The sequence below is a fragment of the Dendronephthya gigantea genome, unplaced genomic scaffold (genome assembly GCF_004324835.1).
Source record: "Dendronephthya gigantea isolate DGI-Jeju-01 unplaced genomic scaffold, DenGig_1.0 000052F, whole genome shotgun sequence".
In the NCBI taxonomy this organism is placed as follows: domain Eukaryota; kingdom Metazoa; phylum Cnidaria; class Anthozoa; order Malacalcyonacea; family Nephtheidae; genus Dendronephthya; species Dendronephthya gigantea.
In genome coordinates, this window is record NW_021163062.1 from 496,140 (window position 1) to 568,228 (window position 72,089).

General features: G+C 36.1%; 3 protein-coding genes and 1 long non-coding RNA gene across 4 annotated transcripts; 2 read left to right on the top strand and 2 right to left on the bottom strand.

The window, feature by feature from the left end:
* The first annotated feature begins 4,773 nt into the window (after positions 1–4,773).
* LOC114528920 lies at positions 4,774–5,534 on the top strand. The gene is made up of 2 exons (XM_028550631.1): positions 4,774–4,857; positions 5,121–5,534. The coding sequence occupies exons 1-2, from the start codon at positions 4,774–4,776 to the stop codon at positions 5,532–5,534; spliced, it is 498 nt and encodes a 165-aa protein (XP_028406432.1).
* A 5,708-nt stretch (positions 5,535–11,242) lies between these two features.
* Positions 11,243–11,988, bottom strand: LOC114528992. Its single transcript, XR_003687568.1, has 3 exons — positions 11,920–11,988; positions 11,710–11,822; positions 11,243–11,426 (listed from the first exon to the last, which is right to left on the bottom strand). It is a non-coding gene; the product is annotated as an uncharacterized LOC114528992 (long non-coding RNA).
* Positions 11,989–13,469: 1,481 nt separating this feature from the next.
* Positions 13,470–18,647, top strand: LOC114528922 (EGF-containing fibulin-like extracellular matrix protein 2). The gene is made up of 4 exons (XM_028550632.1): positions 13,470–13,497; positions 14,315–14,422; positions 15,649–15,777; positions 17,275–18,647. Exons 1-4 carry the CDS (start codon positions 13,470–13,472, stop codon positions 17,631–17,633), a joined length of 624 nt encoding a protein of 207 aa, XP_028406433.1. The 3' UTR covers positions 17,634–18,647.
* Positions 18,648–46,634: 27,987 nt separating this feature from the next.
* On the bottom strand, positions 46,635–47,714 carry LOC114528923 (ATP-dependent DNA helicase PIF1-like). Its single transcript, XM_028550633.1, has one exon. It carries the CDS (start codon positions 47,712–47,714, stop codon positions 46,635–46,637), a length of 1,080 nt encoding a protein of 359 aa, XP_028406434.1.
* Positions 47,715–72,089: the final 24,375 nt, after the last annotated feature.

The following is a 72,089-nucleotide window of genomic DNA, read 5'->3' on the forward strand; positions in this document are numbered from 1 at the left end:
ATCATCCTGTGGGAAAACGGGTGAGGTTCATTACACGTCAGTGACTAAAATATTTATTTCCGAATAAAGGAACTGATATCATGTATCATGCATTATCGACTCATTTGACTTCGCGTCAAATGTGGACCAGTATAACATCTGCCTAAAATAGACAATAACACCTCTCTCATTTATATTCGGATTAAATTTCCCATTTCTTTCTAATTGTGTCTATATTGTCAGTGGAGCATCACCATTGTAACTCGTAACCCTTGGACGGAGCCACGAACATATGGTCAATTTAGTATGTACATCGCATTCTTTTAGTTCCTAATGAAAACAATACCTTCACAATACGCTCTGGTAGTTATGGTTACGCCTACATTCATCGTTATGATGTCAATAACTCGGCTGAAGTTCTTGCAATATCAAGCAATTCCCCTCCTGCTAAATTTCGTTTCATAAATCAGAACGTGATACAGGAAATAAGCACAGGAAAATGTGTCACAAAAAAGACCGACGCCTACCTGAATCTTGCCTTTATCTGCGATGGATCTTTCGCTCTCAGGTGGCGTTACGAATCCTCTACTGAATCTTTAGTTTCTCTGAATTTCAAAGAAAAGCTCTGCTACGCCGCGTGGAAAACATCGGCGCCTCCTACAGTCAGACCAGGTTTGGGTTACTGCAGCGTTTCTGGCAAATATGTCGTTTTGGAAGGCTATAAGGATTGACAAGGATTGAGTTTACGAGGTCATATGATTTAATAATTATTACACACTGTGTCCGGGTGTACGACCACGTGTTTTTCATGTTGCCAAAATTTGGTTTTCGAACGTAATGAATGTTAATGCGCATCTATTAACCATATTTTTAATTTGTCCGTAATTTTTTTATTTTATACGTATTATGTACGACTCCATTAAGGGCGTGCTTTCAGAACATGAAACCTTAGTTTAAATTTTATTAGACCAAAAGATTGATAACTTTATTTTGGCTCGAGAGTATCGCAATTCACTTCATGTGAGAATACCTATAAAACAATGTAGAACAATCAGAAGTAAAATCGTACTTGTTTGAGCGGAATTTTTTCACATTGGGGGCGATTAAGCGACAAGTTAGCTATCGTCTTTTCGCCTTTCCGGCACAGCATAGCCTAGCTCACCGCGAGTGCCACATAAAAAAGTTTTTAGATCAAAAAAAGAGCGAATGTGAGAAACGAAGAGGCATATATGTATGTCCAAGACTTTAAGACTTTATTGCTATATATAGACTCAAAGCCTTATTGCTATATTTTATTGTGGTGTTCAACTGGGAGAGGTTTAGGAACTGGTTTACGTCACAACATTATCGTTTTAAATTTAGAACCACCTTAAATGAGATGGATTTCAAGTTTTACTCTCACAAGCAATGTGCAAAGGTGCAAAACATTCTCCTATAACCCGTGCATAAAAATATATTTTTCATATTGACGAATAAGTATGGAAATAAGCCATAACGCGGCCGGGAACGAGGCTCACGGTTTTGGCCCTTTAGCCTCGTTCTCGTGGTATGGCTGATTTACACATTTATTGGCCAAAACAAAAAAAAATTTTCGTACATGTGTTGAAGCAGGATGTTTTGCATGTTTGCGCGTGGTTCGTGAGCGTAAAACTTGATAGCTGTCTCATTCGAGGTCGTTCTAAATTTGAAACGTTGTGACGTTAAAATGTTTTGATGTGATTACCGAAAAGGTCTTTTGCTTTGAAACCAAGCTCAATGCTTTGAAACCAAGGCATTACATAACAGCAATTGTATAACTATATAAAGTATTATAGGTTCGTTATTAGTGTAGCTCGTCCTGATTTAACGAAGCGTAAAATGGACTTTGAGGTTTTGAAATGAGTAAATAACTTGATTGTGGTAGCGGTGTGATCATCCTAACAATAGCATGTCATTGTTGTGTTTCAAAAATAACTATTTCAATACTTCAAATATAAAAAAATACAAAAAACTTTACGCTTCGTTAAAACTTGGTAACCGGGCTCATTTGAACCAACAACCCCTTGTTCTCATGAGCCTGGTTACCGAGATAAGTCTTTTTGAAACAGAACAATCGCATGTTATTGTGAGTATGATAACACGACTACCAAAATCGTGTTTTACTCATTTCAATACCTCAAGACCTCGTTTGTTGATCGAATGTCATTTATCGAACTGTTTAGACCTCTAGCGGTGAAATTCAAACTTTCTGGTAGATTTTTGAACTTGATTTTCGCAGTGAACACACACCTTGGCAAGGCCTTCCTGCATAATTATAGCTATACATATATCTGAATACGACTGAAAAGTCTGTAGATTTCCATTACTAAACCCTGGCTGTTCAAGTCCATCTACACTGAAAAAATCAATTTCATCAAAGCTAGACGTGTATGTATATAAGAAGTGAGTAAATAATATAGTAAGTTTGCACAAAGCCTAGGAGTTAGAAGTGGCATGACGTATGCCTGTAGAATTATGTAAAAGTTTGTTGTTAATGTTTTATCTGGAAAGAATAAAGTGCTAACTTGGTGTTATGTTCACAGAAATTTGTTTTGATTTGTGATTTTGAGCCTGAAATATCGTTACATTCGTATTTTGGAGACATATTATATAGGAGACTACTCACAACGGTGAATGATATCATGATAGGATTTGGGAATAAGGTAAAAAAGGGCTTTACAAAAATACAAATATGGGCATCACCATAGAGGTGTGGCATAACAAGCAGACTAAAAACTTCATCATTGCTCAGTTGCAATTAAGGTATAGGCCTGGGAACAAGGACTTAAAAAGAACGATTTGGTAGGTGGTTGTTTATTAATATATGTTATTCAGTTCTTCCAAACGCATTTCTTTTGTAAGTGCATTTGTTTGGCCGCTATCTTCGAAGCTAAATTTGAAGATAGTTTTTCTGATTTTTTGAACGTTTGAGACAGACGCAGAGAGTAATTATCTAGGAACGTCAAGAACTATGTGAAATACAGTCATTTGCTAATTTTTCTAAGAATTGAACGAGAAACAAAGACAAAAGCTCTGTTTTTCAAAATGTTTTTGCTTTTAATTTTTGGCTTCAACCAAATATAGCGCTGGCGTACGTTCCGGTATTACAGCTCACTGGTTCACAATACCCAGATGTAATTCCCAAACTCTGGGTGAAATTAGTACCCTCGCTCAGCGCCGGTATTGTTTCCTAGGTGTATTAATGGCGCTTGGGTCTCGTTAATATTAATCGATTAGTATAATGGCACTCATTAGTATATTAGTGTAATAGTGTCTAATTGTGTATAATTAAGTATTAGTGAACATAATATCTAGCTTGTGAAAAAAACTTCAGTATTTGTCTTGTAAGCGGTCGTAGATACATTACATGGTGGCAACGGTTAAAGTATAAAATTGAAGGTTTTATTAAACCTAGTCAAATATCCTTTGAAGGGAGCATAGCCGAGAACTGGAGAAGATTTAAGCAGAAATATGAGATATTTCTTGTAGCGTCGGGCTATCAAAAGAAATCAAACACAGAGGTTGTATGCTCTTAAATCTCGCAGGAGAGCAAGCGATCAGGGGCGGATCTAGGGGTCGTCAAACCGGTAACGCGACTAACGTAAAATTTGCAAAAAAATGATAAAAATTCGACTTTCGAACAGTAGTCCCGTTATCTTTATCATACAGTGCAGCTATGGCAACTGAAGATTATGTTTCGTAAGGCAGAGCAGTCCAGTTACTGCAGAATCTATTATCATACAGCATTAGTATTTACTAATCTAATCTTAGTAAAGTTGTCTAGAGTTTAATCCAATCAAATCTCAGTGGTCCAGTGTTTAACCGTGCTTACACAGTACAGTGACTGAGCCGACGAGCAAGGTTAAGTCATTGAACAGCTGGCATACGCACAGTCGACCGGGCAAAAAGTCAAAATCCAGCGTTCTGATCAGCCTAGACTATTATTACCATGGCAACTAGTGATTTTTCACAATTTTGACCGATCTGTGGGGAGTTTTGACCGAATTACAAAAGTCAGGGGCGAGGTAATCTGATTAATATTTGACGCGTGCTAAAGTCTTTGTTTCGCATGCTTCTTCGAACTGTCAAGTTGTATTCGAGGTTATCAGAAAGTTGGAAATGTCCGCTATTAAGCCTGTGGCTACTCTGTACTCAAATTGCCGCAAATTGCTTGTTAGAGGTGGGAAAAACGTTTCCGAAAAGTGAATCCTGAACCCCTCATGCAGAGAGACCCCCTAGAGCTAGCTTATAATCCGAAAATTTTGACTAACGTACGAAAAATCTTGGATCCTCCCCTGCAAGCGATCAAAGTACATAACACGTTTACGTAAAGCAAGAAAGAAGAACAAGACGATCCAGCTGTTTTGATCGAGAAACTCGAAGCATATTGCAAGCCAAAGAGGAATAAAACATACGAACGGCATTTATGCAATACCCGTATGCAAGGTGTGAATGAAACCATTGATGCGTATTGCGTACATTAGACTACAAGCTTAGAACTGTGCATTCGGCGCTCTTTGTAACGAACTAATTCGCGATAGAATCGTAGTTGGAGTCTTAGACGATGCAGTACGAAGTAGATTACTTCGCGAAGCTGACTTAGATTTGCAAAAAGCTTAGATATTTGTCGAGTAGCTGAACAAACTTGAAGCCACATGGAAGCCTTAAAAATGCAACAACGAGCACAATAGACGAAGGGATGAAGGACAGTTACGGTCAAGCGTGTCGACTCGAAGACAAAGAACAAGCGATCGCCCTACAAAGAGCAACTGGGAAATGTTCAGTTCAAGTACTGCGGGACGTTACATCAACGAGACAAAAACAAGTGCCCAGCAGTTGGAAAGACTTGTGAGAAATGTGGTAAGAAAAAATATTTTGCCAAGGTATGTAAAATTATGATAAAAACTCTTTCACTAGACACTCATCGACTGCATGTAGGTGCGTTGGAACAGCATGCAGAAAGAGATAAATAGTGTTAGCAGTACAGAAGAAGAGTGGAATATAACAGTATAAGTTTACAATCAGCCTTTAAAGTTTAAACTAGATACTAGCACTAAACTTGTTTCGTATAGTGGAAAAGTGATAAAGCTTGAAGGAACAGTTGTATTACCAGTAAACTATAGAGGCAGGCAGTATCCGCTCGAGTTCTATGTTGTGAACAAGCAATCTCAGGACTGGAAGCTTGTGAAAAGTTAAACGTTATAAAAAGAGGTGGTCTCGTCGCTGGTTACGCTGTTAAACCAAATAAAATCCGTTTAGGCATGGATCCAAAAGATCTTAAGGAGGCGGTGAAGAGAGAGTATTATCCAATGAAAACTTTCGAAGATGATCTGACTAGATTACCTGAAGCCAAGATATTTTCGACTTTGGATGCTACAAGTGGATTTTGGCAAATCCCTCTGGATGAAGAGTCCTCATTTCTGACCTGTTTCAACACTCCATTTGGACGTTATAGGTCTAAAAGCCTGCCCTATTTCGCATTACATCTGCTCCTGAAGTCTACCAACGAGTCGTGGAAGAATCGTTTGGTGGTTTAGAAGGCAGTGAAGTGATTGCTGATGATTTAATGATTTGAGATGTAATGACGATGAGCAAGACCGGCGCCTAAAGAAGGTTCTCGATTGAACCCGAGAAGTTCAACTGAAATTGAACAAAAAGAAATGCAAGTTACCAGTTACGAGTTACGGAGGTGTAGTATATCGGACATACGATCACGTCGGATGGAATCAAGCCAGACCAAGAGAAGGCACAAGCCATTCGGATGATGCCTGAGCCAAGTACGATTTACAAGTTACCTACAAGAAAGGCACCGAATTATTTGTAGCAAATACCGTGAGCAGAGCTTATCAAGTGGTCGATCCAAACGATACACCCTTAAAGAAGAGCTGGAGATACACATGGTACTGCCTGTTTCCCCGTAAAGCTGAAACGGTTACAGGAGGAGATACAAAACGGTCCAGTCTTACAACGGTTGAAACAAGTTATCGTCGACGATGGGTGCCCATGCATAACGCAAGTCCCTTTTATCCTCATCTATCCAGAGCTATTGGGGCTGTAAAAAAAGCTGACCATCAGTGATGACCTGATCTTCAAAAGAAACAAGATGGTAAATTACGGCTGTGTTGCGGAAAGAAATGCTCAAGATTGTGGATCAACCTCACCTCGGAGTTGAAGCAAGTAAACGACGAGCTATAGAACCTTTATCTTGGCCTGAAATGAACCAAGAGATTGAACAGCTAGTCAAATCCTGTAGCATATGTAACCAAAATAAGCCACAGCAACCATCCGAGCCACTGAAGCCCCACCCGACTCCGTCTAGACCGTGGCAGCGCATTGGAGTGGATATCTTTTTCGCGCCAAAACCTCTCTAGTTCACAGGCCAGACAGCCATGTTAATTTCAAAACAATCGCAAATAAAAAAAAACATTCAGAGACACAAGATCATATGTTTATGTTTACAACTAATACGAAATTGGGGTAGAAAAATGTGCGATCGTCGAAAGAGCTATAGGTTTTCTCTTTTGCTCTTTGGGCGAATTCGCTCTTTTTCTCCACAATCATCATCAAACGTACCCCCATTAAAAAGGCGCCGTGAACGTTTTCATTTACGATAGGTAAACAAGTGAAAATCGTTGAATTCCGATGCTCAAACAATTTCGAAATGGCAGCCATTTCGAAAAGAATACAAATGATACTAAACTACCATCATGCATTGCGCTCCTATTCCTATAAGGTAAAAGGTCAAAGTAAGTCGAGGATTGTTTTAAAACCGCATGTCCGTCATATGTATGTACATTACCTAAGAGAACTAAAATGATGATAATAACTATATATAAAAAAAGAACACGTGAAATGTTATTAATCTATTTTATGTACTGACACCTACTTTCTAAAGATATTTTAATGTCAATTTCAAACTAAAGCCCATAATTCATTTACCGAACATAGAACATAATTATTCTTTAAAGTTCATAATTATTTACATGCATGCAATAATAGACATACTTCAATGTAATTATACTTAGAAAAGGTTGAAAGTGCTCTCTACATGAAGAGGCAAGTAAAATTTACCTATACTTCGCAACAATCGAGTGTAGTGTAAACGGGGCTTACACTTCAAATAAAAACGAGTATTCGGGACGAAACCCTTGACATTAAAACCCCGTGCATACTGCTCTATCTCTTAATTATATTTGAGCGCTGTCATTTATCTCTTAAGCTGTCATGAACTATATTGATTGCGAATGGCCAAAAATGACATTTATGCCCATTATAATTTTTGTGACAAATCAAATACTTATCCCATGTCACGCTAAGACCCTGTTGATACTATACCGGATTCACATGTTCACGAAATCGTTTTAAGGTGTTTTACGATATCTTTCTCCACAAAACTTTTTTATTCTGCAGATCATGTTAAAGCAATGATGATATCAAACTTTTGGCAGTAAAACTCCCTCTGACATGGCTAATTTTGATGTCGTGACAATGGGAATCTGCTATTGTTCTACTATTACTAAACAAAATTATAAAGCTTAACACGGAGTGTCTCGCGAAAATTTTGTATTTTTGGCATGGCTAATTTAAAAATACTTTGGGAACGGGTTAAAATTACCCAGAGATCCAAGTACCAAAAAAGGGCCAAAAAAGTCATAGTTTATCTGTTTATGTAATTTTGCTCCACGGCAATGAAATAGTGCATCTTGGATGCCTTTACTGCATGTAAATCAATAGTATGATAATGGCAATTAGTACGGATATTGTGAACTTCATACTATTTCTATAACATGAATGTTCACAAGAAATTTCGAATGCGTATACAAACGATTGAGCAGTTGTATTAAGAGATATGGGAAAATTGATCCTGTTCCTGTTGTTGTTAGACATTTACGTTTTAAGCCCGTCTCAAACGTTCAAAGAACTCATGGAAAAAAACACTTTTATATTACAGTTCGCTGAGCTTTATGTTAATTTCTAACATGCATTAGTCATTTTTCGAGAGCTTTCTGACTAGAGGGCTGGTACTACAGCCACTGTCAAGACATTCCTTGCAGCTGATGTTGCTAGACATTTCACTCTCAAAGGAAAAGGCATTCAAATAGAGGTAAGATAACAGTTATATTCTATGTATAGGAATAAAAAGCCTTGTAGAAAGGTTACAAGATGCATGTTTTTGATTTAGAAATGAAGAGAAATGTAAACAAACCGAGCAAACAACTTTCTAAAACGTGTATTATTGCCAAATGATAAAATTGTGTTTATATTCGAGCAGCTGACATTTCTATATAGGTACATGGAATGCGATCGTTTATTTTGGCATGTTATGCATGTGCAGAAAAAAATTATTTGAAGAAATTCTCAAAAAATATTGGCCTTTTTATAATTATTGGCCTTTTCGCTTTCAAAAATTCTAAAAACTTTCCTTTCTCCGAGAGAACGTCACTGCTGTTGCTGGCCATTTTAGAACGTTTACTGCACTGCACATAAAATTATGTAACATTTTTCAACCATCATGCAACAATATAGTGTTCCACATATCCCATATCGCCTTCAATCATACGAGTTATACCCTGTTCAAGTTTTAACATGCATGAGAATCTGTGCACCGAATTTTGCCATGGAGTAGCTATTGCTGTTTTGTGAGGAATTAAAAAATGATATTATATGAACGACCAACTGTATTCGAGGCATGTGATGTATTTCCTTGCTCAAATGCATGTTACACGTATGATGACCAGTCTCATCTTCTTCATGTATTTTGGTTCAATTCTGGTCAATTGTAATGATAACATTCCATTTCGTAACCGTCACTTAAAGAGCTAAAAGACGAGATGAAAGACTGGCGAGAAATATATATGCTTCAACAAAAGTCGACATGAAATCAATATTTAACTAAGTTGTGGAGATTCGTACAAACAAATTGTGTACCTATAGCGCTGAATGATGTTTGCATCACGAAAAATATCGTGTTTGGAAAAAGCTATTAACTTGAAGCGGTAATGATTATTTCAATGATTTCAATTTCAATTATTTCAAATGACAATTTCAATTTTAATGATATTGGTTTTCAAACATTATTTAAGACGAGCAATTTTCTTTTTCGTTCCACTTACTTGTTGGCGCAGGTGCATGCATGTATAAAGGCTTTTAACTCTAGCTACTTTTTTACGCCAAATATGTACCCATAATAAATTTTGTTAGCATCTGGAGACGCATGAAAGACTAGGCGCATTGCCGTGCCGATTGTATTTTGAACGTTCAGACTGTAGTAAGATATGAACACTAAGGAATTGGGTACGGGTACTAATTCTAGCCACGCCGTGCCTAGTTGTATTTGAAAAGTGTATGCGACCGTATTTATCTACGTCCTAGTTCAATCTCGAAACCGGAGCCTGCGATCTAGATGGATCGTGGGCTCTGGTTTCGAGATTGCGTCCCAGTTTTGTCTCCCAAGAGTTGTGGTGCACAGCTTTGGCTAATTTTCCGATGCGCGATTTGATTTCGTTCGCATGATACGGCAATTCCTCCAAGAGGAACAAATAAACCGTTCTTTTGATGCTGTTATATTTAGTTTAGATTGAATTGGAGTGAGAAAATATTTAATACATATCTTCCGGTCCTATTTTAATAATTCCGCCACTATTTCACTGTTTAACAAGATGTGGTCGTGTATAGGTGGGTAAACACGTCGCAGTTTGCACAAGATTGAAGATTTAATATAACTATATAAGCGCGAATTCCAAAGGCAAAGTGTAAGACAAAGTGAATGTATCATGCGGTTTATTTACATTTTTGAACAATTGAACTTTTATACTTTTTAAAGTACGATGTGCTTCTTAATTTCGCGATCGAACAACATTTAGGTTCGCAAGGCATCTAAATGAATATGAACTGTATTGTTTATGTTCAGAAGCTTTATATTAAAGACTGGCACGTGCGCGGCACGCCGAAGATAACGCCAAAAGAGGCGTCTTGTTTCATAAAAAATTGTAATGACTACAAATTTCTTATTTGAAAATTATGCGCTTTTTCGAGAACGTTCTGCGACTATAGCGGCGTAGGACGACAGTTAAGGCAGCTGCTGTTGTTAGATATTATATTGCTCCCAAAAGTAAAAGGCGTTCAAGTTAAGGTAGGATAACAGTTATATTCTATATGATTATTCTCGCACTCAAAATACTAAAATATCACGGGTCACAAGCTTGCTTTTTATATAAAGTATTGCGAATAGAAAAGAAATGTCCAAAGGGAATTCAAACATTTGCAAATGATAATCAGGTTGGCGATGCAAATTTCAGTTGTTTTGAATCCTAAAAATGTTTTTTAAGTTAGGTTTTAGCTCTAACCAATGAAACAAAATCAGTACATTAGAATCAGAATATTACCGAATTTTACTATCGTGTATAGTAGCTAGCGTCTCGCATTGCGTTTATGCATGCAAATATTTACATCTCTTAAAAAGTTCTTTAATTAAGTAAGTTTTTAGCTTTAAGTGATGAAACTAAATTGCTGAATTTTGCTATTGTGCATAGTACTAGCTATAGTTGTTTCCATGTATTGACCCAATCTAGTTTTTCGACCCTGCGATTCCTCTGAAAGAAAAGAAAGGCTAGCTCTGCGATATCAATGGAAATAGGAATGACTCTGATTAGTCGTTCACGCTTTTCAATTTTGAAATACAATAAAACGTTACAAACCGCAAGCCAGGATTTCTGGCTTCCGGTGGATTATCCCGGAGCCTTTGTTTTCTCGCCAGAGGAATCGCAGACTCGGGAAATGAGATCTGCACTGACCGACAAATTTCATTCGGCGCAGGTGATGTATTTCCTTGTTCAAATGCAAATTACACGGACGATGATCAGTCTCATCTTCTTGATGTATATTGGTGGAGTTCTGGTCAATTGTAATGATGATATTCCATTTTGCCGCAAACACTTGAAAAAACTAAAGGAAGAAATAAGAGACTGGAGAGAAAGATGCTTGAACAAAAGTCGACATGAAATTATTTCACCAAGTTGTGGAGCAGAAAAGGAATATTATAAGGAAAGGATGCGCACGCACAGTAAAATGTGTTTCTATGCAGGTAAAGAATGCTTCACCTCGTCCCCGGAAACATTTATAGCCTTTGTGAAGAAAATTGCTAATGTTTTTGCACCTGTAGATCTTCTTCTCCCGTCTGGAATCCTAACCCAGACTTACAAACTTTCACGCATGCAAAGAGCTTTCTACAGTCCATCACCAAGGTGTTATAACTAAAGTGCATGAGTTTATCCCTCGGTTAATCTGGCTGTTATGTTATATACATAGTTTATGTTTATTATTTCTTCATGAGGAATTACGTCACAACGGAGGAATGCTATATAGCTCTGTATGCCTACCAGATATCATCAAATCATTCCAAGATCTTTTCCGGCATCATCATGGTGGGACTGAGAAAAATAAAATACAATTGTAGTGTCAGAATTACTTTGGTCGAAAAAGTATTGAAATTTGTTTTGTAATGACCTAAAGCTTCCCATAGTTGACCGTAGAAACCCACACATACGATAAGACCTACTTTTGTAAGAAAATTTTACTTTTCTATACACATTTCATACCAAATTCATACATACGCATGTGTTGTTTTGCCAAGCCCTAACTCCCCACATTTGCATAAAATTTTCTCGCCTACTAATAAATAGATTTTTTGTAGGACCCTACCCCGAACCTTACCTACTTGTTCGCCTCCCGACGGGAATCGTGGCGACTGATTTAGAATCCATGGATACCACTGTGCTCATCCGTGGACTAAATACTAACGCATCCCAATATGGTCTGGAGTTTGACTATACAGAAAAGAAAATATACTTCACTGATGCACGGCATATTTATCGGATGAATTTCGACGGTGGAAACAAAGAAATCTTTGCGGAGAACACTGACCCCGTTGATATAGCAATTGATTGGAAAGGACGTCGCATATTTTGGATCACTTCAAAGAACCAGCACCCTAAAATGATGGTTATGAGTTTAGATCGAAAAAACACGATTGCAAGAGTTTTTGTCGACAATGAATGGATGGCATTCCTCGAAATTGATTCTGTCGCCGGGTACGTAAAGTGAGAATTAAGTATAAATTGTACATATTTCATTTAATGCTTGCAAATTCATTAAGACGTGTAAATGACGAAATTTACTCTATTTTGCATGTTTTGTGGTATCGTTATTTGTTAATTATTTGGTTTCAAAATTTTCTTAACTTTTTTTTCCGGTGAGAAATCTTAATTTATCCGCAGCGTGTGATACGATTTCCTACTGAGCCAATTAAAAGGCGCAATTTTAAACAATGACATTTTTATTCTTCATAGATACATTTTTTGGGCTATGTCTTACCATTCAATTGATCTCCGACAAAGACATTTGGTTCGAGATAATAGAAATACGATATTTAAAGGTCTTAGTTACGAATACGTTAAAGATATCACCTTAGACTACCAAAACAAGAGAGTTTACGTCACTACAAGGAGATGCAGGCTGATTGCAATTAATTACAGTAAAAGTAACAAGAAAGAAGTGATTGGATCAGATTATTGCTATCCAGTGGATATGTATGGAACTTTGATTTACTTTCAGAAGATAAAGTCACCGGCGGATAACATTATGGAAATGAATTTGGTCAACAGAAATATATCGCGCAATATTACTTTACCTAAAAACTCCGTTCCAAAACGTTTTATTGTCGTGCACAAATCTCGACAATTTGAAGGTAGGTTATAGTAATGCATCGTATATAGGAGAAGAACATTAATGAAACCTTGCACGGTCGGTAGTTGAGATTGTTGTATTTGGACGACGGGACGGGGCATCAATGGAGGGAAGCTCAATCTGAAATTCTATGATGTAAGCGTGCGTAAAGACATTATTTTGGAATTTAAACGGGGTCATCACCCTATTATATTAACGTTGGAATACAAACGAAACCACTCAAAATACATCTTTAGATAAGTAAAATTTCTTCTACTTTAATATTTTGGCTATAATATAAAAGATATTCGCTTTAATAGTGGTCTTTCGCGGCTTATATACTTGTCGTCTTTGTGTGTATTTTGTCACTCATAATTTAGTCCATATAATAAACAGAACATTACACGAAGATATGCATTTTATGTTCTCGTGACAAAAACAGTATCTCATTGTGTATTGTTTTTGCCACTCGAGCATAAAATCTGTATCTACTCGCAACTGTGTAATAGATATCGTATATCTATACTGATCGATTTGTCGATGGTGACCACTAAAATAGGTTTACCACAAAAATTATAGCATGCACGTAACCTTGAACTACGACTCTGCCTGTGTTTCGCTGCGCTCATTCGTGACAATTATTGTGATACTTATTGTCTCTCGGTCGATAAACTGATATCACCCAGTGAACTCAAATAAGACTTGAACGCTAGCTGTTTGACTTTCCCTCATTAATGATTGAAGCCAAAATGGCGGACAATGAAGCCTCTCTTGGAGGTATAAAACACGCGTGTTTTTTGCGTTGCCTAATCACAAAGGATGCCGGAAACCATGGAAGAAATTTTGTATTTTTTGTATAAATCATACCAGCTTTTTACGCTCCTTCAAACAATTTTCAAGGGAGAGGATATTTCATGAAAAGAATGCAAATTCGACGGAATTTGCTTGAATATTTTTGAAAAAAATAATAAATGTGTTTTTGTTTTCGTCGGGCACGATGTTTGTTTACAAGGTTCTCTTGAACAATGTCATACAGAAATGATTTGCTGTTCCGTTAAGTGTATCCAATGGTTCCTCCCATAGAATACATGCTATATTTTGGGTTGCTGTTATCTAAAAATGTCTGTAAATTGAATCTAAAGAGGAGCTTTAAGTATTGATTAATAACTGCATGCTGCCATTTTCCCTGCGAAATTTCTGCGCCGGAGGATTGGGTCATATCTACAAGAAAGGCTTTATTTTCTGCCATCTTGACTTCAAACTTCTGGCGAAGCTAGTGCGTTCCAGGGATTATTTGTTGGTGGCTAACCAATTAAAACGGAGATTGTGTATACAGTGCTTAATAATACAGTATTATTCACTGTTAGCTACCAACAAATAATTCCTGGTATTCTGTAATTTTGACGTCTAATTGATTAATTTACAAATTTATTCGACTGCTTTACTGCCACTTAATCAGGTGAATAAAATAAAATAATTTCGGTTTTCGCGTGATATTATTTTTATTATGTAAAAATATAATGTATATTGATATATTGATATATAGTTTATAATAGGTACAGAAAGGGGCTAATTTTTCCAATTTATTTTGTAGAAGGTTGTCCTGTTAAAAGTTGTGGCCCCTTACGTTATTGTATAAATAACGGCACGTTCTCGTGTTTATGTGAATGGGGATACACAGATATTGGACAGACATGCACAGGTATAGCTACATATTATACACTACAAATACATGGATACAAAATCCCCTCGCTTGAAGCAATAAAAATATGTTTCCATCCCTAAAAACAATCAATTTCCGTAAAAACAATCAATTTCAAAAGAAACTAATAATTATTATTATTATTATTATAACAGTATTTACCCAGTGAGCCTACATCGCCAAAGCGGTTTTCAGTAGGGCCCTGCTAAAATACAATTATTATATTACATCTATTAAAACTAGTTAAAAAGTTAAAAAGTGCGAAAAGTAAAACGTTCATAACCTAGATTTAAAAAGTTGTAAACTCTGACAGTCTCTTATGCTCTCAGGTAAAGTGTTCCACTCACATGCAGCCTGGTAAACAAACCTTTGTTTACCCCAATTAGTTTTTACCTTCGATAAATATATATTATTTCTAGATCTGGTAAAATGACTATGAATATTATTGTTCATTACAAAGTCAACAGGAAAGTTACTCTCACTCTTTAAACACTTAAACATCGCAGTAAGACGGTGGGACTTTCTACGTTCTAATAAGGGTTGTAGATTAAGGAGAGTAAGTGCCTCGGTTGCTGAACTATACTTTGGCTTATCCAAGATTATCTTTGCTGCTCTGTTCTGTAGAATTTGTAGGGCTTTCATTAGAGTGTCATTGTTTTTGTCTCCCCAGACAGTATCAGCATAATCGAATAACGGAGCTATCAAACTCATATACAAGGTTCTCCTCGCATAGACGGGTAAAAGGGTCTTTATTCTTCGTATTAAACCGATTCTTTGATTTATCTTTTTACTAATTTCATCAATATGATCAGCCCACTTCATATGTTGGTGAATTGTAATGCCAAAATATTTGAATGACTCAACCCTTTCCAGTTGATTTTCTCCGACATAAACTGTAATTTTGTGAACATCCCGGAACTTACTGGAACGGTTACTTCTAAACATCATAAATTTAGATTTCGCGACATTTAGAGTTAAGAGGTTAGAAAGGGGCTAATTTTTCCAATTTATTTTGTAGAAGGTTGTCCTATTAAAAGTTGTGGCCCCTTACGTTATTGTATAAATAACGGCACGTAACTGAACGTGAATATATATGCATGAATATTAGCACGCGTCTTAGCGATCTTTCGTGGTCCTTGCCTATGTGTGTTATTGGGTGCAAACCATTTAAAATTTTGGGATAACTTGCGAACGGTTTGAAAACTTGCTGTTTGGTTTTATTTTAGATATCGATGAATGTATCTCCAGGCCATGCAATTTAAATGTAAGTTCATGCGAAAACACAGTTGGCTCGTACAAATGTTCGTGTAAAAAAGGATACAGTTTGCTCTCGGATGGAAAGACATGTGTGACAGGTACACTATGTATATAGATCATGCAATTATAGATCATGCTTTAAAATTTGTTTTAATCGGGTTTCATTTCAATTTCCTAAACAGTATTCAATTCCAGAATTTGGGCGGTTCGGCCACATGTCGTACGTTTACACACGACAAGTACGTTTACTCAAGGAAAGTCGAAATTTATCCTTTTCCGCCTGTTACACGTCGTATTTTCCAACCTCGCCAGCCGGGCTCTTTTACCTTCGCTCGACGGCCCATGCTGCGGCAAAGACCCTGGTCAAGACTGGTCATGTGACATCGCAAAATCTCCCAAAATATGGGAGATTCTTAATTAGCGCTTAGTTCGTATCCATGGGAGGAGTGGCAAAGTCGATATACCATTTTTGCTATTTTTAACACTTGTCACAGTCCAGATGACTTTGCACTAACGCTACTACAAATAGCGGTTCACACAATAAACTAAACAAGACGCCTGCTCAAGGCGTTCACTCCGCCTGCATGCCAACTGATGTACATAATTCATCCGTGGACCGTGTAACCCAGGGCTTCTTGGTCAAAAATGAAGTTGTTTTGGCTTCCCTGTAGAAATGCCAACTTCTGTCGCCAAAAACTACGGCTACTAAAAGGAAAAAAGACCCTGGCATTTTAAGTCTCCGCTGCGCATACGCAGGCGGAGTAATAAATACAGCTAGTGTGGCGCAGCAAAAAACTCAAAAGAACAATAAACCGAATTTAGATTCAAATTGTATGTGTAGACTGTATCATCGTCGATAGAATCGGTTTTAGTATCGTCACAAGTTCTGTTGACATTCAGTACAGACACTCGAAGGCCTGTGCTAGCTCAATATTCAGGCCTTAGAAACACGCTGTTTTAACTGATGTGATTTATACGCTACTTGTGCCCACCCATCTCCACACGGGAGAAGCGTAACAAAAGAATCACGTGACCAGCCTTGACCTGGGTCTCTGCCGCAGCGTGGGCCATGGCGCGTAGGTAAAAGAGCCTGGCTTGCGAGGTTGCGTGTTTTCATGGCAATTCGTCCTGTTATATGAGGTCTCGAATATGTCCGGTTTATTAGTTCTCGGGTAAAAGGAAGACGGGAAACTGAACGAATTTTAACGTCTGCTCCAAACCGTTTTCGGCTACCGCATAAAAGGTTTCCTAGGATGAGTCAAATTTTAATCTGTTTTCATCATTGCATCATCCTGTGGGAAAACGGATGAGGTTTTTTTACACCTCAGTGACTAAAATATTTATTTCAGAATAAAGTAACTGGTATCATGTATCATGCAGCTATCGACTCATTTGACTTCGCGTCAAATGTGGACCAGTATAACAACTGCTTGAAATGGACAATAACACTTCTCTGATTTATATTCTAATTAAATTTCCTATTTCCTTCTAATTGTGTCTATATTGTCAGTGGAGCATCACCATTGTAACTCGTAACCCTTCGATGGAGCCCCGAACATAATGGTCAATTTAGTATGTACATCGCATTCTTTTAGTTCCTAATGATGACAATTCCTTCACAATACGCTCTGTTTATGGTTACGCCTACATTCATCGTTATGATGTCAATAACTCGGCTGAAGTTCTTGCAATATCAAGCAATTCCCCTCCTGCTAAATTTCGTTTCATAAATCAGAATGTGATACAGGAAATAAGCACCGGAAAATGTATCACAAAAAAGATCAACTACTTCATGGATCTTACCTTTATCTGCGATGGACCCTTTGCTCTCAGATGGCGTTACGAATCCTCTACTGAATATTTAGTTTCTATGAAAGCAAAGCTCTGCTTCGCCGACGTGGAGAGCATCGGTGCCTCCTACTGTCAGACCAGGTTTGGGTCCCTGCGTTTCTAATATTAATGCCGTTTTGGAGGGTTATAAGGATTGACAAGGATTGAGTTTACGAAGTCATATAATTTAATAATTATTACACACAGTGTAAGGGTGTCGGACCGCGTGTTTTTTATGTTACCAAAATTTGGTTTTCGAACGTAATGAATGTTATTGTGCATCTATTAACCATACTTTTAATTAGTTTGCATTTTTATTGTATACGTACGGCTCCATTAAGGGCGTTTGTCTCCGAACATTGAACCTTAGTTTAAACTTTATTAGCCCAATGATTGATAACTTCATTTGAGCTCGTGAGTATTGGAATTCACCGGCCCCTTGTGAGAATACCTATAAAGAAATGTAGAACATTCACAAGATAAATCATACTTGTTTTGATGGGAATTTTTTGACATTGGGGCCGATATACCGACAAGTTATAGTTATCATCCTTTCGTTTTTCCGGCACAGCATGCTATTGTGAGTATGATTACACGACTAACAGAATCGTGTTTTACTCATTTGAAAACCTTCATTTCAGTACCTCAAAGTCGTTACGTTTTCGCTTCATTTGATCTCGGTAACCTGGCTCATGTGAACAACCCCTAAAGGTGATTCTCCATTACCACCCTCTTTACCCGCGCGGGCGAAGCGCCCTTTGAAAATCTGCCCATGCGACCATGCACGGTGCAAAAACAAAGCGCGCTTCGCTCGCGCGTGCGGAGAGGACGTAATAGAGAATCGCCTTAAAACACTTTGACCGCCAAAGACGGAGATTTTCGTTTTTTGATCGATTATCACTAATCGATCTGTCTAGACCATTGACGGTGAAAGTGTTAAGGCTATAGGCCTTGTGTTTAACACGGTTCACCGTCAACAAATGTTCTTTAATTTTAATTATTGGTATATTTAATAGTACGGTTGAATGATAAAACCAGGTAATTTCACTGGACGCTTTGGACAGCCAGGTCTTATCTAAACTTTCTGGAAGATTTTTGCACTTGATTTTTGCAGTGAACACACACTTTGGCGAGGTCTTCCTGCATAATTATAGCTGTACATATACAGGGTGTCCCAAAAAAATGTCCCCTCTATTGAAATCAAGCCTTTGTTCGAATCTGATTGCCTTAATATTATGATAAACCCAATTGAAAGCAAGACGCTTTATTTGAATGCCTCAACCTAATAAATATGCTATTTACACACTACTGCGTTGATCATGCATTCAAATTCCAACAAAAGCTTCATTTCAATAGCGGGGACTTTTTTTGGGATACCCTGTATCTGAATAAGACTGAACATTCTGTAGATTTCCATTGCTAAACCCTGGCTGTTCAAGTCCATTTACACTGAAAACATCAATTTCATCAAAGCTAGACGTGTATGTATATTATAAGACGTGAGTAAATAATATAGTAAGTTTGCACTAAGCCTAGGAGTTAGAAGTGGCATGACCTATGTCTGTAAAATTATGTAAATGTTTGATGTTAATGTTTGATCAGGAATGAATAAAGTGTTAACTTGGTATTATGTTGACAGAAATTTCTGTTGATTTGTGATTTTGTGGTCTGAAGTATCGTAATATTCACTACGCTGAATGATATCACTGCCAAGCAAAGTAGGATTTGGGAATAAGGTGAAAAAGAGCCATCAAATACAAGTATGGGCATCACCATAGAGGCGTGGCATATAACAAGCAGACTAAAAACTTCATCTTTGCTCAGTTGCAATTAAGGTATAGTCCTGGGAACAGGGGCATAACAAGAACGATTTAGTAGGTATTTGTTTATTCATATAATTTATTCAGTTCTGCCAAACGGATTTCTTTTATAAGTGCATTAGTTTGGCCGCTATTTTCGGAGCCAAATTTGAAGATAGTTTTCTGAGTTTTAGAACGTTTCAGACAGACGTAGAGAGTAATTATCTAGGAACGTCTAGAACTGTGTAAAATACAGTCATTTGCTAATTTTCTAAGAATTGAAGTCAAAAGCTCAGTTTTTCAAACAGTTTTTGCTTTTAATTTCTGGCTTCAACCAAATATGGCGCTGGCGTTCCAGGTTTTATTACAGTTTACTGGTTCTGTCACAATATCAAGGTGTAATTCCCAAACTCCGGGTGAAATTAGGTGTAATAATGCAGCTTGGGACTCATTAATATTAATAGGTTAGTATGATGGCACTCATTAGTATATTAGTATAATAGTGTCCTTATTTGCATGTATTAAGTATTAGTGTACATGATAACTAGCTTGTGAATAAAACTTCAGTATTTTTCTTGTAAGCGTTCGTATATATATTACATGGTGGCCGCGGTAAAAGCACGAAATGGAAGGTTTTATTAAACCTAGTCAAATATCCTTTAAAGGGAACATAGCCGTATACCGGCGAAGATTTAAGCAGAAATATGAGATATTTCTTGTAGCGTCATGCTATGAAAATAAATCAAACACAGAGGTTGTATGCTCTTAAATCTCGCAGGAGCTAGAGCAAGTGATCAAAGTATATAACACGTATACGTAAAGCGAGAAAGAAGAACAAGACGATCCAGCTCTTTTGATCAGGAAATTCGAAGCATATTGCAAGCCAAAGAGGAATATAACATACGAACGGCATTTATTCAGTTATTTCAGTACACGTATGCAAGGTGCGAACGAAACCATTGATGCGTATGTTACTGAACTTAGACTACAAGCTAAGAACTCAGAACTGTGAATTCGGCGCTCTTTGTAACGAACTAATTCGCGATAGAATCGTAGTTGTAGTCCGAGATGATGCAGTACGAAGTTGATTACTTCGCGAAGCTGACTTAGATTTGCAAAGAGCTTTAGCTATTGTCGAGCAAGTGAACAGACTCGAAACCATATGGAAGCCTTAAAAATGCAACGAGCACAATTGACGAAGCGATAAGGGACTCGTTACGGTCAGGCATGTTGACTCGAAGACAAACAACAAGCGAACGCCCTACAAAGAGCAACTGGGAAATGTTCAGTGCAAGTACTGCGGGACGTTACATCAACGAGACAAAAACAAGTGCCCAGCAGTTGGAAAGGCTTGTGAGAAATGTGGTAAGCAAAACCATTTTGCCAAAGTATTTGTATAAGTAAAAGTGTGATAAAAATTCTTTCACACATGAACTACATATATGTGGGTGCGTTGGAGCAGCATGCAGAAAGAGATAAACAGTGTTAGCAATACAGAGGAAGAGTGGAATATAACAGTAGAAATTTACAATCAGCCTTTAAAGTTTAAACTGGATACTAGCTAGCACTATACTTGTTTCGTATAGTGGAAACGTGATAGAACTTGAAGGAACAGTCGTATTACCAGTAAACTTTAGAGGCAGGCAGTATCCGCTTGAGTTCTATGTTGTGAAAAAGCAACCTTAGGACTGGAAGCTTGTGAAAAGTTAAACGTTATAAAAAGAGAAGTAGAAATGGGTAAAACTTTGAACTCTGATTGTGATATATTTGTTGAGTAGAAAGATGTTTTCTCCACTAGCAGTATTGGTTGTCTTCCAATAACGTAACATAATTATAGAAATTGACAAGAACGTGAGATCAGTCGTTCATGCACCTAGACCGGTTCCTGCAGCTCTTCGTTCAAAACGCCAATCACTACAACAACAGAGTGGGTCTCATCGCTGGTTACGGTCGTTAAACCAAATTAGATCAGATTGTGCATCGATCTAAAAGATTTTAACGAGGCGGTGAAGAGTGAGTATTATCGAATGAGAATGGTTGAGGATGTTCTGACTAGATTACCTGAACCCAAGTTCCAATGAAAAGTTTATTCCAAACCTGTCTGAAAAAGCAGCTCCATTACGATCTCTGCTGAAGAAGGATGTAGCCTGGCAGTGGAACGATGAGCATCGGAAAGCCTTTCAAATGTTGAAGGGCTTTATCAGATGCCCAACAACGATATGCACAAATAGAAAAAGAACTTTTGGCCATCGTCTTTTCGTGTAACAAGTTCAACCAGTTTATCTATGGAAAGACCGTCTAAGTGGAAACTGACCACAAACCATTGGTGAGTATTTTCAAGATACCTCCTAATAGTCGTCCGATGTCATTGCAACGAATGCTACTTCGCCTGCAACAGTACGATTTACAAGTTACCTACAAGAAAGGCACCGAATTATATGTAGCAGATACTGTGAGCAGAGGTTATCAAGAAGTCGATCCGGACGATACTCTCAAAGAAAAGCTAGTAATACGCATGGTACTGCGAGTTTCCCCGTCAAAGCTGAAATGGTTAGAGGAGGAGACACAGCCGGAAAGATCTAATCTTACAACGGTTGAAACAAGTTATCGCCGATGGGTGGCCACAACGCAAATCCCATCTATCCAAAGCTAGGGGCTATAAAAAAGCTGACCATCTGTGATGACCTCTTCTTCAAAACAAGCAAGATGGTAATTTATTTACGGCTGTGTTGCGGAAAGAAATGCTCAAGATTGTGCATCAACCTCACCTCGGAGTTGAAGCAAGGAAACGACGAACTCGCAAAGCATTATTTTGGCCTGAAATGGACGACGAGATTGAACAGCTAGTCAAATCCTGCAGCATATGTAACCAAAACTAGCCACAGTAACCATCCGAGCCACTGACGCCCCACCCGACTCCGTCTAGACCGTGGCAGCGCATTGGAGTGGATATCTTTACGTTTCATGGAAACATGGACGGATCTAGGATTTTTCGCACGTCAGTCAAAATTATCGAAAGTGAAAACGGGGAGGTGGGTCAATTGCCCCCCCCCCCCCACGGAATAATGAAATTTCAAAAATTATTAAGTTATCATCTGAACCCGAAATTTATACAAAAATTATGCGCGAAAAGTACGCATTAAAAATGTTTAAAGTTTACTGAGCCTTCAGTTTTAATAGCAGAAACATGTGTGTTGAAATAACGGGCAATAATAGGAAATTACATTCATGGAATAAAACCATGAATACGGTCAATTTGTAAGCCTGAATAATATTCATAACTGTTACAGCATAAGCTAGTATTGCTCCAAGCTATGCTACATTCCAAATATTATGTGCTTAATGCCGCTTACACTTTACAGTAAGAGTCAAAGTAGGGAAATACTGTTTACATTATATATTTTTAGATATAGGGCCGGTTGTTCGAAAGGCGTTTAGCTTAAACGGTGGATAAGTTCAAAATGGAAAACAAAATGATCTATATATTGAATAACATAACTGAAAAATTTCGATGTAAATAATTTAATTTTCAATGGAAGTGCATATTTAATGCAAAAGACGTAGGTTCAGTCATTCACAAGATGTATGAGAGTATTAATTTTTAAACTTTGGCTTATGCACCGTTTAAGCTAAACGCCTTTCGAACAACCGGACCCAGGCTACCATGAAATGGGCACGGCTACCCATTTTAGCCGTGCCGTGGCAATAAATCGAGTGTGGTGTAAACGGGCCTTAAATTCCATCTAAAAACGAGTATTCGGGACGAAACCCTTGACATTAAAACCCCCATACTGCTCTATCTCTATATTTGTGCTGTCATTTTTCACTTAAACTGTAATCAATTATATTGATTGCGAATGGCCAATAGTGACATTTATCCCCATTAATTTGTGTGAAAAAATCAAATACTTATCCCACGTCACGTCCCCGTTTATACTATACCGGATTCACATGGTCACGAAATGAGGCAATGATGCTGTCAAGTTTTTGGGTTATAAAACTCCCTCTGACATGGCTAATTTTGATGCCATGACAATGCGAATCTGCTATAAGTGTAAACAGGGCCTAAGTGATCTATTCATTTGCATTGTTCTATTTTTACAATCTAAATATAAAGCTTAACACAGAGCATATTTTGGGCAGGGCGGATATAAAAATATTTTGGGAACGGGTTAAAATAACCCAGAGATCCGAGTACCAAAAAAGTCATAGTTGAAGTAATTTCGTTCCACTGCAATGAAATAATGCATCTTGGATGCTCATACTGTATATCCATAGTATGAAAATGGCATTTAGTAAGGATATTGTAAACTCCATACTATTTCCATAACATGGATTTTGGAAGAAATTTCTAGTGCGTACTTCCCGTGCTAGCGGTGGCGAGGGGAAAAATGGTTGAGCAGTTGTATTAAAAAAAGACATGAGATAATTTATCCAGTTCCTGTTGTTGCTAGATATTTAGGTTTTAAGCCTGTCTCAAATGTTCAAAAAAACACCTTTATATTACAGTTCGCCGAGGTTTATGTTAATTTTTGATTTTTTTTTCATTTTTCGAGAGCTTTTGGCTAGAAGTCTGGTATTATATAGTTTCAGTCAAGACATTCCTTGCCTGCTGTTGCTAAACACTACACTCTCAAAGGAAAAGGCATTCAAATAGAGGTAAGATAACAGTTATATTTTATGTATAGCTTGCATTTAAAAAATAAAAAGCCTTGTAGAAAGGTTACAAACTGCTTGGTTTTAATATAGAAATGCATGGACAGAAATGTAAAGAAACCGAGCGAACAATTTCTAAACTTCATGATTATCAAGTGATATAGTAGTGTTCATATCCGACCAGCTTACATTTCTATATCGGTACTTCTTCTTTTCGCTGTTAAAAACTTTAAAAAACTTTCCTTTGCGCTTAATTAGAGATCTCCGAAAGAACGCCACTACTGTCGCTGGCCATTTTGGAACGTTAACTGCACTGCACATAAAATTATGTAAAATTTTTCAATCATCATACAACGATTATAGTGTTCCACATAATTATGCCCTATCGCCTTCAACCATACGAGTTATACCCTGTTTCAGTTTTAAACAATGAAAATCGGTGCACCGAATTTGCCATAGTGTATTGCTGTTTTCTGATGAATTAAGAGATGTATTAATTGAACGACGAAATTTACCCGAGGCATGTGATGTATATCACATGCATGTTACACGTATGATGATCAGTCTCATCTTCTTTATGTATTTTGGTGGAGTTCTGGTTAATTGTAATCGTGATATTCTATTTTGCCACTGTCACTTGAAAAATGAAAAGAATAAGAGACAAAAGACTGCATCAATGGCGAAAAATATGCTTGAACAAAAATCGACATGAATTTATTTCACTATGATTCGTACCGACAAATTGTGTACCTATAGCTGTGAATGACTTTTGTATCACAAAAAATATTGTGGTTGGTAAAAAAGTTATTAACTTGAAGCGGTAATGATTATCTCAGCAGTTTTTAAACATGAACGAATTTTCACAAAGCCACACGCATTTCATCCGCATCAATTACGATCGACATGCGGAATTCTTCGTCGACAGGTGATAAATATGCAGAGTTAACTAAAAAATTAAACAGCATGCACAGGTAATGAAAGTAAAGACGATTATATTTATTTTATTAAAGACGAGCAATTTTCTTTTTTGTTCCGCTTATGCGTCGGCGCAGGAGACGCAAGAGGGCTATATTAAATTATGGTTTTCGACGGAACCGGATCAATTTCATAGAACACATGCATGCATGCATGTATAAAGGCCTTTTAACTCTAGCTCACTTTACGCTACACTAAATTAATCGGCATAGCACGGCCAAAATGTGTACCTGTACCAAATTTTGTTAGCGTTCAGCGTACAAAACTGGGCACGGATAAAATTGGTAGGGGTACGCTATTTTCGCATTCCCGTACCGATAAATTGAGTGTAGTTTAAACTAGTGTTCCAAGATATGAACACTGAGAAAATTGGGTACGGTAACGAATTTTAGCCACGCCGTTCCAAATTGTACGAGTGTAGTGTGAATAGGACTCTAAATTCCGTGGGAAATCTAACACGTAACTGAGAATTATTGAATCATTGTAATAAATGAAAACTCTCTTTTACGCTCAAAAATATTATATTCTTTACACTGAAATTTTTACACATGCTACAAATCCAACCCACCCATGTGTATACGTAAGGCACTCTGTGGGACGTGAAGATCAATAAAAATGTATGTGTCTCAATTTGCGTTAAATGTGTATTCAAATCCATTGTAGATCTACCTGTTTAAGTTAGGTTTTTCATCCTAGGTTTTTTCTTTAATCGGATCGTTCCTATCTGGAACTTTGTCTGTAGAACTGCTTAAAGATCAGACTTACGTAGCCTGGCAATCTTCAGATCGATTCTATCAAGAACGTATTTACGTTCATTAGTCACTTATTACGACGTCGACATGCCCTGTCGATGGTCGTTTCGAATAGAATAAACATATGCTATTGCCTGATTCTAATTTAGTTAGTTGTTTCTTACATTATCTTAGGCTACTATCACTTTCCGATAAAATATATATTTTCCAACATAAAAATAACCCCCCCCCAAACCCCCCCCCCAAACAATAATTTTGATTTTCGAGCTTGTGGTATATATGCTTATTCTTTGACGCGTGTAGCTATATAAAATAAAATAAAATCAATGGAATATTACAAAATTTGGATACATAGTTTGCTACACTCTGTGTTTCACGTTTGTTCTGAAACCATCATCAGGCGAATCAGAAGAAACAAGTTTAGTTTAGTTTCGTTTCAGAAGAAACGTGAAACACAGAGTGTAGCGCACTATATATCCAAATTTTGTAATACTTCATTGATTTTATTTTATTTTATATAGCTCTATTAAATTTTGATATCGAGCACTCTTTCATCTTGGATACTTTACTTAATTGTGTATATATATACAAAATTTGATACAAATAAATCAATAAGTACATTAGAGAATGAACGAAAATGTTCCAAAAATTAAAATAATGTATTGAACGACAAATTTTATTCGGTGCAGGTGATGTATTCCCTTGTTGAAATGCAAATTTCACGCACGATGATCAGTCTCATCTTCTTGATGTATATTGGTGGAGTTCTTGTCAATTGTAATGATGATATTCCATTTTGCCGCAAACACTTAAAAAAACTAAAGGAGGAAATAAGAGACTGGCGAGAAAGATGCTTGGACGAAAGTCGACATGAAATTATTTCACCAAGTTGTGGAGCAGAAAAGGAATATTATAAGGAAAGGATGCGCGCGCACAGTAAAATGTGTTTCTATGCAGGTAAAGAATGCTTGACTTCGTTTCCAGAAACATTTAGACTCCTCCCGTCTAGAGTCCTAACCCAACTGTAGATTTACAAAACTTTATACGCAAAGCCGGAATATTGTACAGTCTATCGAGTATCAGTTACCACTGTTGTAACTAAACTTCATGACAAACCCTCGGTTAATCTAGTTGTTGTGTTATTCATACAGTGGTCGTTAAATGTCTAAGTCCTGTCAGTTTAATGTCGCATTAATATAACGAGAGCACTGAATTTGCATACAATGATGATATAGGACTTAAAAAAAATTGCCTCTGCTCTAATATCTTGTATATGACCTCTTTCACGTTTCAAAACATGCAACTTTGACTTTAACTCTGGCATGAAGTCATTGGAGTGAACCAGTTTTGTTAGCACTCCTGCATGGTTCAATTCTATTCCAACTGTTGTATTGTAGTTATATTTAAATCCTCACAATTAATAAGAGCTCTACTTGATTGACATATGTTTATGTTTTATTAATTAGTAGTATGATTAAGGTGGCTCGATACAGTTTTCAAAAATTCCATCGTTCATCACTTTGACACGTTCAAACAACGCATTTTTGTGATTTAATCTAGAGATACTGGGGTTTTTATATATTTTGACGTTTCTACTATCGAATCGTATTAGTTTTAGTAACAAATCGTCCGTTGCTATGGCGACATACGTGTACAAAATTCACTCCAAAATGGCCGATCGCCTCGGATGATTGGAAAACAAGCACGGTGACCCCCAATTTTTTTTCGTCCATTATTTTACTTGGAAGAAAAACTAACAATTAACAAAATATAAAAAAATTCTATAATAGCGAAAAAAAATTATTGAAAAAAATATCATTTTTACATTTTTCAAAAATTTGGCATTATAGAATTTTTTTATATTTTGCCAATTGTTAGTTTTTCTTCCAAGTAAAATAATGGATGAAAAAAAATTGGGGGTCACCGTGCTTGTTTTCCAACTATCCGAGGCAATTGGTCATTTTTGAGTGATTTTTGTACACGTATGTCGCCATAGCAACGGACGATTTGTTACTAAGACTAATACGATTCAAAAGTAGAAACGTCAAAATATATAAAAACCCCAATATCTCTAGAATAAATCACAAAAATGCGTTGTTTGAACGTGTCAAAGTGATGAACAATGGAATTTTTGAAAACTGTATCGAGCCACCTTAATGTCATATGTATTATTAGTAATAGGTTACTACCCCAACATTGATTAACGACACTCCACTGATTTTCCTTATACTCTCTTTCCATGATTCCATCCTCCTTTGCAGGAGTGTCTCTTTGTCTCCCAGATCTTCTTTGATTGAATACTAACCTAATTAAAGTGCTTAAAAACCCAAAATGGGTTTTTGGTGATTCAGATAGAGCATAAAAAGTTGGTTAGTAACTTCTAAACTAGTTTTTGCGTTAAAATTTTAATTTCGGAGATATTGGGCGGCAAGTCAATTTTAAAAAAAGGTAGCGCCCAATGGGGGACTGGGTCTCAGAAACACGTCTATTTGCTTTAATTTGAAACATAATATAGTTCTAGTAGACAAATTGGAAATATCAGGCCAATTGAAAGTGTGAATAGCAATACTGCTACCATTATGCCATAGACCTATTCCAAAAAGAGCAAGAGGCCTGTTACGAGTTACGCGAGAACGAGGCTAGTCAGGTCTTCAGCTGTCAAAATCTAAAAATCATTTTTATATTTCTAAATTTTGACTTAAAAACTTTGTTTTTGTGCAGCTTGCAACAGGTACAGCGAAAAAATGAGAAATAAACAAATGACTTTAAATTCAGCAGAGAAAATCTGACTAGCCTCGTTTTCGCGTAACTCGAAACAGGCCTCTTGCTCTTTTTCGAATAGGTCTATACGAAATGGAAGACGAGTTCTTGGGATCCAGGCCCTTTGGTGATATTTGCGTCGCGCTACTTTTTTTTGAGAAATGTTCAAATTCTATTGTTTGAGCCATCGTAACTCCGAAATTAAAATTTTGATGCAGAAAACTAATGTATAAGTTACTAACCAATTTTTTATGCTCTATCTGAATCACCAGAAACCCATTTTGGGTTTATAAGCACAACTTTTCCTTCGACACATGCATATAACCTCACTTCAATTTTTTGCTGTCTCATCCCATCATTGTTCGACAAAAAGAAAAACTCGCATTTCTTGTACAATTTAAATAGCATACGAATTAACGAGAAAACATTATTGGGTTGCATTATTTTCATAAAATACGCAAGTTAAGATCAACATTATTATCTGATCTCCATCTCACGATGTATTATCTATGATTTATTTCTAAATAAGAAAAATTATCGACTTAACTTGCCCCCCTCTGTAATTTAGGTTATATCAATTCTTGACGCGAAATTACGTCACAACAGAGGAATACTACTTCCGTATGCCCACCCGAAATCATCTAATCATGCCAAGATCTTGTCAGGCATCATCATGTTATGACTGAAAAAAATCCAATTCTATAAATTATAGTGTCACAATTATTTTCGTCAAAATAGTATTCAAATTTGTTTTGTGATGACCTAGAGCTTCCGTAGAAACCGTAGAAACCCAGACATGCATATACGATAAGACATACTTTTGTAAGAAATTTTACTTTTCTGTATACACATTTCATACCAAAATGATATATACGCATGTGTTGTTTTGCCAAGCTCTATAGAGCTTCCTACATGTGCATAAAATTTTCCACGTACTTATAAATAGATCATTTTTAGGACCCTACCCCGAACCTTACCTACTTGTTCGCCTCCCGGCGGAAATCGTTGCAACTGATTTAGAATCTCTCGATACCACTGTGCTCATCCGTGAACTAAAACATAGCGCATTCAAATATGGGCTAGAATTTGACTATATGGAAAAGAAAATTTACTTCACAGAAGCACGGCATATTTATCGGATGAATTTCGACGGTGGAAACAAAGAAATCTTTGTGGAGAACACTGACCCCGTTGATATAGCAATTGATTGGAAAGGACGTCGCATATTTTGGATCACTTCAAAGAACGAGCGCCCTAAAATGATGGTTATGAGTTTAGACCGAAGAAATACGATTGCAAGAGTTTTTGTCGACAATGAATGGATGGCATGCCTCGAAATTGATTCTGCCGTCGGGTAAGTAAAGTGAGAATTGAGTATAAATATTATTGTACACATTTCATCTAATGCATACATATAATCATTAAGAGGTGTTAATGACGAAATTTACTCTATTTTGCATGTTTTGTGGTATCAATATTTGATGATTATTTAGTTTCAGAATTTTCTTCACTCCTATTTTTTTCTGGTGAGGAATCTTAGTTGATCCGTAGCGTGTGATACGATTTCCTATACTGAGCCAATTAGAAGGCGCAATTTTAAATAAGGACATTTTTATTCTTCGTAGATACATTTTTTGGGCTAATACTTTTCATACAATTGATCTCCGACAAAGGCATTTGGTTCGAGATGATAGAAATACAATATTTAAAGGTTTTAGATTCGAAGAAGTTAAAGATATCGCCTTAGACTACCAGAAGAAGAGCGTTTACGTCACTACAGGGAGAAACAGGCTGATTGCAATTAATTACACTAAAAGTAATAAGAAAGAAGTGATTGGATCAGGTTATCGCTATCCAGTGTATATATATGGAACTTTGATTTACTTTCAAAAGAAAAAGTCACCGGCGAATAACATTATGGAAATGAATTTGGTCAACAGAAATATATCGCACAATATTTCTTTACCAAAAAACTCCGTTCCAAAACGTTTTATTGTCGTGCACAAACCTCGACAATTTGAAGGTAGGTTATAGTAATGCATCGTAGGAGAAGTAAAATGAAATTCTATAATGTAAGCGTGCCGAAAGACATTATTTTAGAATTTACAGGATCGTTGCAAACGGGATCATCACTTTATTGACGTAATAGTGAATTGAATGTAATAATATTTTTACTTCTTCTTTTATAAAAATCGATTCAATGAGTGGGGAAGAATATCATACTTATAGTGATATGGGTTAGAAAATTCAAAACTATGGATGCGACAAAATCGCCGATTTGAAATTTCCATGCATGGAAGAGTTTAATATCAGGGGTGTTTGAATAGAAACGTCTTTGATTAGAAACACAATATATATATATATATATATATATATATAATATATATATATATATATATATATATATATATGTATATATATATATATATATATATATATAATATATATATATATATATATATATATATATATATATATATATATATATATATATATATATATAAATAGCTTTAATTGCACCATAATTTTCATTTGAGGTAGTTGTAACTAAATCGTTAACTTCTGAATCTACACACCAAGATATCTTTGAATCATGTTTATGACTTGTGAGATCGAGGGTTACCGTCTTGTCATGTGCCGCGAGTATTTCTTCGAAACACGCAATAAATAACTATTGCATGTTTGGAAAAAGAAAAAACCAAAAATATCTTATTTACTTCAAGCTAGCATGCAAGCTTAGATTGATTTTTTACTTTTAGATTGATTTTTTTACTTACCCTCACTTTAGATTCAAGCAAAAGTTACTATGTTAGCTACTAAGGCGTTCATCTAGCAGCAATATAACAGTGTGCTTTCATGAGCCATGTATAAGAGCCCATTATAGCTATAACGTAACTTATTATATGCATGGATGGGGGTATTTTACTGCGAACTAAAACACTCGTAGAACTCATACGCCACTACATCCGGGTACACTGCGGATATTTTCCGTATGTCACATTTAGGGGTGACATAACGAGTTTCAAAAAATAATGTTCCCGTCATATTTAATGTGGTTGTTGGCTTGTTGCATGAGAAATTACAACTGGTCTTTGGTTCGTATATAAAACGAAATGAATGTTGGATATACAAACGAAAACACTTGAAATACATGTTTAGATAAGTAAAATTTCTTCTATATATACTTTAATATTTTGGCTATAATTTAAAAAATATTCACTTCAATAATTGTCTTCCGCGGCTTATTTACTTGTCGTCTTTGTGTGTATTTTGTCACTCATAATTTAGTCCATATAATAAACAGAACATTACACGGTTTGCTCGAAGATATGGATTTTATGTTCTCGTGACAAAAACAGTATCTCATGCATTGTATAATTTTATTGTTTTTACCACTCGAGGATAAAATCTGTATCCACTAGCAATCGTGTAATTTCCTATATCTATACTTATCGATTTGTCAATGGTGACCGCTAAAAAAGGTTTACCAAAAAAATTATAGCCTACACGTGACTTTGAACTATGACTCTGCCAGTGTTTCGCTGCGCTCACTCGTCCCTCGGTCCTTAAAACTGATATCACCCAGTGAACTCAAATAAGACTTGAACGCTAGCTGTCTGACTTCCCTTTCTTCATTAACAAGTGAAGCCAAGATGGCGGACAATGAAGCCTTTCTTGTAGGTATAAAACACAACACGCATGTTTTTTGCGTAGTTTAATCACAAAGGGTGAAGCCATGGAAGAAATTTGTATTTTTTGTATGAATCATACCAGCTTTTTGGACTTTTTTCAAACAATTTTCAAGGGAGAGGATATTTGAACAAAATTCGAAAATAATAAATGTGTTTTTGTTTTCGTCGGGCACGATGCATGTTTATTTACAAGTTTTTCTTGAACAATGTCGTAGAGAAATGATATGCTGTTCCGTTAAGTGTATCCAATGGTTCCTCGTATAGCCATTTTGTGTTACTGTTATCTAAAAATGTCTGTAAATTGAATCTAAAGAGGAGCTTTAATTTTTTTTCTATTTAATGATTTGCCCACGTGATTTACTATATTATTTACATAAAATTATAATATGAAGAAATTATCGCGCTAGGAGTCTATTGAAACCTTAAACAGGCTTTTGGATTTTGACCCCTAGTTAAAGTCTATAACGCTATGTCTTTGTGCTCTACAATAAAATAATATATCGTGAATATATATTAAAATGAATTAATACTGTGCCGTAAAAAAAAATATAAATGAATAGATAAGAAGAAAAGTTATAGTACATAATTTTTTTTACATGAGACGAAGTGTTTTTGTATTAGCTATGTAGAAAGTGAATTTTTGATTTTTTTTAAAAAAATAAGACGTGATCTTAGATATATTAGTTTACTATCAAGGCTATTCCAAATGTCCACCCCTTTAATTTTACCGAAATTGAGTGCCTGGCCTAGTTAGTTCTTTGAAATGACTTGTGTAGCTTAGTCGAGTTTCGAGTATTGTGTTGGTGAATTTGGTTATTAGTAATGATGATATCGGAACAAAAAAAGGCTTGTAAGATATTTATTTAACTTACTTATATTCAAGATCTGAAGGTCAATAAATATTTTTTCATTGTGAGAAGTGTAGGACTGAAATGTCATTAGTCGAATTATTTTCTTTTGAATATTAGTAAGTTTTTGAATTCGCTTTTTGTATGTATTTCCCCATATTAAATTGCCATGGATTAGATATAGACCACAGCATAGTAAATTAGTTTTAAAGAATTCAAGTTTGTAAAATGACGTATTTTCGCAATAATTCCTGCAGATTTTACTATTTTTTTTAGCTACTGAGAGGATATGGTCATTCCATGATAAACATTCATCGATAACCACTCCTAAAAATGTCGTAGTTTTGACTTGTTTGATCTCATCATTATTGATGGTCAAGGACACAACGTGCTTTTGTTTCTTTGATATTCATTCATAATTGCCGCCATTTTACCTACGAAATTTCATATCTACAACTCTACAAGAAAGGCTTCAATTTCTGCCATCTTGGCCTCAAACTTCCGGTGGAGCTAGTTCGAGTCTTAAATCATTATATAATTATCTAATTTATTCCAAATTGTTTTGTAGAAGGTTGTCCTATTAAAAGTTGTGGTCCCTTACGTTATTGTATAAATAACGGTACGTTCTCGTGTTTATGTGAATGGGGATACACAGATATTGGACAGACATGCGCAGGTATATTATATATTAGAATTTATAAACTGTTGCATGGATAATATATAGCTATCAGCCTATAATCAGTTTCCTGCTATTAGATTTGCTGTATTATATCAAAATATCAGCTTATAAAAATATGCTTATAGTGTATAGCTACTAATGAAATAATTGTGAACTGGTTACGAATGAAAACTTTCATTCTTTGTTTTACAAAAAAGCAGCAAAATAGTTTCTAATGCTATTGAATTAAGGTAATAAGTTAACAATTTGTAATTATAAATGATATATCAAATCGGCCACATCATTCGGACTCGTGATTAAATACGCGAGCACGGCCAAGGTGAAAAATACTGTGAGTCATTGAATTCAGTGAAAGCAACCGTGCGATGCAAAAAAGTATTTCACAGCTAAGATCGTGCAATGGAGACTTCTTTTGTGTAGTCAGTAAAATGGAAATTTTTATTTAATGATACGTGTTCGAAAACAACCAGTCAAAAAACATTATAGCCTATATATAAACCAGATGATGTATGGTTAATTCCAGGTGTATAGCAAAACGTATATACCAATGTGCAGGGGCCGCGGAAGATCGTTTAATAAGGGGGAGGGGTGGAGATACTCATATATTCATGATAGCAAACCGTAAAAACAATCAATTTCAAAAGAAACTAATTATGCTGAACGTGAATATATGCATCAATATTAGTAGCACTTAGCGTCTTAGCTATGTGCATGTGTGTTATTGAGTGCAAACTATTTAATATTCTGGCCAAACTTGCTGTTTGAGAACGGTTTGAAAACTTGCTGTTTGTTTTTATTTTAGATATCGATGAATGTTCATCATCCAGGCCATGTAATTTAAATGTAAGTTCATGCGAAAACACAGTTGGCTCGTACAAATGTTCGTGTAAAAAAGGATACAGTTTGCGTTCGGATGGAAAGACATGTGTGACAGGTACACTATGTATATATATATATATATATATATATATATATATATATATATATATATATATATATATATATATATATATATATCATGCAATTATAGATCGTGCTTTAAAATTTGTTTTAATCCGGTTTTATTTCAATTTCATAAACAGTAATCACACACAGTATTCGATTCCAGAATTTGGGCGGTTAGGCCACATGTGGTACGTTTACACATGACAAGTACTTTTACACAGGGAAAGTCGAAATTTATCCTTTTCCGCCTGTTACACGTCGTGTTTTAACGGCAATTTGTCCTGTTATATGAGGTCTCGAATTTGTCTGCTTTAGTAATTCTCGGGTAAAAGGAAGACGGGAAACTGAACGAATTTTAACGCCTGCTCCCACAGGTAGCCCGCTATTGGATTTGTTTTACCTAAATATTAAATACATTCTATGCAAAATGACATGAAGCAGGGCCTTTTTTAACATATATACTGGGGGGGCCAAGGCCCCCCCACCCTCCATATTGGCCCCCCCAGTTCACTATTTTGCCCCCCCCCCAGTGAAAATCCCCTTTTTAAAAGATATTAACAAAAAATGAAGAATATTGAATAATTTAGCTCTGCGACAGTGTATTACTATTAGCACTCTTGTATTCTGTAACCCAACCTTTGTCGAATGTAACTCGACGAATGTTATTTGTCGAGACAGTCGAGCACAAAAACGGCTTAAATAGACAAATAGATTCATCAATGATCAATCATTTTTCTGTTGTAATGTACAATATTTCAAATGCATCTTTACCTTTACAAATATACATGGATATTTGAGTGTACAGAGATTATCCAGTTTAAAGAAAATATTCTTCAGACTGGAAAATACACTAAACATGTCAAATATACACTCCATTACTCCCTGTTGATATTGACACACATGTTGTACCTTTGATATTATTACTTTTGGTAAGACGTAAGTTAACTTTGTATTTTTTGTGCGTTTTCCATACTTTTATCTGAGATACAAATACAGTTTTTAGAATAAATTTGAAGGCTCAGAATATAGGAAACGGCGTTTCTTGACTATACTGATTTCAAAAATCTCCCGGGTGCCCCCTAGCTTTCGGCCATGATCGACATTCCTGCTTCTTTCCGCTAGTGGGGAAGCCCTTTTTGCCAATGGCCCACCCACTCGAAATTTCTTAAAAAAGGCCCTGACATGAAGTATCCCTTCCTTCATTCACTGCTGACATATTATCGCAGGCGCCAATTCGTGCGGTGCAGTGTAACCTTTATGTATATATTAATATAAGGTTGGCAACTCTTTGTCGTATTTTCACATTTACGAATTACATACACAAACTTACACATGAAAATACTCGTACTTAAACACAAAAATATACACAAAAAACTAAATCTATGTGGGAACTGACTCTCCTAAAACATTTCCGAAACATTTGTTTGTCTTTAAAGCCATTGCAAATATGTGAAATTTACGAAAATACAAACACTTTTTGGTTGAATTTTTTGAAAAGCCGTCGGGATCCCATCACCCTGCCCTACGTCACAGCAAACACGCAATATGATTGGCTGGTTGAGTCCGTTAACGTAAACAAATTTCAAAATTCAAAACTAAGCCAATCATATTGCGTGTTTGCTGTGACGTAGGGCAGGGTGATGGGATCCCGACGGCTTTTCAAAAAATTCAACCAAAAAGTGTTTGTATTTTCGTAAATTTCACATATTTGCAATGGCTTTAAAGACAAACAAATGTTTCGGAAATGTTTTAGGAGAGTCAGTTCCCACATAGATTTAGTTTTTTGTGTATATTTTTGTGTTTAAGTACGAGTATTTTCATGTGTAAGTTTGTGTATGTAATTCGTAAATGTGAAAATACGACAAAGAGTTGCCAACCTTATATTAATATATACATAAAGGTTACACTGCACCGCACGAATTGGCGCCTGCGATAATATGTCAGCAGTGAATGAAGGAAGGGACACTTCATGTCGTTTTGCATAGAATGTATTTAATATTTAAGTAAAACAAATCCAATAGCGGGCTACCTGTGCTGCTCCAAACCGTTTTCGGCTACCGCATAAAAGGTTTCCGAGGATAAGTCAAATTTTCATCTGTTTTCATCATTGCATCATCCTGTAGGAAAACGGGTGAGGTTTATTACACTTCAATGACTAAAATATTTATTTCCGAATAAAGGAACTGGTATCATGTATCATGCAGTTTCTCGACTCATTTGACTTCGCGTCAAATGTGGACCAGTATAACAACTGCTTGAAATGAACAATAACACCTCTCTGATTTATATTCTGATTAAATTCCCTATTTCCTTCTAATTGTGTCTATATTGTCAGTGGAGCATCACCATTATAACTCGTAACCCTTGGAAGGAGCCCCGAACATATGTATCAATTTAGTATGTACATCGCATTCTTTTAGTTCCTAATGAAAACAATACCTTCACAATACGCTCTGGTTATGGTTACGCCTACATTCATCGTTATGATGTCAATAACTCAGCAGAAGTTCTTGCAATATCTGACATATCCCCTCCTGCTCAATTTCGTTTCATAAATCAGAACGTGATACAGGAAATAAGCACAGTAAAGTGTATCACAAAAATGACCAATGACTACATGACTCTTGGCTTTATCTGCGATGGACCCTTCGCTCTCAGGTGGCGGTACGAATCCTCTAATGAATATTTAGTTTCTCTGTATTTCAAAGGAAGGTTCTGTTTCGCCGCGTGGAGAGCATCGCTGCCTCCTACAATCAGACCAGGTTTGGGCTACTGCAGCGTTTATGGTAACCATGCCGTTTTGGAAGGCTATAAGGATTGATAAGGATTGAGTTTACGAGGTCATATAATTTAATAATTATTACACGTTGTGTCCGGGTGTCCGACCACGTGTTTTTTATGTTACCAAAATTTGGTTTTCGAACGTAATGAATGTTAATGTGCATCTATTCACAATATTATTTTTTAATTAGTTCGTACTTTTTTCATTGCATGTATACGTACGGCTCGATTAAGGGCGTGCTTTCAGAACATTAAACCTTAAACTTTATTAGCCCAAAGATTGATAACTTTATTTTGGCTCGTTAGTATTGGAATTCACCGGCCCCTTGTGAGAATACCTATAAAGAAATGTAGAACAATCAGAAGATAAATCATTCTTGTTTTGATGGGAATTTTTTCACTTTGCGGCCGATTTAGCGACAAGTTATAGTTATCATCCTTTCGCTTTTCCGGCACAGTATAGCCTAGCTCACCGCGAGTGCCCTAAAAAAAGTTTTTAGAACAAAAAAAGAGCGAATGTGAGAAACGAAGAGGCATATAATTATGTATGTTCTCATCACTGTCTTAGATTTTTTTGTGTGAGTAAAATTATTTCTCAGGACTTTAAAATATTGCTATATTTTTAGGAATTGTGGGCCTTTTTCAAATATCTTGCTGCCTATTTGTTGTTGAGATGCGCCCCTCGATATCTACAGTGTGAGTCAAACAAATTAGTCGCGAACTTATGGCTGGAATTTGACAATTTCCATTAATGCAAAAGTGTTTAAACCAATTGAACTAATTCAACGTGGCGCGTGTACTAGAAAAACGATTTGATAAAACTGTTCTTTTTTATTTAAAGAGCTTAGAATGCATTTTAACTTCCAAAGGGAACAAGTTTTAGTTGAATTAATGGTTCACTTATTTGATATGCTTCGTATACCCATGAGATATTTTAGGCAACTTCTGTTACATTAAAGTTAATTTGAATTTCAAAGGTGTCAGTTTTTTTACTCACCCTGTATTGTTGTTGTTATTATCTATAGCTCGGCAGAAAGCAAGCTGTTTGAAACAGGCGTTATTAAGATACAAAATGCTTATAAAATTATACTTGCAACAAAGTCGTTGTAATTTTGTTGCCAATTGCGCGGGAGCAACAAAATCTGCACTAAAGCAGAGGGGAGTGTTTTCAAATCCCAGAGGTAGTAATAATTAGTAGAACGGCATTGAGATGCTTTTGGCAGTATCAACATAATAAGTATGCAAATTATAGCGTTTGCAATTTTGAAATACACCTTGTGTAGCATCAAATTTGCACAATAGGACTATATAACCATTACGTCACCGCTACGTCAATGACAGTTGCAGACCACGGACACGGTCCAGAAAGTCTGCAACTTAAAATTGAACTAAGGGGCTGTTCACATGAGCCCGGTTACTGAGATTTAACGAAGCGTTAATTTGAGGTTTTGAAATGAGTAAAATTAATAAGGCCTGTGTTAGACGTCGCATTTTAGTCGCGTCGAATGCAATTCGAACAATAGATAATGAGATGATAAAACTCATTAAACTTCATTATCATCTCATTATCTATTGTTTGAATTGCATTCGACGCGACTAAAATGCGACGTCTAACACAGGCCTAACACGATTCTGGTAGTCGTGTGATCATCCTAACAATAGCATGTCACTGTTCTGTTTCATAAAGACTTATTTCAATACCTCAAAATATTTCAATACTTTTACGCTAGCTTCGTTAAAACTCGGTAACCAGGCTCATGGGAACGAACAACCCCTTGTTCGCATGAGCCTGGTTACCGAGATAAGTTTTTTTGAAACAGAACAATCACATGCTATTGTGAGTATGATTACACGACTACCAGAATCGTGTTTTACTCATTTCAATACCTCAAAGTCGTTAAGTTTACGCTTCAAAACACTTTGACCGCCAAAGACGGAGATTTTCGTTTTTTGATCGAGTATCACTTATTGATCTGTCTAGACCACTGACTGTGAAAATGTTAAGGCTATAAGCCTTGTTGTTTAACACGGTTCAGCGTCGACAAAATAATGTTCTTCAATATTAATTTTAATCATTTCTATATTTAATAGTACGGTTGAATGATAAAACCAGGTAATTTCACTGGACGCTTTGGACAGCCAGGTCTTATCTAAACTTTCTAGTAGTTTTTTGAACTTGATTTTAGCAGTGAACACAACCTTCGCAAGGCCTTCCTGCATAATTATAGCTGTGCATATATCTGAATAAGACTGAAAAGTTTGTAGATTTCCATTACTAAACCCTGGCTGTTCAAGTCCATTTACACTGAAAAAATCAATTTCATCAAAGCTAGACGTGTATGTATATAAGAAGTGAATGAGTAATATAGTAAGTTTGCACTAAGCGTAGGAGTTAGAAGTGGCATGACCTATGTCTGCAAAATTATGTAAATGCCGTTTGATGTTAATGTTTGATCAGGAAATAATAAAGTGCTAACTTGGTATTATATTCACAGAAATTTGTTTTGATTTGTGATTTTGGGCCTAAAGTATCGTAACATTCGTATTTTGGAGACATAATTATGATGCAGGAGACTATTCACTACGCTGAATGATATCACTGGTATGTAAAGTGGGATTTGGGAATAAGGTAAAAAAGCATCACGAAAATATAAATATGGGCATCACCATAGAGGCGTGGTATAACAAGCAGACTAAAAACTTCATCATTGCTCAGTTGAAATTAAGGTATAGGCCTGGGAACAGGGGCGTAACAAGAACGATTTGGTAGGTAGTTGTTTATTCATATAATTTATTCTGTTCTTCTAAGCGGATTTCTTTTGTAAATGCATTAGCTTGGCCGCTATTTTCAGAGCCAAATTTGAAGATAGTTTTTCTGAGTTTTTAAACATCTGAGACAGACGCACAGAGCAATTATCCAGGAACGTCTAGAACGATGTAAAATACAGTCATCTGCTATTTTTTCTAAGAATTGAACGAGAAACAGAGTCAAAAGCTCTGTTTTTTAAAACGTTTTTGCTTTTAATTTTTGGCTTCAACCAAATATAGCGCTGGCGTAAGTTCCAGGTTTTATTACAGTTCACTTGTTCTGTCACAATACCCAGGTGTAATTCCCAAACTCCGGGTGAAATTAGTACCCTCGCTCCTCGTCGGTATTGTTTCCTAGGTGTAATAATGGGGCTTGGGACTCATTAAGAGGAGATATTTTTCTATGTCGCGTAATATATGCTCAAAACCTCAGTTATATCTTCATGCAACAGCACTAAAATTATCAGCATTAAAAATGTTTTGCAAACCTGAAAAGCATCCACAAAGTATGTTTACTGTATAATCTCAAAATATTGTGAAAATGAAAAGATTTCTCGGGATACACCGAGAAAAAAATGACAATTGAATCGAAGCTTCTTTTGATAACATTGTCGGATAGCCGCCGCATTATATTTTGTAATAACTTCTTTGTTTGGTGTTTTGCATTCACCAAATACAGTTCAAAACTTAGTTCACAACATAATCTAAAGAATAACGGTAAAATAAATGGATTTTGAGTGGTACGCCGAAAAGATTTTACGTTTTGAGCGTTTTCCCGCCAAAATACGCGACAAAATAAAAAATCTCCTCTTAATAATATTAATAGATTAGTATAATGGCACTCACTAGTATATTAGTATAATAGTGTCCTTATTTGCATGTATTAAGTATTAATGTACATAATAACTAGCTTGTGAATAAAACTTCAGTATACTTCGTTCATATATACAGTATATTACATGGTGGCAGCGGTAAAAGTACGAAATGGAAGGTTTTATTAAACCTAGTCAAATATCCTTTGAAGGGAGCATAGCCGTATACCGGCGAAGATTTAAGCAGAAATATGAGATATTTCTTGTAGCGCCGGGCTATGAAAAGAAATCAAACAAAGAGGTTGTATGCTCTCAAATCTCGCAGGAGAGCAAGCGATCAAAGTATATAACACGTTTACGTAAACTGGCGAGAAAGAAGAACAAGACGATCCAGCTGTTTTGATCGAGAAATTCGAAGCATGTTGCAAGCCAAAGAGGAATATAACATACGAACGGTCTTTATTCAGTACACGTATGCAAGGTGTGAACGAAACCATTGATGCGTATGTTACTGAACTTAGACTACAACCTAAGAACTCAGAACTGTGAATTCGGCGCTCTTTGTAACGAACTAATTCGCGGTAGAATCGTAGTTGGAGTCCGAGACGATGCAGTACGAAGTAGATTACTTCACGAAGCTGACTTAGATTTGCAGAAAGCTTTTGATATTTGTCGAGCAGGTGAACAGACTCGAAGCCATATGGAAGCCTTAAAAATGCAACGAGCACAATAGACGAAGCGATAAAGGACTCGTTATGGTCAAGCGTGTTAACTCGAAGACAAAGAACAAGCGAACGCCCTACAAAGAGCAACTGGGAAATGTTCAGTGCAAGTACTGCGGGACGTTACATCAACGAGACAAAAGCAAGTGCCCAGCAGTTGGAAAGACTTGTGAGAAATGTGGTAAGCAAAACCATTTTGCCAAAGTATTTGTAAAAGTGTGATAAAAATTCTTTCACAAGACACACATGACCTACATGTATGTGGGTGCGTTGGAGCAGCATGCAGAAAGAGATAAACGGTGTTAGCAATACAGAGGAAGAGTGGAATATAACAGTACAAATTTACAATCAGCCTTTAAAGTTTAAACTAGATACAATCACTAGAAGTTACTATCGCAAGGGAAGTTCTGCCGTGACATGGAGTATATATATATATAATATATATATAATAATATTAATATATATAATATATATTATATATATATATATATATATATACATATATATATATATATATATATATATATATATATATATATATACATATATATATATATATATATATATATAATGTTATATATATATATATATATATATATATATGTATGTATATATATACATACATAAATATATATAAATATATATCGTCAAATAATTGTAAACACAGATCATAACATGTTATCAAACAGAATCAGACAGGCCCATTTAAAATCCATTTATTTTATCGACCATTTTAATAAATAGCTGCCAAATTGAAACTCTTTTGTACGCATATAAATTAGCCCAATTAGTCTTGGCATGATGTAAACTTAAATTTCAAAAGATTTTTACGGTGTAATGGGGTTAGTCGGTCCTACTTAATATGTATATAAAAGTATTTCAAATTAGTAGCCATTTATAAAACTGGTCGATTTGACACCAAAATTTACAGAAATATATTGAACAAAAAATTGTTCAGATTGTCAAGTCCTTCCTTGAATTAACAAAAACAAAACATAACATTAATGTACAATAAATAAGTTTCCATAAGTGTTCCTTCACTAAAGTTTATGCAAGGGCAACATCCATAACTTTGTTTTTTAATGTATCAAAGGTCACTTTAATCGTTTTGTTTGCCTTTAAATGGCAATCATGACATCCTGTTGACTTGCAGTGTTCAAGTCCAATGATAGATCCAGAACTATATTTTTAAGTTGTTGGATCTCTTGATTGTAAAAAGCTAGGCGTCGTTTCTCAGAGGGGTCGGAAGAGTTTTGCAACAATGTACGAACCATGCTTTGAACTTCACATGCATCAAGAAGTTGCAATGCACCACATCCATTACACATCGCAAAGGTTTGATTGTCTGGAACAGGGGAAACATTCTTTTTGCAATTGACACAGCTTTGTATCTTAACAACTTCAATTACACCAATGACATTGCCGATTATAGTTGTAGATGTCTCATTGAGGTTTTCAGGAACATCCACTAATGGGGTATCAAATCCAGTTGTTTGGTTTGCTTCAAACTGTTCATTCTTTGGAGTGTTCAAATATCTTTCACTCTTATATGCTTTTACTTTAAAGTTCTTAAAGATGTACGTATCTTTTTCGTTTAAAGTATTCACATGCGAGCCCCAAAGTACTGCTTTAATAAAGGCACTTGTGTCTCTTAAGATCAGTTCCTGCTTCATCAGTGTTCCTTGATGTTGTGTTTGGATCTTTTTCACACCAGAAATTTGCATCACTTCAGCTTTAATTGTTACCAATTGCTCATTTGCCAGCTCATTGCAAGACACAATATTTATGATTCCATTTGATGTAAGTTTGTCTGAATAGACAAAATGTACATCATCAGAATTTAAAGGTGCCACATTGCTGAACTGATTTATGATTATATTTTTGCCATCGATCTGATCTTGTGTAGTTGGAAACTTTGACTGGGCTTTTGGTTTTTTCGAACGTGTTCAGCTCCGAGTGCTTATTTGGGGAGAAACACACACCACGAACAGTATCATCTTTTTGCTGAAGGATGAAATTGAAATACTTGCGATTCGATGTTTTGGAATTCTTTACTGGTGAAACAGCGTGAATATAGCAGGTTATATCTTTATTTGAGTCTAAATAAAATGAAAAGTGAAAGGCTTCTTGAGTATGAATATTTTCATTTACTGTATAAATTATGCAAGTTCATCATTTATATACAGTGTTATAAGGGTCAGCTATAGACATGGACAGATAGACTAGTTAATCCATTAAGTTTAACATCCTCTGTTGAGCAGGTAAAATCATCTGGTGTTAGACAGATTAAATATTAAAAGTAGAGTGTATCGCCACTCAATTGGCCATTTGTAGAGGATAAGTAATAGCCATGCTAAATACCTGTCATTATTTTCCAACTGGTGAAAACTTCACACTGAAAAGAAAAGATACAAAGTGTTAAAAACATGTGAATGCAGTTACTTGGTGTTGACAAGAGCATCAAATTATAATATTGTAATGGCATTGGTTAATTGTCATAGGCAAGTATGTGGATTGAATAACACTGTTTAATATATATTGCATACAATCCTATATTATTTCTCTGAATTAATTTGTTAAAATTAAACTGAAAGTGAACTGTCGATAATGGCTGTATGTCTGCCTCCACAATGGAATCTTACTAACATATTATATGAGACACATGTCACAATGACTGACGCACACCGGAGGAAATAACTCAAGACGCGCGCTTATACTTTTCGTGCACTAAATTATTCAATATACTGAATACCTGACGCCGATAGCGCGCGTGCCAGAAAACGCAGAATAGGACACGGCACACTTGAGGAGACAACTCAGCCAACAGCCATGAGTGACGCTCAGCTCAGCTGTTTCCTCTAGTGTAATTTGATGTCACTGTATCGCAACTGCCCTTTGACCAGGCACATGTCAAACTATAAAAAAGCCGTGTTTTTGGCTTAATCAAAATTCACACAAACATTACTGGAAGTTATATAGTTTACCATTAATCTAAATATTTAAACGTATTAAGGTTTTGAAACCGCATACAAACCAACACTTGAAATTACATTATACTATAAACCGGGCGCACAGGCATATTATCACAGGCATATTATACTATGAAGCCGGGCGCACACGATGCGATTTATTCCGCTTATAAAAGTCGGTCGATTATGCGCACCAGTAACTTTTTGCAAACACTGTCAATTTACGAAGTTACAACTAATTTAATATATTGAGCATATTTTCTCTTGGACTGTAAGAAAAGGGCATCAAAACGATAAATACGAAAACGATTTTGAAAATGCTCGAAGACGACGCTTGTGCGCACATGTCTAAAAGCCTTGTTTTGAAGCATTTAAATTTCTTCGAACGCCATCGCTGATGAATTACTATATATGAAAACCAGGCTTAAATCCCTTATCTTTTCGTGTGGGACGTTTTTAGCAATTTTAGTTGGTCAAATGCAATTGGGCAATATCAAAACACTATGACATTGCCTGATAAAAATGCGCCGGGTTTAACAAGACATTCAACTATGTACACTACCTCGAAATAACATGAAATATTAAGTAGCGCTGAATTTGAACTAATAGTTTATTGATATGGGACAAAAATACATTTACGTTTTGAATATTAATTTACAACGTCCGTTTCCCTTGAAGACCAATGCAGAAAGACCGAGCACGTGTACTCTTGTAACAAAACAGTCGCAGTTGGGGTGTAGCGCATGCGTGTACCATGACCAGCCGACAATTTAAAAAAGTAAAGTAAAAAGCAAATTCCGAATAAACAAGACATCTTGAGAATCAAAATATAATTCAAACAAGACACAGATTGAGACTGTAAATTTTCCATTCTGTCTGAAGATGACTTTGTAATAAAGTCGAAAATTTACAGTCTCAATCTGTGTCTTGTTTGAATTATATTTTGATTCTCAAGATGTCTTGTTTATTCAAAAATCCTATTAAATCATCCACTTTTACTGCATGAAGTCTTCAGTGTTTTGTCCGTCTTGAGTTAAAATTGCTATTGTGTATCAATATCAAATTTGTCAATATTTCACTGTATGTATTTATTTTATTAAGAGTAAAAAACTGTTTATTGTTATTATTATAACAAGATATTGGTATACATTTTAAGTATTCTATAGTCAATGGAACTCTTGGTACCAAAGTGTAATGTTATTGTGATCAATGGAAGTCATTCATTACTTGAAAGTTTTCAATGACATCGTGAGTATTAGGCTGTTATAAAATCGCAGAGGCAATGTCCTTTCAGTATCTTCAGTGGTCTGTCTTTATAAGATATAATTCTGCATTTGCCATGTCCATGCATGTAAACATTTCAGTGGTATCTGAACGATAACAATGTTTGGATCTTTGTCCTCATGTATAGATGTTTCATATAGCTTTCATAAAGCAGTTACTGCAGATTCGGTACCATCAGTGCCCATGTATACTCCCAGTAAATTTTGTTCGGTTGTACAAAACATTGTAAAGCACATTACACTGAGGCATCCACATGACATGACACTTGATAAACCAGACTGTATCCAATTGTAAGTACCATTTTGTTGAACTATATAATTCTGTGTAACCCAGCTCATAACATGATATGGGATCATGTGAACGTTATTATTCGGAGGATTCGTTGTCGGTAGTAGCTAACAGCATAACTATAATTAAAAAGAAGCACGTAAAATTAATGAACAGAACAATTGCCGAAAAGTACATGGAACATAGATATGGGAAAAGGGGAGTGAAAAAAATTTACCTTTTTAATCTTTCAAATTAACCATCATTTCATACATACAGTGATAACAGATAACTGATTATATTATTAATTAGCGATTAAGCGTACATACAGAATTTTAGGAGGGATCAATATTTGCAACCCCCTATCTCTTAATATTCAAACTGAATGGTTTGTTCTAAATGCACTGTTCGTACTATGTGCTAACTGATCAAGCCTGTTCTCTTCTTCAAGCCTATACTGTAAATTACCAGATGATTTCAATCTGGCTAATCGTTCATAAGTCATAGGTTCAATGACACAAGATGCAAGTGTTTTTGTCCTACTAATAGCAACATAAGAGACTCCAGCAGTTCTCTCAGATTTCCCAATATCAATCCATGCTTTTGGAAGACTGAGTCCCTGGGTCTTGTGTATTGTTAGAGCCCAGGCAAGCCTAAGAGGTAACTGTTGCCTCTCATGAAAACCTATTTCTGTCTGGCATGAAACAGTGATGGGACATATTGGAATGCACAGCGGTTGGCTTTCATCAAATACAGGACCTCTATAGTTCTCAAATTCTACTATTACTGCAATAGGTAAGTCAGGTGGTTGATGGTTGTTCTGATAAATGAAATCAACAACCGTTCCAGTAGCCCCATTGCAGAGGCCTACACTCGACCATAGATTCATTGTCAAAATTACCCTAGCACCTTTTGCTAGAAATACAACTGGTTCTAACCCAGACATGTCGTCTGGAAATATCTTTTTTGCCAATGAAGATGAATGACAGGCATTGATATGAGCAATTGGATGCTCAAGTTTTGTTAGTTGTTCATGGTTGTAATTGCCAACTTGTTCATTACTATAGAATAGTCTAGTAGAATCTTCAAACTCACATAAGTTAGTGATGTTGGATGGTTGACGAGTCAGAAGTAATTCCCAGTCATCAGCTGTTGAGTCGCCTTTGCGAAGTCGTAGCAATAAATCTCTGAACTGTACCTGTTCTGGTGTATTACCTTGTACTCGTTGATTATCAGTGAGTTTAACAACATTGTTGAACATACGATATGCTTGATAACCTTGTTCACCAACAGCATTTGATGGTTTAGCATGATACAGAGGTTTGTCAGCAACAGGTGGTAACTGACCTGGATCACCAGTCAAAATCAGAGATTTTCCACCAAATACTCCGTCATAGTAACCAGTTGCTTGTTTGCAACGCTTGTCTATCCAGCCAAAAGTAACTTGGCCAAGCATGGAGTATTCATCAATTATAATGTGCTCAATGTCGTTAAGATTATCTTGTAGTCTACACAAAACTTTGACCTCTTAAATCTTTATTACCTCTTGTTCCTACAGGTAATTTTGATAGAGAATGCACAGTTACACCTCTAATATTATAAGCTGCTTTACCAGTTGTAGCAGTAACAGCACATTTACTTTGCAATAAATTGCGAATAGCGTTAATAAGGTAACTTTTACCAGTTCCTGCAACACCATTTATGATCAAACATAATGGTTCTGTTTCTGATAATGTATCATCAAAATGAGATTTTACAATGTCATAAGCAAGTTTTTGCATTTCACTAAAACTGTTGATATCAACAACATCATATTGTTCATCAATAGTGTACTCCTCTTTGTTAGTTTTTATCCATGTTGGCATTTCATGAATTTGTTGTTCGGAGTAATTAGCTCTATCAAGATGCCAGCTAGTCATGTGTTGACTCTGGTGTTTGTTCAGAGTTTATATCAAATGGAGTGTGAAGGTCTGATATTACCATCCACTCTTCTCGGGTTCTCTCTTGTTCTTCAGAAGGTTCATCTTCTGGTTCTTGGCTTTGGATGACAGCTTGTAATTTGTCAAACCAATCTGGGACATTAGATTGTCCATAAGGCGTTTGCAAAAATTCTTGCCACGAATTAATAAGAATCTCATCAGTTGGTTCTTGATCATCCCACGCATTGTTGTGGGTTGTTTTCCAGGGTTTATACCTTAAAAGTTGATATTTACAATATAAGCCAAAGTTTGTGCCTTTGGGATTAGGAGAATAAGTTGGAAATATTCTAGGTATAACATTCTCTGGCAATTTTGTCAATTCATTGTTAACAACTTTGTATGTTGTAGCAAAGTGAACAAAGTTCATATTCATTATATCACGCGAACTGTCATATTGTTCACGATTAGCATACACATCAAGTAGTGAATAATCAGTGCATGATTCACCTTCCTCTGAATAATCACGTACTCTACGTGAACCATTTAGACTGGCATCACTTTAAAAGATGAGCTGTGTAGTTTTAAAGACAACAAATGATCCATTGTCTCCTGAGCTGCATAATCTCTTTCACCAAGAGATTTCATAACTACTTTCTTAATAGCCCGACGAGGGTCAGTATTACTGTCAACATTTTGCATAATAGAATTAAATGCTTGTTTTAATATTGGTGATCTTGGCTCACCCTTAGCTGCATATTTTGTGAGATATTCAACACAAGCATAGTGATCAATGACAACTTGAATGTCACAGTTAGCTCTCCATCCTTGAAGTTGGAGTTGTTGGTGATTATTTAACCGAGAATCATTTCGTTTTGTCACAATTTTGGCTCTATAATGTTCATTATCACCTGAAGTGTGAATTTTCTCAAACTCAAGTATTGTCTTAGGACAATGATCAAAAGGAAAATGAAATCTACATTTCAATTCTGTCTCACTTGACTTCTTCCTAAGACAGTAGCTGGTACTACAACGAGTGTGTCGTTGTACCATGTTTAACAGATCTACATAATCTGATTGCACGTCATCTTGAGGAATTTCATTATGATGTTTTTGACATGGATGAACTTCAGGTCTTATCCACATTTCCTCTTCAGGAGGGTTAGGATTGACGGTTGATAATAACCAATCAACATACTGACATACTGTGTCAGCAGCTTCCTGACCAGCTTCAATATCCTGGTCAAGTTCTGTTGTATCAGGACATTCATTTTCATTTTTAAATTTTTGAGCTAAGAAACCTTTCAAAGCAGTTTGAGTAAGTTTACACAAACCTGGATCATTATTTAATTTAGCAGTACCATGACAATGGATACTACCTCTACCTTGGTATTCATATCTGAACCAGTGCCATTTTGCACCAAGTGTTTCATAAAGCCAGTGTTTCACAAAGCTTTCTAATCTTTGGGTGAAAAACCAATCCACAAGATGAGGATTGTTAATGACATTTTGTCGTCTTACATCACTGGTAGGAGTAGCAGTTTCACAATTAGTACTGGATTGAAATAAAGCATGTAATTCTGGCCAATGCATATCTGCTGAAGAAAAGGTAAAAAAATAATGTTGGTGCTCCAACACTAGTGATAATACACTTCAGTTCTTCTCTTACCCAATAAGCATTAGTGCCAGCAATATTGCCGACATATCTAGAAACTTTGGACATAAATAGATTAGCACTGTTACTGGAAGCCATTTCTCGGAGTTCATCAATAGTGAGATGTGCTTCACCTGGGTTTTGTTTAAGGAATATTCCACTTTGTTGCAGGATTCGTTTTCTTTGAATCATGTTAAAAGCCCAATAAGAAAATCTTGGGTGGTTGGCAAAACGATATACCCATTTGCCATCAATAATTTCAGCAAATTTTAAAAGATGCTTTATTCTTTCCTGAACAGGAACATCTCTCAGAAGTCCCTGATTGGTAGGATCACCATTCCCATCTGGAAATAATTTTGGGAAAGCCATTGTAGCTAAATGCGATACCTGATACTCGTTTAATGGCTCATTCTCTGTTGCGGGCCATGGCATTGCCTTTTTTTCAGAAAGCTGATTTCTAAAAGCTTCCATTTCCTGTTGCTGTTGTTCTCCAACAGGTAAAAAACTACTCATTTCTGTAGAATTGTTGTAAACAATATCATCAGAGGGGTTATCAGTAGGAGGACCCAAACCAGGAGAGCTATTCTCATCTGACAGATCTGAGACTATATCATCATCAGTCTCAACAGTCATAAGACCTTGTGGTACACCATTTTCGGGTAATAAGTTCAATGCATCTTCATTAATTTTCAACCCTGAATAACATGGATTGTTATTTATAAGCCAAACTAAAGCATTATATACTCATAGTTTTGCTTTCGCACATTTACATCTCGGAATGTGTTGTTTTTCCCTTTAACCTTGACAATAATCACAGCCAAGTCGTTTGGGTATCTTGGCAAAGTCATTGCTAGTTCTTCGACATTTTGTGGTAGGTTAATACAATGCCCTGAATAACCTCGCTGACCACCAGGTTTAATATAAACTCGCATAATAGGCAAAGCCCGAGCAATTAACATTTCTTCAATTTGACTTAAATTTTGAAGTTCATGTGGAACAGATGAAGGTATCATTGAATTTTCAGAAGAGAATTTTTTAGGAGATTTTTTGTCTCTAGAGCATCGTGAACACACATATGATGTTCTTGGTTTGGTTTTTAAAGGCCATGCCTCCCGACATACTGAACACTGACTGACAATATATTGCACAGCCTTATGAAACTTACTCATGTTAGCCTTGGCCCAAGATTGCTTGTCAATACTGCCATTGTTGGCACTGTCAAACATGTTTAAATACTGTTCTTGATTTATTTCGTGTTGAGGCTGTAAACCCCCTTTTCCCTGCTTCTGTTTTTTAGACAGTCTATCTTTTTCCTGCCTGCTTTGCTTCTGATGGTCAGTTTCCTGTGAACGCTTTCTTTTCATAGACTCACTTTGTTTTTTGAGTCTTGTTTGTTTTTCACTTGCAGTTTATTTTGATTGCTTTCTTTTTTTATTTTCATTAGCTTTTTCAAGTCTTATTCGTTTCTCATGTTCAGTTTCCCTTGAACGTTGTTCTTTTTGGTATATACAGTCTTTAACACGTTTAGTAGTCTGCAGTGTAAAATTGCCTTTTGTTAAAAGGACAGGTACAATTTCAAATAAATTGACATGTAGGTTTGTTGACAGAGTAAACAAAAACTGTTCCAACTCCAGAATATTGGTAAATTTCATGACAACAGAAATGCCATTAGGATCAGGCATACCATTAACATCTCTGGCATGGGAGTCAAATAAATAGAAAGTATTTGTTTGTTTTATAAGGGCCATCATATAGCCTTCTAGCACTAAGATAGCATAACTATACTTCACAAAAGTATTCAAAAGAGCTGTATGAATATCATAATATGGACATTCAATTTCCCTGTCAGTAATAACAAGACCTTGAAGATCTTTTCCATATTTTATAAACCAAATTAGGTTTTCATTTCTACCATCGGTTTGTACCTCATTTTGTGCCTCAATGGGCTGTACCATCACAGGTAGGCTGGTATTTTGTGCCTCCATCACAGGTAGGCTGGTATTTTGTGCCTCCATCACAGGTAGGCTGGTATTTTGTGCCTCCATCACAGGTAGGCTGGTATTTTGTGCCTCAATGGGCTCTACCACCACGGGTACGCTGCTATTTTCTTCTACCATATCAACGTTTAATTCATTGTTTATACTTTCTGCTTGCACTATAGGTGCTTCAATTTCGTAACAAAACGTGCTTGTACAACATGAAACACTAACAACATTTGGCAAGTTATCTACAGACAATAATTCAACACCTGGGTTCAAAACAATTAAGCCATTATTCATAGCTTTTAAGTACATTTTGTCTCCTTGTAGTAAGACATTATTGAATGTTGTTGTTGACCAATCAATCAGCGGGTTACTTTCGGCTGTTATAATTGCCGATAAACTCATGAAAGCACATTGCTTTCCTCTAGATTGATCATGCACTAAAACTTACATCACCTTGATGAATATTAGCAGAAAGAAATGAAGTCATACTTACCTGAACACTTTCAAACTTTTCTTGCATAAAACGACTTTTAACAAATTCTTGATGCTTTAATTGCTTTTCGATCGGCAGAAAGCGAGAACAACTGAAACATGCCGACATGCGCGCGCAGTAGAACATTTTCTTGACTGCCTGCCCCCCTCATTAAAAAAAATTTCCTGAATCCTTAATTAACCCCCGGAATTACGACATCTTCACAGAAAAAATCGAGATTTCGACTATACATAACTCGGCCAAAGAGACTGGCACGAACAACACGATACTTCATGTTGCGATTAGTGTGCTGCCCACGGCAGCAACTAGACTTGTTTCGTATAGTGGAAAAGTGATAAAACTTGAAGAAACAGTCGTATTACCAGTAAACTATAGAGGCAGGCAGTATCCGCTTGAGTTTTATGTTGTGAACAAGCAATCTTAGGACTGGAAGCTTGTGAAAAGTTAAACGTTATAAAAAGAGAAGTAGAAATGGGTAAAACTTTGAACTCTGATTGTGATATATTTGTTGAGTATGAAGATGTTTTCTCCACTAGCAGTATTGGTTGTCTTCCAATAACGTAACATAATTATAGAAATTGACAAGAACGTGAGACCAGTCGTTCATGCACCTACAATCTTGGACAAAAATGTTGTAACACCCCACCCCCAAAATCAATGTTGTATGGAGATTTCACGTGGCAACATTGAATTTGGGGGGAGGGGATTGGTGTTACAACAACTTTTGTCCAAGATTGTAGACCAGTTCCTGCAGCTCTTCGTTCAAAAATTCAAGAAGAATTATATCGTATCAAGAAGTTAGGAGTTGTAACTCCAATCACTACAACAACAGAGTGGGCTCGGTTATGGTCGTTAAACCAAATAAGATCCGTTTGGGCATCGATCCAAAAGATCTTAACGAGGCGGTGAAGAGAGGGTATTATCCAATGAAAACTGTCGAAGATGTTCTGACTAGGATTACCTGATGCCAAGATATTTTCGACTTTGGATGCTACAAGTGGATTTTGGCAAATCCCTCTGGATGAAGAGTCCTCATTTCGGACCTGTTTCAACACTCCATTTGGACATTATAGGTTTAAACGCCTGCCCTATTTGGCATCAAATCTGCTCCTGAAGTCTACCAACCAGTAGTGGAAGAGTTTTTTGGTGTTTTAGAAGGCTGTGAAGTAATTGCTGATGATTTAATTATTTGGGAACGAAATGAAGTACCTCGCAAAGTTTATTCCAAACCTGTCTGAGAAAGCAGCTCCACTACGATCCCTGCTGAAGAAGGATGTAGCCTGGTAGTGGAACGATGAGCATCGGAAAGCCGAAAAAACCAACGTTACGTTATTGCGATGTTTCGAAGGCAGTAAAGATATTCTGTGGCAGCAGCAAATCTGGACTTGGAGCTGTCTTGGAACAAGACGGAAAGTCGGAAACCCCATAGCCTATGCGTCGCTAGCTTTGTCAGATGCCAACAACGATACGCACAAATAGAAAAAGAACTTTTGGCCATCGTCTTTTCGTGTAACAATTTCAACCAGTTTATCTTTGGAAAGACCGTCCAAGTGGAAACTGACTACAAACCATTGGTGAGCATTTTCAAGAAGCATCCTAATGACTGTCCGATGACATTGCAACGAATACTACTTCGCCTGCAACAGTACGATTTACAAGTTACCTAGAAGAAAGGCTCCGAATTATATGTAGCAGATACCGTGAGCAGAGCTTATCAAGAGGTCGATCCAAACGATATATCCTCGAAGAAGAGCTAGTAATACACATGGTACTGCCAGTTTCCCCGTCGAAGCTGAAACGGTTACAGGAGAAGACACAGAACGGTCCAGTCTTACAACGGTGGAAACAAGTTATCGTCGATGGGTGGCCACAACGCAAGTCCCATTTATCCCCATCTATCCAGAGCTATTGCATGGGGCTATAAAGAAAACTGTCCATCAGTGATGACCTGATCTTAAAAAGAAACAAGATGGTAATTACGGCTGTGTTGCAGAAAGAAATTCTCAAGATTGTGCATCAACCTCACCTCGGGAACATCCTGCAGCATATGTAAGTCAAAACAAGCCACAGCAACCATCCGAGGCACGGTATGGAATCCCAGATGTTTTTGTTAGTGATAATGGTCCTCAGTTTAGTATAAAAAAGCAGTTTAAAGCATTCCAGACATTGTGCCAATTTGAACATGTTACGAGCTCGCCTGGATATCCCCAGTGCAATGTTGGCGCTGAAAGGGCTGTCCGGATTGCAACGTCGTTGATGAAGAAAGCTGTATAAAAGCTACTAAATCATCGCAACACACCACGAGATTCGGTACTTTAAGACCCTTTTACCGATGACTGAAGAACAGTGGAAGCCCGAAGTGAAAGATCCAGAAGTTGTCCGTGAGCGACTGCAATACTACAAGGATCTGCAGAAGAAAAGCTAAACATCCTAGATCGTACTTGGTGAAATACCATCTTGAACATATGAAGAAATCGAAGCTATTTGCTGAAAATAGGGGAAGCAATTGAATCGAAGGATCACGACATTGTAGACAGACAAAAGGAACCATCTGGTTTGACAAATCCTAGAACTCTGATCTTACAAGAACAATCGACCACTAATAGACAAGTTCAATCAGAGGGAAAAGCTGATTTAGACACGCAGAGCGGGAATATCACTACAAATACATGCATGCAGCAACCTCTCTCTACTTCCAGGGCTTACCTGACCTAAACTTATAAATTATTATGAAATGTCTCAAAACTCAAATCAGTGAATAGTATAATTTATCGAGTATATTATAGCTAATTCATTCGTTACAAGAATAATCATAAAGCTAGTGCAAACATTAGCCGTTCAATTTTTGCTGCATTATACCATGGCAGCAATTAAGTAATCGTTTAAAATATTAAGTAATGATATTTGTCATATTAAAATTCAAATTAGACTTTCAAAACACTTTTTGAAGTTAAAGCGAAGGTTTAATAGGCTTTCACAGCTGGTTTATGTCTTTGCAAAACGGCATTCAACGCGGAAAATTATACAAAGAAACTGCATCCTTTATACCGCGAAGCAAATACGTAATGAACAAAGAAAACACGTACCCTTTGAAACACTTATAAGCTTGCAGATGATGAATTATTTCTTTTTGCCTGGCTTTGTCTTGAACTGTATCCACGTTTTAGTTATCTGTCAACGACTATAATCCTTCATCTTGTTTCTTCTCGTTATATTTTGCACAAAGTTTATGAAACGCTTTGACAAAAGAGTTTACGGCATGACAGTAAAATTGCTGAAATCCTCATTAAAATACTAACATTCTGTCTTGGCCAATCAGAACGTTGTTTATTACCAGTCTTTAGTCGCGCAAGCGCATAAATCACAAAACGGTCGAACGTCGAACGTCCACCGTCGATGACATAGAATTTGGACAACTTTGGATTTCGCTATATTCCCCCGGGTTCCGGGTGTAATTCTTAATCTCCGAGCGTAATTATACTAAATTGAAAAGTATCTATATTTGAGAAAATTATTGCTGTAATGCATGCTTTTGAAAAATATATAGCCCAAAGCGTTATTTCTTGCTTATGTAATAGGTCCAAGAAACTACCGTTTTTTTACTGCTTTTTACACACATCACACTAGTATATTAAGTTTTCAAGAAACATTCTCTTCCATTACTCTGTGGACATACGTGTATGTACGTAAACCCTGAAAAACATCACAAATACAGACACACATTGCATTGCAAAATGAAGTACCTCAACGGTTTAAAAATCTTATTTGGTTTTGCGATAAAAACCTAAGCTGTAATTTCATCTGCTCCTTTGCACTTTAAACCACTTTTAAAACAATATGCATGGTTACTCATTCTCCTTTTTTGTGTTAAAAGTCTCTGTATTCACACTATAAAATAATATTTTTCGAAAATATTTTTCGTTTAGGTTGTTTTTGCCCTCCGATGATTGCCCGAAAATTTTCTTCCGACACATTCCGAACACACGCTCCATACCACGCGTGGACCCTACGCAACATACCAAAAATAAAGAATTTGCGTGTTTTTACCCCGAATGTGGCTGTATAACTATACTTAACGCCTTGAAAAATAGGTCTGTATATAAATAATAGATGGAACTGAGAAAAAAGTGAAACATGTGAAACGTCAAGCTAGGCATGTTTGACAAAAGCATTCGAACCGTGGTCGTTATATTTCGTTGACAAAATAATAAACTCCCCATAGCTGCAAAAGTTTATTGTTTATACGCCGTTTTATGTAAACTATATAATGACGGGTGAGTGGATTAACATGACAACCTGCAGCTTATTTGTTTTTAATAAGTCGGCTTAGCTTCAGCTTTTAAAGTATGTAAACTTTGTTTGCGAGAACGTTTGCCTTTAAAAACGAGTAAAAGTAAATACTATACGCAAATTCTCTCAAGATGTGATGCTTAGAAGGAAAAGCAGTTAATGATTAACTTCATATTAACCAACCTAGCGTGAGGTCTTTACCGACAAATATAGGACCGAGGTCTGAAAAATAGGCCTGTAAATAAATAATAGAAGAAACTGAGAAAAAAGTTAGAAATGTGAAACGCCTATAAAAAGTTTATTATATGGCATGTATTTGCACTTGAAACAAACAAGAAATGTTGCCTGGCACCGTTTGATAAAAACTAAACAAAATATTGAAATATTTAATTTACCTAAACAGTTTAGGTAACTGTCTGGAGACGTCTTATTGATTTCAAAACCAATTACATTTTCTCTTGACCATTTTTTTGTGCCTTTTTCATTCAGAATTTCTCTGTTTTTCATCTCGTAATAGATCGCCGCTAACGCCGGTCCACTACGGGAAAGTAATGGACCACCGAAAATTGTTCTCTGCTAATCAATGAGCTCCATTTCACCGGAAGTGACGCGTGCCATATAATAAGGTGTTTTAGTAATGACAATTTTAAAACAAACGAATAATCATGCTGACTGGAATTACCAAATTATGCTACGCAATTCATATTATTTTATTAAATCGTCTAGCTTTTGTTAAAATTCCCAAGTTATCGGTATAAGGCCCAGTCTGAATACCTCTAAATTTGCTACTCATTAATTATGCATGATTAGGAGAGAGATGATATATTGCTTTGCATCACAGAGAAAATTGTTCTTTGCTTTAATTGAATATTTCACCCGTCACATGCATACACCCTTCCAAAGTTAAGAAATGTTAATGACATTTTGTCGTAACTTTTTGTAAACAAGTCATTTTTAGCGATGGTAGAATAGTTCGGATGTAAATTTGTCTTTATTTCTGTATTTAAATCAGCCATTGTCATCAGCACCCTTGACAATTTTTTTACTCTGTTGCCTGTTCATTGTTTCTAAAAAATTAGCAAATCAATTTATTTTACTAATTTCTAAACATTCCTCGATATTTAGGTTTTAAGCGAGTCTCAAGCATTCAGCGTCGTAGTTATCGTTCCAGGTCTTATTACCATTCGCTGGGTTTTATGTTAATTTTTGACAATTTTTGTATTTTTCGAAGGCTTTCTGACTAGAGGTCTGGTACTACAGTTACAGTCAAGACATTTCTTGCAGCTGTTGTTGCTAAACGTTAGTTTGCCCTCAAAGGTAAAAGGCATTCAAATTCAGGTAAGATTTATATTTTATGTAGCTTGGTTTTATATAAGGAAAAGACTTGTAGTAAAGTCACATTTTTTTTAATAATTTAATTAATTTAATAAATTAATTTTCTAAACCTGTATGATGGTGAAGTAATATAATCATGTTCATATCTGAGTGACTTACATTTCTATATAGGTAAATGCAATGTGATAACTCATTTTGCAATTTAAAAACCTCTTCTTTGGGCTTTGAGATCTACGGAAAAGCTTCACTGCTGTTGCTTGCCATGTTGGAAGAAAGTTTATTGCACTGACGCATAAAATTATGTAAAATTTTTCGATCGATCACCATGCAACAATTAGCGTTCCTCATATGCCATATCGCCTTCAATCATAGGAGTTAGGATTATACTCTGTTGATGGCAAAAAAATTATCAACTGAAATGAATTTATATAATTTCCGAACATGCACCAACCCCCGCTTGCCGCATTCCTCGTCCCCAGATAATAAATTTGTCCATGCAAGAAATGCGATAAACAAATGCGATTAAATCATGCAAATATAATATATAAATGACAGAGGCGTAGCCAGCATCGATAATTGGGGCGGCCCAAATTCATATATCCACGTTTTGCATGATCATTTCATGCAACCGTCTGTCAACATGAATTTAAGAATATTTCCCCCAATCATCAATGCAGGCTACGCAAATTGAAAAATGAGTTAACTATTCAAAGTTGCAATATGCAAACTTATACAAAGACAGCATGCATGCATGCACGTGGAGCAAAAGTGACAAATGATAATTTATCAAGACAAGCAATTTTTCCCCTTTCTTTCTGCGCAAAAGATTAATATGTTTATATATGAAAGTTAACAAAAATATTTTAAATAAAATTATTGATATTTAGGCTGTTCTAATTTCTTTAAAATAAAAATAAATATAAAACATCCCAAAGTTTGAATTTATTGAGCAATTTGAATTCAACGTTGTGAGAGAATATATGCATGAGGAAATAATATATCAATTTGTCTTGAAATAATTTGTTTCCTGATTAAAAGGTTTATGAAAGTTTACATAAATATTTTGTATAAAATTCTTAATATTTAGGCTGTTCTAATTTCTTTAAAATAAAAATAAATGTAGAATATCCCAAATTTTGAATTTATTGAGCAATTTGAATTATTATAAACCCCTTCTTCCATGTGCGTGCAACATAATGACTAAAATTATATTGTAAACATGCTATAAATGAGTTAAATTTAATAATTACTGCTTTCGTAGAAGACATGCATGCATGTATAAAGGCATTTTAAGTTTTAACTCTAGCTCACTTTATGCTACACTAAATTTATCGGCATAGCACGGCCAAAATGTGTACACGGATGAAATTGGTAGGGGTACGCAATTTCAGAATTGCCGTACCGATAAATGGACCTTTTACATAATAGGACCAACTTTTCTTTTAGGTAACAAAAAGGAAATTTCCGAAAAGAGCATACTAGATTTAGTAAAATTGCCAAGTTTGGCTGCAAAATATTGTAAAGTACGGAAAATATAGCCATGCGAAGTTGGCAATTTTGTATACTTTTTTAATTACGGCCGGAAGTGTGCAACTAAATTTGTTAAACGCTTCCGGCGTTAATAAAAAAGTATACAAAATTGGCTACTTTGCATGGCTATATTTTCCGTAATACTTGACATTTTGCCCCCAAACTTGGCAAATCTACTAATTTCGGTATGCTCTTTTCCTTCTTGTTGCCTAAATCGTAGGTTGGTCTATTATGCAAAAGGTCCATTAAAAATAGTTTAAACGTTCAGACTGTTCTAAGATATGAATACTGAGAAAGTTGGGTACGGTAACAAATTTTAGCCACGCCGTGCCAAATTGTACGAGTGTAGTGTGAATGGGACTCTATATTCCGTGGTAAATCTAACACGTAACTGAGAATTATTAAAATGAAAACTCTCTTTTAATTATGCTCAACAAGATTATATTCTTTTACACTGAAGTCTTTACATATGCTACAAATCCATCCCACCCATGTGTATACGTAAGGCACTCAGTAAGTGGTTAAGTTGAATAAAAATGTGTGCGTCTCAATTTGCCTTAAATGTTTATGCAAATGATGGCAGAACTCCTAAAAATATTGTTTAAGTTAGGTTTTAGCTCTAACCATTGAAACGAAATCAGTACATGCATTAGAGAATATTACCGAATTTTGCTATTGTGTATAGTATTAGCTGGCCTAATCTGAATAGGTCAGTGCATTATAATTGAAATAATGTACTGACCTAGTCTTCTTCGTGTTAAATCTGGACAGAATATCTGAAACAAGTACAATAGTATATTTTTTCAAAGCCTAAGAATGTCCAATTATATTGGAATACATGATATGACTAAACTGGCTAATAGTTTTCATGTTTAACTTGACTTCATAACTTCTGCAGTTTGTAAATCATTAACAAGTTCCATCAGAGTATTAACATTGTGATCAGCCATCTCTTTGAATGAATTTTTTTCTCATTAAATGTTTATGTATGCAAATGCATCTCCTAAAATGTTTTTTAAGTACGTTCTTTATAAAACTCTAAACAATGAAACTGTATCAGTACATTAGAGAACTACCGAATTTTGCTATTGTGCATAGTACTAGTTGTTTCCAATATTAAAATAATGTACTGACCCAATCTAGTTCCCGAGCCCGCGTTTCCTCTGGCGAGAAAAGAAAGGCTCTGGCCTTTGTTTTCTCGCCAGAAGAATCGCGGACTCGGGGAACGAGATTTTTTCTGACCGACAAATTTCATTCAGTGCAGGTGATGTATTTCCTTGTTCAATTTCCTTGCACGATGATCTGTTCCATCTTCTTGATGTATATTGGTGGAGTTCTTGTCAATTGTAATGATGATATTCCATTTTGCCGCAAACACTTAAAAAAACTAAAGGATGAGATAAAAGACTGGCGAGAAAGATGTTTGAACAAAAGTCGACATGAAATTATTTCACCAAGTTGTGGAGCAGAAAAGGAATATTATAAGGAAAGGATGCGCACGCACAGTAAAATGTGTTTCTATGCAGGTAAAGAATGCTTGACTTCGTTCCCGAAAGATCTTCTTCTCCCGTCTAGAGTCCTAACCCAACTTATAACCCGACTTACAAAACATTTACGTATGCAACGAGCTTTCTACAGACCATCAGTTACAAAGCTGTTGTAACTAAAATGCCGGCATGATAACCCTCGATTAATCTAGTTGTTGTCTTATAATTATATAATTTATGCTTTATTAATTCTTGATGAGGTATCAACGTCACAACGGAGGAATACTAGTATGCCCACTCGAAATAATCTAATCATGCCAAGATCTTGTCAGGCATGACATGGGGCGTATTCGGACTGAGAAAAATCTAATTCTATATATAGTGTTGGAATTATTTTTGTCGAAATAGTGTTGAAATTATTTTTGTGATGACCTAAAGCTTTTCCTAGTTGACAGCTAAGGTGTACATTTAACCAAAGGCGTAGAAACCTACAGGGTGCGAGAAGATAACTTTTGTAAGAAAGTTTTATACCCTTTTCTACACCAAGTTGATATTATAGGCATGTGTTGTAATATGCGTGCATAAAATTTGCTTATACGCAAAACTATTATTACGCGTACTTATCAATAGATTTTTTGTAGGACCCTACCCCGAACCTTACCTACTTGTTCGCCTCCCGGCGGAAATCGTTGCAACAGATTTAGAATCTCTCGATACCACTGTGCTCATCCGTGAACTAAAACATAGCGCATTCAAATATGGTCTAGAATTTGACTATATGGAAAAGAAAATATATTTCACAGAGGCACGGCATATTTATCGGATGAATTTCGAAGGTGGAAACAAAGAAATCTTCGTGAAGAACACTGACCCCGTTGATATAGCAATTGATTGGAAAGGACGTCGTATATTTTGGATCACTTCAAAGAACGAGCGCCCTAAAATGATGGTTATGAGTTTAGACCGAAAGAATACGATTGCAAGAGTTTTTGTCGAAAATGAATGGATGGCATGCCTCGAAATTGATTCTGCCGCCGGGTACGTAAAGTGAGAATTAAGTACAAATTCTACACATTTCATCTAATGCGTGCATATTCATTAAGACGAGAAATTTACTCTATATATTTTATACCTGTTTTGTAGTATCAGTTAATATTTGATGATTATTTGGTTTCAAAAATTAATTTTCTTCACTCCTCTTTTTTTCTGTTGAGAGATCTTAATTGGTCCGCAGCGTGTGATAAGATTTCCTATACTGAGCCAATTAGAAGGCTCAATTTTAAATAAAAACATTTTTATTCTTCGTAGATACATTTTTTGGGCTAATTCTCACCATTCAATGGACGACTTGCGCTTTAGACTAATTTTTGATAGAAGTGACTAGAAGAAAATAAATCACCACCGCTGGAAAGATCTTACTTAAATTAGTGCAGATGCAAAGTTTGGCTGCAAAATTTTGTAAAATACGGAAAGTATAGCCATGCGAAGTTGGCATATTTTGTATACTTTTGTATTACGTGCGGAAATGTGTAACTAAATTAGTTACAAACTTCCAGCCATAATACAAAAGTATACAAAAATCGTCAACTTCGCATGGCTGTATTTTCCGTATTTTACAACAACTTCCAGCCAAACTTGGCAGTTTTACTAATTTTAGTAAGCTCTTTCAGAAAATGTCCTTTTTATCGTCAATGTAAGAAATTAGTCTAAAGCGCAAGTCGTCCATTGATCTCCGACAAAGACATTTGGTTCGAAATAATAATATACGAGATTATACGATATTTAAAGGTTTTTATGAAGAATTTTTTAAAGATATCACCTTAGACTACCAGAACAAGCGAGTTTACGTCACTACAGGATACAGCAGGCTCATCGCAATTAATTACAGTAAAAGTAACAAGACAGAAGTGATTGGATCAGGTTATCGCTATCCAGTGGATATATATGGAACTTTGATTTACTTTCAAAAGAAAAAGTCACCGGCGGAAAACATTATGGAAATGAATTTGGTCAACAGAAATATATCGCGCAATATTACTTTACCTAAAAACTCCGTTCCAAAACGATTTCTTGTCGTGCACAAATCTCGACAGTTTGAAGGTAGGTTATAGTAATGCATCGTAGGAGAAGGAGCTAAAATGAAATTCTATAATGTAAGCGTGCCGAAAGACATTATTTTGGAATTTACAGGATCGTGGCAAACGGGATCATCACTCTATTGACGAATGTAATATTTTAATTTTACTTCTTCTTTTACTAAAATAGATTCAATGAGCGGGGAAGAATGTCATACTTAAAATGATATTTATTAATTCTAATACAGCATAAACAGCTTTAATTGCACCATAATTTTCATTTGAGGTAGTTGTAACTAAATCGTTATAACTTCTGCATCTACACACCAAGATATCTTTGAATCATATTTATGAATTGTGAAATCGAGGGTTACCGTCGTGTCGTGTGCCGCGAGTATTTCTTTGAAACACGCAATAAAGAACTCCTCCATGTTTGGAAACGGAGAAAAAACAAAAAAAATATCTATCTAGCATGCAAGCTTAGATTGATTTTTCCTTTTAGATTTATTTTTTTACTTACCCTCGCTTTAGATTCAAGCAAAAGTTACTATATTAGGTACTAAGGCGTTCATCTAGAAGGAAGCAGCAATGAAACAATGTGCTTTCATGAGCCATCGATGAGAGCCCATTATAGCTATAACGTAACTTATTATATGGATTGGGGGTGACATAACGAATTTCAAAAATTTTCCCGCCATTTTCATTGTGGTTATTGTGAAGATACAAATCGTGTTCGGTTCGTATATAAAACGAATTTAACGTTGGAAATACAAACGAAAACACTTGAAACAGAAATTTTGAATTTTTGTTTAAATCATACCAGCTTTTTCCACTTTTTTAAAACAATTTTCAAAGGAGAGGATATTTCATGAAAAGAATGCGCATTCGACGGAATTTGCCATGATTTTAAGCAGATATATTTGAACAAAATTCGAAAATAATAAATGTGTTTTTGTTTTCGTTGGGCGCAATGTCTGTTTACAAGGTTTTCTTGAGCAATGTCGTACAAAAATGATTTGCTGTTCCGTTAAGTGTATCCAATGGTTCCTCCCATAGAATACATGCTATATTTTGTGTTAATGTTATCTAAAAATGTCTGTAAATTGAATCTAAAGACGATTTTTAAATACTAATTCACAATTGACGCCATTTTATATACTTACGAAATTTCATATCTACAAGAAAGGCTTCAATTTCTGCCATGTTGGCCTCAAGCTTCCGGCGGAGCAAGCGTTCCAGTCTTAAATCTGGAAGGCCCCAATTACACTATGCTGGATTGCATCGGAGCGACGTGCTTTCTGTACCGGATTGGGCTGTTGATTACATTACGCCACTGTAATCCGGTACGCTTTGGAGGTGATATGAAAAGTAATCCGATACGCGATTCGCTACGCGCCGACCAGTGTAATCAGAAAATCCAGTACGATCTGTTGCAAAATTAAGTTTTGGTGCGCAATTTTGAGCTGTGTTTACAAGTTGAATTGCAAAATGAATCCCATAAAAAACGTACTTATGCTCACTATTATTGCGGCAAGCGTGCTGCGAATAATATCTTGTTCGTTTGCCAATACAACTGAATTTTATTGTTCACGAAGACGACTTCGAAAAATGATGATAACGTCAAATTATTGGGTTCAAAAGGTGTCAAAAAACAAAGAAAACTCGTCGATTTTGGGTCAGACCAGGCCGAAGCAATGCCTGGCATGGTCTTGCTTGCAAAACGAAATTACTCTTCCCGAAGAATGAAAAGAAAATTTTTACATTTTTGCGGATTCTTTCGCAATATTATTATATAGGTCGGTGTAGGTCGGTGTTCTTTCCAAATATCGCGAGAAATCGCCATTGTTTCCAAGACAACGGCGGAGATTTACGGAGCTCTACCTGAGCTCTACGGGTCGCAACGGCATAGTGTAATCATCCTTGATTTTGGCTTTGGTGTGAAAACTAATCCGGTATGAAAATCAATCCGGTATAGTGTAATTGGGGCCTTAGCCTTCGGCTTTTCAATATCACGCCGAACCTCATCGAATAAGTATTTATTATATATAGTGTATATTGATATATTGATATATAATTTAATAGTTACAAAAAGGGCCTAATTTTTCCAATTTATTTTGTAGAAGGTTGTCCTATTAAAAGTTGTGGTCCCTTACGTTATTGTACAAATAACGGCACGTTCTCGTGTTTATGTGAATGGGGATACACAGATATTGGACAGACATGTACAGGTATATTACATATTAGAACTATAATATATAAACTATTGCATGGATATCGTCAGTTTCCTGCAATCAGATTTGCTGTATTATACCAAAATATCAGCTTATAAAAATATGCTTTTGGTGTATAGCTACTAATGAAATAATTGTGAATGTTACGAATGAAAACTTTCAGTCTTTGTTTAAACAAAAAACAGCAAAATAGCTTCTAATGCTATTGAGTTAAGGTAATAAGTAAACAATTTGTAATTATAAATGATATTCAAATCTGCCACATCATTCGGACTCGTGATTAAATACGTGCGAGCACGGCCAAGGCGAAAAATACTGTGAGTCATTGAATTCAGTGAAAGCAACCGTGCGACGGAAAAAAGTATTTGCACAGCTGATCGAGACCGTGCAATGGAGACTTTTTTTGCGTAGTCAGTAAAATAGAAATTTCTATTTAATGACACCTGATCGAAAACAACCAGTTAAAAAACATTATAGCCTATAATAAAATAGGTGATGTATGGTTAATTGCAGGTGTATAGTTAAATGCAAAATGTATATACATATGGCTATGTGCAGGGGCCGCGGGAGATCGTTTAATGAGGGGGGTAATTTTATACTCATGATAGCAGACCGTAAAAACAATCAATTTCAAAGAAACTAATAATGCTGAACGTGAATATATAGACGAGTATTAGCACTTTGCGTCTTAGCGATCTTTCGTGGCCCCTGCCTATGTGTGCATGTGTTATTGGGTGAAAACTATTTAAAATTTTTGGCCAAACTTGCTGTTTGAGAACGGTTGGAAAACTTGCTGTTTGTTTTTATTTTAGATATCGATGAATGTTCATCATCCAGGCCATGCAATTTAAATGTAAGTTCATGTGAAAACACAGATGGCTCGTACAAATGTTTGTGTAAAAAAGGATACAGTTTGCTCTCGGATGGAAAGACATGTGTGACAGGTACACTATATGTATATAGATCATGCAATTATAGATCGAGCTTTAAAATTTGTTTTAATCCGGTTTCATTTCAATTTCATAAACAGTAATCACAGTATTTGATTCCAGAATTTGGAACACGACAAGTACGTTTACACAAGGAAAGTCCAAATTTTTATCTTTTCCGCCTGTTACACGTCGTGTTTTCACGGCAATTCGTCCTGTTATATGAGGTCTCGAATATGTCCGGTTTAGTAGTTGTCGGGTAAAAGGAAGACGGGAAACTGAACGAATTTTAACGCCTGCTCCAAACAGCAGCGTAGCCAGCCTGTCGATTTGTCCCGCTATGCTAATATTTTCGTGTTTACTGACTGTGAAAACAATAGATTTCTAAAGACATGAATAATTATAATAACTCGAAATTTACATAGGGGGACAAAATCGTCAGGCTGGCTACGCCACTGGCTCCAAACCGTTTTCGGCTACCGCATAAAAGGTTTCCTAGGATGAGTCATCAGTTTTCATCATTGCATCATCCTGTGGGAAAACGGGTGAGGTTTATTACACGTCAGTGAGTAAAATATTTATTTCCGAATAAAGGAACTGATATCATGCATGTATGATGCAGTTATCAACTCATTTGACTTAGCGTCAAAATTAATGTGGAACAGTATAACAACTGCCTAAAATAGACAATAACACCTCTCTCATTTATATTCTGATTAAATTTCCTATTTCCTTCTAATTGTGTCTACAGGGTGTATCAAAAAAAAGGAGACCTTTAGAAATCAAGCTATTGTTAAAATTTGAATGCTTTTTCAATTGCATTTGCACATATGCTAAACCGTAGTGCGTGAAATATTGATGGCATGCATGCATACATTAGAAAAAGGAGACCTTTAAAAAATGAATTGACGTTTGTACACAAGATTGTCTGCTCCTGGGAATTTGAAAATAACTTTAATAGCATAAGGAAAAATAACGACCCAAAAATATTCAAATGACTAAGCACAAACGACTAGGCACAAAAGCGATAACAGTATGCGTGGTAAATTGCTTTAGCTGTTCCTTCAAAACATGAACAAATCATTTGTTCAATAATTTTTAACACTTCGTGCGAGTATTAGGGCTGTTCACATGAGTTAGAATTGACTTTGAATCCGGAATGGCTCAGCATCCCATTTTACAAACTCTGCCTATTAAAATGTTTACATGAGTCAGGAATGAATTACAACTTGATCTGACACAGATTCACTTGACATTTTGATCCGGGGAATAACTATAGAATACCCCGCCACATGTAAGTGTTGTTTTCCTGTGGCTACCTGGCAACATACATGCAAACATCTCTTCCTTATTCCTATACCAACACCACTACGTGGCTACATGGCTACATGCATGCGTGGCTACATGGCTACATGGCTACATGGCTACATAGCTTCGTTGCTACGTGGCTACGTGGCTACCTGGCTACGTGGCTACGTGGCTACGTGGCTACGTGGCTGCGTGGCTACGTGGCTACATGGCTACGTGCCTAATGGCTACTTGCCTACATGCATGGTCTATATGGCTACTTGGCTACATGGCTACTTGACCACTTGGTAACCCTAACCCTAACCCTAACCCTAACCTCCAACCGCTTACGTAATTAAAATTCCGATACTTACTAATTCTGCACAAAAATACCGAAATATTAAAATACACACTTCTCAAAATAGAACCTTAATTCCAATAATTAGCTAACTTCTATTATTCAACGCCCTATAAAACAACCAGTTGAATTACTTTAACTTAAACACAGTGTTGCTCACTAAAAAGCCTCCTAAACAAGCACCCTCAAACTTTAAATACCGTACAACCCTAAATGCAACCAAAAAATATACACGTAGCCACGTAGCCACGTAGCCACGTAGCCAGTTTACATAGTACTCTCGCATGCGGGGTATTCTATAGTTGTACCTCCATTTCTCTCAACACAAACTACCGTACGCTTGTGCATATTGCGAACTGCTTTTCTGATGACGACAGGCTGGGTATAAGTTAAGGCTACAAAAACTCTTTGCTCCGAAGTCAGTTGAACCATTTTTGTTCTGGTAGTGTGCTTAGTCATTTGAATATTTTTGGGTCGTTATTTTTCCTTATGCTATTAAAGTTATTTTCAAATTCCCAAGAGCAGACAATCTTGTGTACATGCAAACGTCAATTCATTTTCTAATGTATGCATGCATGCCATCAATATTTAACGCACAACGGTTCAGCATATGTGCAAATGCAATTGAAAAGGCATTCAAATTTTAACAATAGCTTGATTTCTAAAGGTCTCCTTTTTTTGATACACCCTGTATATTGTCAGTGGAGCATCACCATTGTAACTCGTAACCCTTCGACGAAGCTCCGAACATATGGTCAATTTACTATGTACATCGTATTCTTTTAGTTCCTAATGAAAACAATACCTTCACAATACGCTCTGATTATGGTTATGGTTACGCCTACATTCATCGTTATGATGTCAATAACTCGGCTGAAGTTCTTGCAATATCAAGCAATCCCCCTCCTTCTAAATTTCGTTTCATAAATCAGAATGTGATACAGGAAATAAGCACCGGAAAATGTATCACAAAAAAGCCCGACTACTACATGGATCTTGCCCATATCTGCGATGGACCCTTCGCTCTCAGGTGGCGTTACGAATCCTCTACTGAATATTTAGTTTCTATGAAAGCAAAGTTCTGCTTCGCCGCGTGGAGAGCATCGGTGCCTCCTACTGTCAGGCCAGGTTTGGGTCCCTGCGTTTCTAATATTAATGCCGTTTTGGAAGGCTATAAGGATTGACAAGCATTGAGTTTACGAAGTCATATAATTTAATAATTATTACATACAGTGTAAGGGTGTCGGACCACGTGTTTTTTATGTTACCAAAATTTGGTTTTCGAACGTAATGAATGTTAATGTGCATCTATTAACCATATTTTAAATTAGTTTGCAATTTTTTTTTATTGTATACGTACGGTTCCATTAAGGGCGTTGTTTCCGAACATTGACCTTAGTTTAAACTTTATTAGCCCAATGATTGATAACTTTATTTGAGCTCGTGAGTATTGGAATAGACCACTTGCCTTTTAGCGCAGCCCGCTTTGCATGACGGTAGGAGTCGTCACTTTGCAATCGAACGACATGGCGACTGTAATGAGCGAACGATTATTATTTGATGAGATATTTACCAATATTTAGTGCTTCTTGTTTACAATCGATGAGTTATTTAATCCTAAAATAAACATAGAGGTCTCAAACGAAGCGGAGGTAAATTTTTGAGCGAAATCGGTCCATTCTAAACGAGGAAAAAGGAGTTCGAGTGAGGCATCAACAAGACGTTCTTCGCATATTTATGCCTTGAAATATCTCATTCTCCAAAGAAAAACAGGTGAGTTCACCAAACAACCGAAGAATTTTTACTTACGAATAAGCTTTGACATTTTCCCTTTCCCGATTTTGTATTTTGCGCCCTGCTTTCTAATTCGTATTGCTTTTTAAACTCCGTGAAAATGACCATGCTTGGCAAAATATTTGACCGATTTCGCCTTTATATTGTTCAAACACAGACTAAATTTTTTGGCGGAAAATTTGCAATGTTTGAATACTTAATTACTTTTTTGCCGATGTTGAAAACTACGAACAAAAACTACAAATAAGTGCTGTTTGACCTAGGCAAACTTTTCGAAAATTATATAAATAAAAAGAATATAGTATTTTGAAACAATAATGGAGGATGAACCAACCACTTCAGAAGGGAACAACACAGAAAAACCACTGAAAAGGTGGACAAAGAACTTAGAGTTCCTTCCTGAATTTACATTTGAACTTTTAAAAAAGCACTTAGGAACTGAGTTAAGAGTGGAAAATAACCCAGGTGGAGCTTACAAACACAAGAAATTGGGATATGGATTGTTTAAGGAAAAAAAAGTCAAAAATGTAGAAGTAAAAGCAAATGTATTTAAAGACCAGTTATGCTGTTTTCTAATCAAAGCAAGTGTGAATGCTGCTATGAAAAAAAATGTCTACACTGTGTATGTTCATCTGAATCAGGACACTGGGGAAATTTTATACGGTAACTGCATATGCAAGGCTGGCAAAGGGGGGCAATGTAAACATATTGTAGCCCTAATGTTTCAAGTAATTGAATACAAGCAATTAGACTTGTCTGAAATTCCAAATGATCTTACATGCACACAAATGCTGCAACAATGGCATGTTCCTCGCAAGGATGAGTGTGACGAAGCAGTCCTCTATGAGGATATAAAATTTGTTAAGACATCATACGAGAAAGACACAAATAGCATGTTGTCATCAACAAACTGGCGACTTGGCCAAATAGGTAGAGCCCCAAGGCGCTGTTGTAGGAATGACAGCCAGGTTTAAGGTTTTCCAAATACGGGAAATATGACTTTCACATAAACCAAACCTGTGGGCAATATCCCGTAGCAATAATCCACATCTTAACCGTGACAATACTAAAAAAAATTCCTGCTCAGGAGATAGAGATCGTTCTTTGCCACACTTGGCTTGACCTTCTGATAATATAGCCATATAGGTGCAGTGTTTGACCCATGATAAATAAGGTGGTTGCATGCGGGAGACAGGTAATCAAAAAATGCTTTAAAAATTGTGTAGTTAGGAAACCCAGTATAAAATCGAAAATCAATGTCACTACCAATAAACCTTTCAATGCGAAATAAACACTGTCCCATTTTTTTTACATCCTCGTCATATTTCTTTTGCAAGGTTACACTATGCGCTTGTAGGGCTTTGACATTTTCCTGTAAGTGTTTTATTTTGTTTTGAGCTTCTATATCCATGCATCTTTCTTCAGGTAACATTTGCTCCTGAACTGAGGTTTTACTAGGAGATACATGCTCCTTGTCTTGTGCTGTTTCAAACACTCTGACAGTAGGAATCTTCCTTGACTTTGTAGCAGTTTGTGGCATGAAAATGGTGGGGATGTTGTCACTATATGTTTTTTTGCCACCTGGGAAATGAGCTGAACACACCTTTTGACTAGGAAGAGGGTTGAGTAATCCTTGAGTAATTGTTCCATTTTTTGTTAACATCTTTATCTTTTGGAATTTTGTGAAAAGAGAGCTCAGGATTTTTATAACTATTATTACTGCATCCTGGCACACAACAGTATGTTTTCCATTGGCGTACTTTGCTTTCATTGTTCCCTTCTGAAGTGGTGGTGGTTCATCCTCCATTATTGTTTCAAAATACTATATTCTTTTTTATTTATATAATTTTCGAAAAGTTTGCCTAGGTCAAACAGCACTTATTTGTAGTTTTTTTCGTAGTTTTCAACATCGGCAAAAAAGTAATTAAGTATTCAAACATTGCAAATTTTCCGCCAAGAAATTTAGTCTGTGTTTGAACAATATAAAGGCGAAATCGGTCAAATATTTTGCCAAGCATGGTCATTTTCACGGAGTTTAAAAAGCAATACGAATTAGAAAGCAGGGCAAAATACAAAATCGGGAAAGGGAACAAAGCTTATTCGTAAGTAAAAATTCTTGGGTGATCGCCGGTTATTTGGTGAACTCACCTGTTTTTCTTTGGAGAATGAGATATTTCAAGGCATAAATATGCGAAGAACGTCTTGTTGATGCCTCACTCGAACTCCTTTTTCCTCGTTTAGAATGGACCGATTTCGCTCAAAAATTTACCTCCGCTTCGTTTGAGACCTCTATGTTTATTTTAGGATTAAATAACTCATCGATTGTAAACAAGAAGCACTAAATATTGGTAAATATCTCATCAAATAATAATCGTTCGCTCATTACAGTCGCCATGTCGTTCGATTGCAAAGTGAAGACTCCTACCGTCATGCAAAGCGGGCTGCGCTAAAAGGCAAGTGGTCTATT

Excerpts from the sequence above, each read along its gene's own strand:
- LOC114528923 (XM_028550633.1), bottom strand. The coding sequence starts at position 47,714 with ATGCTTGGCCAAGTTACTTTTGGCTGGATAGACAAGCGTTGCAAACAA.
- LOC114528922 (XM_028550632.1), top strand. The coding sequence starts at position 13,470 with ATGGCGGACAATGAAGCCTCTCTTGGAG. Across the intron at positions 13,498-14,314 it reads CAATGAAGCCTCTCTTGGAG|AAGGTTGTCCTGTTAAAAGT; the intron begins GTATAAAACACG and ends TTTATTTTGTAG. Across the intron at positions 15,778-17,274 it reads TGGAAAGACATGTGTGACAG|TTCCTAATGATGACAATTCC; the intron begins GTACACTATGTA and ends GCATTCTTTTAG.
- LOC114528920 (XM_028550631.1), top strand. The coding sequence starts at position 4,774 with ATGTTCAGTTCAAGTACTGCGGGACGTTACATCAACGAGACAAAAACA. Across the intron at positions 4,858-5,120 it reads AAAGACTTGTGAGAAATGTG|AGGCAGGCAGTATCCGCTCG; the intron begins GTAAGAAAAAAT and ends AGTAAACTATAG.